Source organism: Panthera uncia (genome assembly GCF_023721935.1).
Source record: "Panthera uncia isolate 11264 chromosome C1 unlocalized genomic scaffold, Puncia_PCG_1.0 HiC_scaffold_4, whole genome shotgun sequence".
NCBI classification, from domain to species: Eukaryota; Metazoa; Chordata; class Mammalia; order Carnivora; family Felidae; genus Panthera; species Panthera uncia.
The window spans coordinates 20,217,857-20,289,945 of NW_026057585.1; the positions used below are offsets into that span (position 1 = coordinate 20,217,857).

Genomic DNA, 72,089 nt, shown 5'->3' on the forward strand with positions numbered 1-72,089 from the left:
CCATTTCTTAATATCTTTCTCATTTTATCCTGCTTTGCTAAAGAGCTTTTAAATACATTGCTTGACAGACCCCAGATGGTATTTTACTGCAATTTTTACTCTGCATAGGGCAGAGAGCAGTCCACATAAACATAAATACACACTAGTAATCCGATCAGTGGACAGGGAAAGTTTAAATGCAATGCATGAAATTGCAAATAAAAATAAAAATATCACCTAAAAAACTTCTAAAAGTAAAAAATGAGTGTAAAAAGTAGACAACAGGCTGGGGGGAATATATTATTTAATTTTCTATATACTTCTGAATTGCCCAAGCAATAATTGCTTATGGCAAAACACACATAGGGATGCCTGGGTGGCTCAGTTAGGCATCTGACTTTGGCTCAGGTCATGATCTCACAGTTCGTGAGTTCAAGCCCCACGTGGAGCTCTGTGCTGACAGCTCAGATCCTGAAGCCTGCTTGGGATTCTGTGTCTCCCTCGCTCTCTGCCCCTCCCCCACTCACACTCTGTCTCTCTCTCAAAAATAAATAAACATTAAAAAAAATAAACACACACACACATATACAAGCAGTGCAGAGATAACCATGGAAAAGTGAAAGTGACTTTTCCTCCCCAACTATAACCTACTCCTCACTTTGTTAACAGTTCTGTGCATACTCTATGCACATTTGAACACGTATGTCCCAAGTATTTCCACCAGCCCTGCACTGCTCTCCCAACACTAAAGGATGACTTCTCAACCAGCATAAGTAGGGGAAGAAGAGATATTCATTAATGAAGGTTTTCCTAGAGAAACATCTAGTCAGCAGAACATCTTAATGCCTGTGCTTCTCGTTGGATCCCCTCTGAAGCCCTCAGATAACCTTCAACAGGATGCTACTTGCTCTTTTACATGAACCACGAAAGGACTAGTGTGGAGTCAGCTGCATTTCCCTTTGCTGCCCCCTCTCCTTGTCCTCCACAGCAGCCCCCCAGGGGGTATAATTTTACTGAAGCAGTGGAGTTAAAGGAAAGCAGAATGCTTTGTGCTAAATATGGCTCATCTCAGGTTTAGAGAAAACAAAACCCAAGGAGTTGAAAGCCTCAGAGGGACTCTATCCATGGGCAAGACTCAGTCTCCCTTAGCATCATGTTTTAGATCTCTTGAAACACCTTCTAACTTCCATCATGGATTTTTTTTTTTTTTAGGAAGATAAATTGTTATCATAATGATGGTTTTATAATTGCGTCATTCCCAGGAGGCCGCAGCATAGGACAATCAGTGACAGCAGTTGATACGCAAAGTCCTACACAACAAGCCAGGTGGAATGAGAATAGGTGGGCACTCTGAATTTAGCCCCCTTCAAAATTTTCCTTACCGATAGGGCTCAGACACCTGTTTATTCTCATGAATGCATACTAATTATCTATGTGGGAGAAGCAGAAATATAGTCTTAATTGCCTCCAAATTTGTGAGGTGTGTATTTCTCTTTGGAGTTAGTATTTCACGTTATTTTGCAGAATAGAGGTAATTGCTTTTGTTTCAGTCTTAAGCCCCCTCATTCTCAAGCCTTTCATATTGGGCTCCTTTGTATCTATGTGGGAAAAGAAAGAGCTTCCTTGAAAAGCAATGGCCTATTTAATGGCTATACCCTTAGCTAACTGACAGTGTGATGGGATGAGTCGACTCATCTAGTATTAGTAGAATTACAATTTAGTAATGCTTATCTGAAAAATAGTTTGGCAATATGTGTGGAGACACTTTCTTCTAGTACCTCTAATTTATTAATCTCTTCTAAATAAATAGGAACTATTGATAAAAAAATTTATGCATAAACAATTTAGTTCAGCATTCATTAAAATATCTATAATTTAGAAACACCCGAAGTGTCAAACGTGAGGGGACAATATAAGTATATTATGGTGCACACGTACCATGGGATATTATGTAACGTTTAAAAGTGTTCACACAAAATGGGTGAAGGGGTGTGGGAGACATATAGACTTCCAGTTATGGAATGAATAAGTCATGCGAATAAAAGTCACAGCGTAAGCAATGTAGTCAATGGTATTAGAATAGTGCCATATAGTGACAGATGGTAGCTACACTTGTGGTGAACATAGCATAATGTATGAACTAGTCAAATCATGAAGTCATATACCTAAAACCAATGTAACATTGTGTGTCAACTATACTAAAAATTTTTTCTTGAGGTTTACAGAACTTCTTTTTACTAACATAGGAAAAGACGTATGATATAGTGCTTAATGAAAACACAAAATATAAAGTTATTTTAGTATCAATATAATGATGTATGGTTTGATAATTGAATAAATAGTGGCTAATTCTAGTTATTTGGGGTTGGCAATTTAATACATTTTTCATCCATTGTTATTTTTTCTAAAATTTCCCATAATGTATTACTCTTATCATTAGAAAAATAACCCTCTGTATTTAAAAATTATGATCAGACTTGGGTCGCCTGGGTGGCTCATTCGGTTGAGTGTTAAACTTCAGTTCAGGTTATGATCTCATGGTTCGTGACTTGGAGCCCCATGTCGGGGCTCTGTGCTCATAGCTCAGAGCCTGGAGCCTGCGTCAGATTCTGTGTCTCCCTCTCTCTCTGACCCTCCCCCGTTCATGCTCTGTCTCTCTCTGTCTCAAAAATAAATAAACATTAAAAAATAAAAAAATTATAAACAGAGTCAACATGGTAGCTATGGATAATCTATCAATGATTAAAAAAAAAAGTGGATGTAGGATCTAACCTAATGGCTTTTCTAAAGCCAGAAAATTTTCAAGACACACTCACTGTGGTTTGAAATCTTACAGACTCTTAGAGTTAACCATGTAAATTTCACTTGCTGATCCACTAAAATATCCATCCACATTACATTATAGTTTATACTTGATAGTTTACTTAGAAAAGATATTATTTCCCAAAAAGCTACAGTGAATTAGTCACTTATATTTAGAACAATATCACACTACTATATAAAAATCTAGTGCTTATCTTTATAAAGTTAATTAACACTGATGTGTACATTAACAAGTACATATATAAAAAGTAATTCCCACTCTCAGAAAGTTTTTAAATTAAATACAAAACTATATAAATGAAGTAAAATCTATCCCTTAAGAAGGGGTCACATGATTATTTAGATTTAGATAAATTGATTACAGATTCCTAAGGGAAGCCATCTCACTGAGTGGACTAGATAGTCCTTTTTAATAAAATGTAGAAGTCTTATAATAAATCCACTGCTTAGGCAGTTAATCTAAAATGCTCAGTGGGCAGACTTCAGGATGAATTCAGCATTTCTGAAAACAAGAAGTTCAGTGTGAACTGAGGAAGCAAAAAATTCCTATATTCTTTCATTTGAAGGGCAAAAAGCCAAATAAGAAGTTCATGGAGGTTCTACTTGACCTTAGCATTCTCTACAATAAACAAAAAATTATTCACATGGCTAGTGATTCCTTGGGCTAAATAGACTGGTTCTTTGAGATATTTTCCAATACTGTTTAGCAGTTGAGAATGTAAACTGTAACAAAACCTTATTTGGCAAAAATGAAGATAATTGAAGGCTCTTTTATATTCTATTTTCCCATCTTAATTGGTCAGTAGATAATTAAACCCAAAATAGGAAAACTATATTTAATATAGTCATGTAATCAATAAATCTTTATTGAGCACTTGTTTTAGGCCCCGGAAATAGAACAATAACACAAGACAACACTCCTGTTCTTGAGGAGTGGTCGGGAAGCACATAAGTAAATAAATACAATAATTTCAGCGAGTAGTAAGCGTTGTGAAAAAAAGATAAAGCAGGATAAGGGGTTAGAGTAAGAGTACACGGCTTTGTGAAGACCCACATTAGGTAGCATTGGAAAGGCCTCTCAGAGGAGGTCTAATTCAAGCAGAGTTCAGAAGGAAGTGAGAAAACAAACCACAACATAATCCAAAGGAAGAGTTTTCCAGGAGGAGGGAAGAGGAAGTGCAAAGATCTAAGATGGAAACAAGCCAGACACACTTGAAGAGGCAGACGAATGACTGAAGTAGAGTGATCAGGGGAGAAAGAGACGGGCAAACCCATTTCCTAACTTCTTCCACCATTTTGTGCTGCTGACTTGCAGTTTTATGTCTTCAACTCCGGTTTCTTTCCTAACTCTGCTCTGTATATTCACTTATGTGGCAGGTGTTTTTATTTATATAATCCCAGTAATTAAATCCTGTTTATTTCTTATTTTAGTGACTTATCCCAATCTTTCCTTTGTCAAGTCCAAATATGCAAACCTTGGAATTTTTCTATTAAATCTTCTTTCTTTCTTTCATTCATTCATTCATTCATTTATTTTTGAGAGAGAGCACATGAGTGAGGGGAGGGGCACAGGGGGAGAGAGAGAGAGAGAGAGAGAGAGTGAAAATCTTAAGCAGACTCCATGCCCAGCTTGGAGCCCAACCCAGGGCTCAGTTTCATGACTGTGAGATCATGAACTGAGCTGAAATCAAGAGCCAGTTGCTTAACCCACTCAAATTTTCTTTCTAAATTTTCTTATATCCATCCCTCAGTCTCTCTCTGATAGTGTACTAAACTAACTTCTGAATTGTATACTGAAATAACTTCTTTAAATTTTTTTTCAACATTTATTCATTTTTTGAGAGGCAGAGACAGAGCCTGAGTGGGGAGGGGCAGAGAGAGAGGAAGACACAGAATCCGAAGCAGGCTCCAGGCTCTGAGCTGTCAGCACAGAGCCTGATGTGGGGCTTGAACCCACAAACTGTGAGATCATGACCTGAGCTGAAGTCAGATGCTTAACCAACTGAGCTACCCAGGAGCCCCTGAAATAATTTCTTAACTGGAATATCTGCTTTCAGTCTTTTTCACAATTCAGTCGTGCTGAATCACTTATGGTAGCCTGAATGTCCTGTTGGAATAGACATAAGCAGAGATGCCTGCTCACTATTCCTTCAGAGACCAGATACACTTCTTGCGGTAGTTATACATCAAATGAGAAGCCCCTGCCTCTCTGTGTTAGGGTCGTAGTAAGGGAAGGATCAATCTGGATTGACTAGATTCCTTCCTAGGAATTTGCAAACTAAAGGTGAAAGAAAAGAGTGTCTCTCCTCTTAGGTCAGAATACAATAAGCCACTGAACCCAGAGTTTCTATCAACCAGGACTCATATCTTATGGAGAATCTCATCTGAAAGAAGAAATTTGGCCCATAAAGAGGAGCAGAGATGAAAGATGGAAAAAAGAGTCCTGACTTTGTGGTTCCAGTGATCTAGCCCTAATCTTCCCAAGGTTTAGTTAATGTAGGTTCAAAGAATTCCTCTTTTATCAGGTTGAATTAGTTTTCTATCATCTGTAACCAGAGTCCTCACCACTATAGCCTTGCTGTTACCCATCCACTTCTTTTAACTTGGGACTTCTGCTTGGGGGTTCCTTCCTACCCTCTTTCATTTGGTACCATTTAGCCATCTTTCAAGACCCAACCTATGTGTCACCATCTCTGGAGTCTCTGGTATGCTTTAAGCGACTTAAGGGAAGAGACTCTTATTCCTTAACATCACACACAGCTTGTTAATGCAAGAGGAAACAAATGAATTAGTCTCCCGTGAGTTTGCTATTTTAAGAATGTGTCAGTGGCCAATGCTGCATTCATTAAATCACTTATTATCCACTTTATACTCATCCATATACTCTCCAAGATCCTTCTGCCTTTAGGTCCATGGGTATCTGCTCAGATGTGTATCTTCTTGACAATTTTTTCTTCCCTATTAAGTTGTCTATTACAATGTTAAAAAATATCCCTCCTTTATTATGTTCTAATTTTGAATTTCATCCGTCTGAATTGCAATAATGATTACAAGATTTTATTTACCACTAAGGGTTAAAAGGTTCACATTATTTCTCATGATTGTGGCATTAACATATTAATCTGTAGGCCTTCTGCCTTGATCTTGAATGGCAATTTTTCAGTCTTTTACATTACCACTCAATAGTATCTGAGACGGATCACTCGATCCTTGAAAAATCCCTCTTCCTTTAGCTTCTGTGGGAACCTTTTTTCTTTTTTTCTTACCTCCACAGTGGATGGGCCCTGATCAGCTCAGATTCAAGCAGAATTTTAAATTTAACTTTCTCCTTGAATGTACTCAAATGAAGAAAGAAGCCCTGAAAAGAACCAAACTTGCATTAAAGAGTCTCCCTTGAGATCAGCTGGAATGAGTAGTGTTTAACGGGGATGATTATTCTCACCCTGCTCTGTCATATCCTGGATAAGGGTAACTACGTCATGGTATATCTTTTTATTCATCATGTTGACTCTGTACACAGCCAGCTCTGTAATTCAATTAGGTGATGTGCCCTTACATTCCCACCCTAGGCTGTTTCTTATACACCCCATTCTCAAACCACCACTTTCTAGTTAAGGCCATCATTACTCCTTTTTATTTTTGCAAAAGCCTTACCTAATGGCTCTGCCTCCTTTCTTATAATACCCTTCTACTCTTGGCAGTGCTGAGTGAGAAATGTTGCTAAAGTGCATCCCAGTTCAAATAACTTTGTGTTTCTTTTTGCCTGTAGAATAACATCCATACCACCTGACATTCCATGCTCGGGTCCTAATTTAGCATGTTCCCCATCATTGTGAATATTTGATTCCAACTCAACTGATCAGGGCAAAATTTCAGACAATGATAATATCTCATGTTTGTTGAGTGTTTACTCTGTGCCAGGCAAGAAGTCATCCTTGTTGATGACACAAGACTTGACCTGAAAGTAATGCTGGTCCTAACCTGACTCCTGCTCTGTCACTCTGTCATCCCACCCAACCACCAGCTCAATTATTTTACTTCCCTTCTTCTTTAGTCCCTATGATTGTGTTATCCTGATTTTTTGGCTTCTCAAGTTGCCTCTTGCCACTTTTTTTTTTTTTTTTTTTTTTTTTTTGAGCTTTGTCTTCTCATCATCATGACATTTGCCCGGTCTTCCTGTTTGTTAACTAACCCTTTGGCTTGTCCTCTGGATGCCCTCTTTAGAATTACCACTACAGGAAACCCAGCTGGCACTGACCCCAGCAATTTGGGCTCTACTCTATTCCTTGGCTTTGATACTGGAGGGGTGGGCCCAGGATGTTCCGAACGTAGTCCTCCTAATTTATTGTAAAATTTCACCATAGATTTCCTAGAATCTGAGGTTTATGAGGAATCCTAAAGTCCATAACAGTACAACCCCTATCTGAGTTAAAAAGCCCTATGTTCTTTCTGTTATTTTGCCATTCTTTATAATAGGACTTCAAACATTTGGTGGCAGATTTCATATCCCTAAACCTTTCTAATCTAAACATCTCAGTTCCTTTAGTTACTGTCTCTGGCCTGATTGATTTCCTTTTTAATTAGCTTCATTTTAATTACTGCCTTTTTCTATAATGGTGGTGAACAGAATTTTAAAACAATGTCCCAGTTATGTTCTGACCAGTTTAGACTAGAATAGTTTTTTATATTATTTACCATCAATTTTGCCTAGCCTTGTCCATGGTGCAGGCTGTGAATCAATGTGTTAAGTGCTTCCTGCTTTAGCTTCAGCCTCATGTCAGATCTGCATCAGGAATGTGGGATCAGAGAGCACCATGCCTCTCACCCTGAGGCCGGCAGCTTTCACTAGTTTCTCTGCAGCAATTGTACAGAAACACAGCAGATAGCTGGGGGGTAGAACCAGAGACGTTCTGAGGGTCTGGGGGGTTGAGGATTATGAACATGTCTCTCCTGCTAATTCTAGCACCCACTTCTCTCTGGTTCACTTAAGCCATCTGAATGCCCATAAATGAAAGATTATTCAAGGGAGACCCTGGAATCCATGTCAATTTACTTTTCAGTATTAGTAGCAAATTCCTTTTCACACACACTGAGAAGCGCCAGTGTGTCTGTCTGTGTGTCACGGATGAGATTCCCCCACAGATGAAACTTTCTGTAGGTAACTGACCCATTCACCCAGCGTAGTCATTAAATCAGTTACTCTGTTTCACATCTGCCCCCAAAAGGTGAAAGAAACTATCAAACCCTTGTGAAAATTGATTTAATCATGTCTCTTACATTCTTCTCTAGAGGCTTTGTGACATGTGAAAACTAATTTAGTTTGGCATAACTTTCTTTACCCTTTCAAATCCTGGTTATTACTGCTCTATTTTTATTTTAAAAGCTTTAGAACCTTCACAAGGTCCATGTCAAGCTCCCCATTCAATGCTGTTTGGCAATCTGCCTCCATTCAGTAGGATTAGTCAAGAATTAGTGATTTTCTTTCTTTTTTTAGTAATTGGGATGTGATTCTTTTCTCTGATGAGATAACATTCCCCATCCCCAGAACACACCCTGCCTTTTCTGCCCACCCCCACCTGCCTTTGCTTAAAGGGTCCTCTGTCTAAAATATCCTGTTTGGTGCTGTTATGTAACTGTGCCCACGTGCCTTGGCTCCTCAGCTACAACTAGAGATTTCTGAGGGTGGGGGCCTTCTATTAAAGTTCATAGTCTCTAATGTAGAACAAAGCACGTAGCAGAAGTTCAATAAAGACACTTTCTGAATGGATGAATGAGAACACACACACATTTTATATATGTATATTTATTGCTTTTTCCACCATGAATACTGTTGCAACATATATCCTAACACATATGCCCTCATGGACCGATGCCTTTTTTTAAAAAATATCTTTATTTTTGAGAGAGCATGCTGGAGGGGCAGAGGGAAAGGGACACAGAGGATCCGAAACAGACTCAGTGGGCTCTACACTGTCAGCACAATTCCCAAAGTGGAGCTCGAACCCACAAACCATTGAGATCATGACCTGAGCAGAAGTCAGACACTTAACCAACTGAGCCACCCAGGTGCCCCATGGACTGATGCTTTTATTTTTATGGTAAAGAGTCTCCAGAATGAAGTTATTTTGGAAAAAATACATGGCCAACTTAGTAAATATTCTGCCAAGTGTATCCTCTATGTTTGAGAGATACAAATTTATTTGTATCTATTTCAACAAAACCGTCAGACTTCTCTGTGACTTTACTAATATTTTATCTATTACAGAAAACTGGTTCTGAGAGTGGTCTGTTACTGTCTTCCACTGTAATTGATTTTTATCATGTTATCTTTGAATTTTTAATTTATAATTTCTTCTTTTTAATGGCTACATAGTAACCCCTCATGATGTTTTATAATTTTTCATCCCCTGTTGATGGTCATTCAGTTTATTTTTACTGCTTTCTTATTATGAACACTGTTGTAATAAAGGATCTTTCTTCCCATGACTTTGTATCCAGAGACTTTTATTTCTATGGAATAGATTCCCATGAATGGAATTGCTGGGTTGAAGAAAATATGTATTTTAAATTTTAATAGATATTGATAGCTTGCCATCTAAATGTTTGTATAACATTTTGATCAGCAAAGGATGAGTGTTCCTTTTATTCCAGCATCCTTTCCAGCAATAGCTTTATAGCTATTTTCAACTGTTACCATCCAATAGAAATGTTGTGATAGCTACATACTGTTCATTTGACTTAAGCAGTCTAGAACATTTAGAGTAATGAAAGGCATAACTTACCCTTCTCTCTTATTTATGGTTATTTATTTTACAGAGCTATTTTTCATCCCTCTTTCTTATCTTTCCCCTTTTAATTTGGAATTCTACTGCATTTTACTCTTCCGTTAATGGTTACATTTCTTTCCCTTATCCCCATTATCAGGCATGTGTTAATTTATTGTTTATATGAAAAAAAGATTTCAGCTTTTTCCCCAAGCAAGAATCCCTCTACCAAAACACTATTCTCCATGTTCCCACACTTCCTCCTTACCCAATAGGATGTTGGGAGAAACCAAGAGGGAAGAAAGCGTTGCAGGTAGAGGTCCCAGTATGAGCACAGACATAGAGGCAGCACTGGGAGTTAGTGTGTGTCATAGTGGGAGAAGATAGAGGGGTACAGGGTCTGGGATACCACTGTGCAAAGCTGTGGCCTTTTGTCTATGGATAAGATGGACCCAGCCCAGTCCGGGGGAGAGACGTTATTAATGTTAGTCTGGTGGTAGGTGTGGGGCACTCCAGTTACCCTGGATGGGGTGGGGGCAAGAAACAGGAGACCTGCCTACAGTCCTTTGAGTGTGAGGAACAGGGGCCAACAGGGCTATAATGGGAAGGAGAGATGCTCAGGGAGTGAGAAACAGTGAGTGGGGTTTGGTGGTGGACTAGATAGGAGGGGTGAGAGAGACGACCAAGGAGTTGCTGATCTTTTCCCCACTGTGAATCCTTAGAATCCTCTGAGCCATATATATTAGTTTTCTATCAGTACTGTACTGAAGTATTATAAACTACATGGCTGAAAACATCAGAAGTGTATTATTTTGCAGATCTGAAGGTAAGAAGTGCAAGATGAGTCTTTGAGGACTAAATCCAAGGTGTCTGCATTGCTTCCAGAGGCTCCAGGGGAGAAGCTATTTTCTTGCCTTCTACAGCTTCTACAGGCCACCTGCATTCCTTGACTTGTGGCTCCTTCCTCTGTGTCCCTCCTGTCTCCCTTATAAGGATCCTTGTGATTACATTGGACCCACTTCAGTAATCCAGTATAATCTTCCTATCTCAAGATCCTTAATCATATATGTGAAAAATGCCTTTAACCGTGTGAGGTTCCAGGAATTAAGTTAGACACGGACATCTGGGGGGGTGGGGGGAGGGGGATGTCTTTATTCAGCCTGCCACACAAGGATTCAGACCAAGCATCTCTTTCCCAAAATAATCAGTTTCAGCTAATCTCATTAACTAATTATTTTTGCTATCTGTGCCTTATTGCCTGTTCTGTCTCTTTGGTGCAATACCACCAATTTGGCATCAGGCTGGGTCTATTTGGGCAGCTTCAATACTTTCCCTCTTACTCTCACTAGTATCAGATGCCACAAAGCACTCGTTTTGCTTTTTAAAATAATTTTTTTTTGCTGTTCCATTTTCTTTCCTGATACCTTTTTACCCCCTTATTTGAAAGTTTCCAAATTCAAAATATACAAATAAGACATAAAGATCAAACATGTATTGTACTTTAGGTCCAAAGCAATTTCCTCAAGAATTTGCTTATGATGGCAGATGGCTGTTTAAACATAGTAACCCATATGTTTCTTTTAGATTCAACAGAAAGAAAATAAGTGTCCAGTGAGCAAAACTGGATATTTAGCATAAGTAATCCAGGATTCTTATGCTCTCCAGACAAACACAAAGTAAGAACTTATCTAGGCAATATTATCAGCCTTTCTTCCTTCCCATAACAAACCAAGGACCTAAGATAAATGTCTTTTTTTTTTTTTTATTACTTGCCATCTGTCCTTCAAAGATGTCTAAGCTTGTGGAAGTCTATTTTATGTCCATGAATTAAAGGTAGCACAGCACAGAGAATAACAGTGCAGGTTCTGGGATCAGACAAACTGGGGTCAACCATAGCTTCATCTATTATTGACCTTGGGGAAATTACTTAAGTATTATAGTTTAGTTTTCCTATTGGTCAGCTAACAGAACTTAGCTGGATTGTTGTGAGTATTAAATAAAATAATTTATGCAAAGTACTTAATCCAAGATAGGAATGTAGTAAATTCTTAGTAAATATAGGCATCCCTTGTTTTTATCAGGTCCCATTAGAAATATACCAGACACATCAATCAGATTTGTTCTCCATCTTTGGTCAGCCTGAATAATAGATATACCTTGGAGTAACATAGTGGGACCACTGAGCAGGACCCTTATTCCCCAATACATTTCATTAATGTTGGCCTCAACCTCATTTATTGACTAAGAAGAAACAAGTTGGTTTATGCTAATCATTATCCTAGGATCCTGAGAATGTATTTCTCCAAACAGTAAAAAAAAAAAAAAAAAAAGTAAAAAAGACTTAGTCCTTTATATTTTCTCTGTTAGTATTATTCATATTATTCATGCTTCTCTTTTGTCTTCCTGGTAAAGCTATTAAAACTTTTTTTGAAAGACTCCTAAAATTTCTCTCCTTGGAGTGCCTGGGTAGCTCAGTTGGTTGAGTGTCCAGCTCTTAATTTTGGTGCAGGTCACGATTTCAGGGTTGTGAGATCGAGCCCTGCATCATGCTCTGGGCTGAACATGGAGCCTGCTTAAGATTCTCTCTCTCTCTCTCTCTCTCTCTCTCTCTCTCTCTCTCTCTTTCTCTCTCTCTCTCTTCTCCCTCTCTCCCCTCTTTTTCTCTCCCCCCCCTCCCCTCTGTCTCTCTGCCCTTCTCCCCTGCTCACACTCTCTCCTTTTCTAAAATAAAATTAAAAAAAAAATTTTTTTTAACTTTCTTTACCTTGTTTGGAGAGCCGGAAAAATTAGGACTACAGTTATCCAGATAAGTCCTAGAGGAGCTCATGTTCCTTTGCATGGCAGAAAGAGGGGCCAAAAGGAAGACTTTGGTAGCAAGGATGAACCTGGGAGAGACATAGGATCATTATGTTATGTCAGATACATAGAAAAAAATTCCAGAGCTACTTGGCTAGTAATTTCTGAGCACATCAAATGAATTAATAAATCCGGTTGTTCAAATATAGTAATTTAAAATAATGATGGGGCAGTTTTTCTCTTAGGACTTTTTTTTAAAAAAATTTTTTTGAATGCTTATTTTTGAGAGAGAGAGAGAGACAGAGCATGAGCGGGGAAGGGGCAGAGAGAGAGGGAGACACAGAATCCAAAGCAGGCTCCAGGCTGTCAGCACAGAGCCCGACTCGGGGCCCAAACTCACGAGCCGTGAGATCATGACCTGAGCCGAAGTGGAACGCTCAACCAACTCAGCCACCCAGAAGCCCCTCTCAGGACTTTTTAAATCCTTCTTTATTTGCTGAAGTATTGCCAGATGTCCACAGTAGTAAACTACATAAGACTGGAAGAGAGTGAACATGTGATTCCTGAGACACAAAATCAACATTTGCAGGAGGCCCAGGTTCTGGGCTGGATGGCTAGTGAAACCTGGAGGTTAAGCCTCACTCTTTCACTTCAGTGTGACTTTTCACCACACAGTGATGGCCGGGTTCTTCCTGACTCCAGGTCCCATGACAGTGTGGAGTGATGGTGTACAGGCCCCCTTCCTCCAAGGCCTATGGCCTTATTTAGAAATTCCAGAGGAGGCTTAGTGGTGAAAGATTGTTCAAGTACTTTTCTCTCCTTTTTATTCTCTCAAACATTCATATACTCAGAAGGCCAAAGTGGCTACCTCACCCCACGTCTGGATCTCAAAGTCCTGAATATTTATAGGTCTTTGAGAATTCCAAGTCTCAAGTTCAGGTAGAAGGCTATTTTTACTTGGTTGCTGCTTGAAGACTTAATCGCTATGGTTAACATACTAGACAATGGCTTTTCTGATGATAATTGTAATACATTCTAATTTGGAAAGTGGAGAATTGTACAAATAAGAAAATGAGAATAGTCATAATCCCACTACCCATGCTAACACTTTGATTTATTTCCCTTTCTATATATTTACAGTACATGCATGTAGACACAGAACGTCCAAGTTTTTAAGATGCTTTCAAATTTTATATATAATTTTAATTCTTCTTTTATTAATCTGTTATTTTATTATTTCATAATGGAACATAGGCATTTCCTCATGTCAATAAATATCTTTTGAAAGTGTATTTTACTAGCTAAGTAATATGTTTTGAAAATTTTATTTTATATTTTTAATTTTAATTTTAATATTTTAGTTTTTTATTTTTATTTATTTTTAAATTTATTTTTATTTTATTATTTTAATTTTATTTTTATTTTTTAAATGTTTATTTATTTATTTTGAGAGAGGAGAGAGGGAGCAGGAGAGGGGCAGAGAGAGGGAGACAGAATCCCAATCAGTCTCTGCACCGTCAGCACAGAGCCTGGTGTGGGACTTGAGCTTGAAAACCATGGGATCATGACCTCAAGAGTGGGATGCTTAACCAACTGAGGCACCCAGGTGCCCCCAAAACTTTATTTTAATAGCTAAATAATAGTGTGTTGTATCCATGCATAAGAAAAATGATTCTATTTCTCACTATAGGGCAGCCCTAGAACTAAACATCAGAGAGGAAATTACCACTAACGGCAGGAAGTTGGGAAGAGAGTCTGGGAATAGTCAAGGGATAAAGGCATAGATAGAAAATATCAGACAAACATGAGGTGCCAACTTCCTGATCCTGTTAGTCCTTTTCAGTGGCTCCTACTCCTGAACAAAGCCCAAACTCCCAAGTCTGGCATTCAGGGCCTTCCACAATTTGTTACAACTCACCTTCCCAACCTTAGTTCTCACTGTACTCTGTTACGCTCCCCCATATTTCTGCCAAATGGACCAATTTACTCTTTTCTACATGGAAGTTGAAAGCTTTTGTTCCCTCCATACCTATGCTCACTCTTTCCCCTTGAAGGTCTGTTCTTCCTCATAGTGACTTGTCTGCGTCTTATCCATTGATTCATGGCACAGCTCAAATAGCACCATGGAGCTATTTGAAATTCCTTCAAGTTCTCCTGGCCAGAGCAAGTATTTTCTTCCTCTCAGTTCTTATCTCTACCTATGTATCAAATTAACTTGAATTATGACTATGTGGATACACGTCTAATCACTCTTCTCACGTGATGGATCAAAGTTTGTGGACATTTTTGTGTCACAGTATCCTTTTGAGCATTATAATTCCCTTTTTTTAAAGTTTATTTATTTATTTTGAGAGAGAAAGAGTGTGTGAGCAGGGGAGGGGCAGAGAGAAAAACAGAGAATCCCAAGCAGGCTCCATGCTGTCAGCACAAAGCCCAATGTGGGGCTCAAACCCATAAACCGTGACATCATGATCTGAGCAGAAACCAAGAGTTGGATGTCCAACCAACTGAGGCACTCAGGCACCTCAAGCATTATAGTTTCTATTGACAGACACTAGGGAATTATTAGCGTCCACAGTTATACTACTCATTTATCACATTATGTGTCCTTGTATGAATAAAAACTGCCCAGATTCATCTCCCATATTCCTCAGAGAAATGTTGTGGGTTTTGGTTTTTTGTTTTTGTTTTTTTGTGGTGACTGGTCTCCAAAAAGATGGTCCTCAATATTTCCTCTTCACTCTACAGATACATACATTCTCCCACACACATCAAGATGTGGAGCTACCTCCTACCTCCAATCCTCAGTAACTGGACTGGCCTTGTGAATTGGCTTTGACAAATAGAATGCAGTGGAAATCATAGTCTGGGACTTTCAAGTCCAGACCATGTTGGGGGAAGCCCACATTATAAAGGGAAGAAGCAAAGTTCTGTGTTTGACAGCTATGGCTGAGCTCCCAGATGACAGCCAGCTCTAACTCCCAGCCACGTGATGAATCAACTTGAATACTCATGTGTAGTGCAGCCCCTCGAAGACTGACCTGCTGGTGGTGGTGCCTCAAGCAGAAGAATCCAAACCCATGCAGCTGACCCTAGTCAGCCCAAGAACCAGTAGACATGATATAATGATTGTTGTTAAACCACAGAATTTTTGCTGTGTATTACATTGCGATAAACCTAACAGTTTTAGGGGTGCCTGGGTGGCTCAGTTGGTTAAGTGTCCAACTACTGCTCAGGTCATGATCTGGTCGTCTGTGGACTCAACCACGCGTTGCGCTTCTGGGCTGACAGCTCAGAGCCTGAAGCCTGCTTCAGATTCTGTGTCTCCCTCTCTCTCTGCCCCTCCCCTGCTCACCCTCTGTCTCTCTCTGTCTCTCTCTCTCTCTCTGTCTCTCTCTCTCTCTCAAAAATAAAGAAACATTAAAAAAAAACTAAGCAATATGCATGTTAAAGCATGTGAATTGCTGATATTGGACAGTTTTTGACTGGCAATTCCATGTAGTTCAACTTAATACAAATATGCCTTGATGTTACTCTATCCATCTTAGCTCTTATTCTAAGCAAGTTAACAAGCTTCCTGTCTTAGAATGCACTCAGCAAAGAATGGTTGAAAAGTATCACCATAATAGTAAGTAATAATAACAGTAAATAAAAATAATTAATATAATGTGTTGATCAAAGCCTGGCAATCCAACAGAGAAGTGTGTGTTATATATACTAGTGTTCCACATACAGTAGTGGGGAGAATCACCCCCAAATTCAGCTTTTCAAAGCAAGTGTTTTATATACGACCTGCATGATTTAGGACACATCTTCATACTCGATGTAGGATTAACTACATCATTTTTACTCCAACAAATCCATTTTAATGAAATATTATATCCCTCTCATAAGTGGAAAGCCTTGTGAATTGGCTTTGACAAAAGTAGAAGGTGAAAATAAATAATAAACTACTGAAGTTTTTTTAAGTGTTTTTTTTTTTTTTTTATATACCACATTTTGACTACCGGAGTTTGGAGACTCTACCATGGGTTTTTAATTTTCTGAGTTCAGGTTAGTGTCTGATTCAAGTTTTAATTGCCCACAGCACCTACCACAGTGCCTTAAATATGGCAGAATTACGTAAGTATGGATTATTAGAACTGGAAGAGATGTTAGCTACTATCAGCAAGAACATATACTCAGGACTCTGACTCAGTATGACGCACTTCATCCACTCCATGTCATATCATCTGCTAGCTATGTGATCTGGGGCAAGTTACTTGACTTCTCTATGCTTTAGTTCCTCGTCTATAAAACTAGAATAATAACAGTACTTACATAATAGTGTTGTGCTAATTAAATGAAAAAAATGCTTACAACAGTGTTCAATAAATGTTGGTTATTATCAGAAGGTATTGCTTTATTATATTAATGCCATTAGTATTTCTAAGCAAAAGACTAAGGTCAGTCTATTGTCCATCTGATTTTCTTCCTTTTTATAGATAAGCTTTGTTTTGTCTATGACAACTTTGAGGATTTTCCCTCTATTGAAATGTCCTAAAATTTTACCATATTGTACCTAGTTTTGGGGTTGTTAATTTTTTTCCGTATTGGTATTGGTGTTTCCTTCCACTGTCTATAGGATAAGTATAAGCATCCTAAATTATAGATTTTTCTTCAAAGTCTCTGTGCCTTTTGTCTTTCAGAGGCTTCCCCAAATTTCCGATCTATTAATCATTAACTTTCCTGTTTTTTATTGAAGCTATACATGCATCTTCAAAAATATCCATTAACAGATGTATGGATACAAAAAACGTAGTATATGCATACACTGGAAAATTTTTCAATCCTAAAAATGAAGGAAATCCTGCAATATGTGACAACATGGGTGAGCCTTGACAACATAATACCAAGTGAAATAAGCCTATCATAGAAAAACCAATACTGCATGACTCCATTTATATGAGGTGTCTAAAATAGTCATAGAAGCAGAGAATAGAACAGTCATTTCCTGGGGCAGGAACAAGGGGGAAATGGTCAGTTGATAACCAAAGAGTATAAAATTTCAGTAGTGAAAAATGAGTAAATTCTAGCGATCTCCTGTACAACATTGTGCCTATAGCTAACAATATTGTACACTTTAAAATCTGTTAAGAGGGTTCATGTTAAGAGTTATTACTAAAATAAAATTAAACTTAAAAAAACAGACAAGACACATGAAAACAAATGATATTATGGTAGATTTAGACCTAAGCATATCACTGACAATATTGCAAATTGTCTAAACATTCCAGTTAGGAGATTGTCATGTTGGTAATAAAAGCAAGACCCAACCAAATGCAATAAATCCATTCTAAATGTAGGTTGACAGTAAATGGATAAAAGAATTGATAGAAAAAAATATAACATGCTAATACTAATTAAAGGACACTTGGGGTGGCTATGTTTGAGACAAATTAGATGTCAGAGAAAAAACTATTACAAGGGAAGAGGGCTTTTACATGTTAATTAAAAGATCAATTCATTAAGAGGACATACTAATTCAAAACAATTTTGCACCTAATAAGAGATTTGGAGGAGTGTTCAAATGCCAGGTTAAAATTATAGATTTTATTCAGTGTGTTTTTTTATTTATTATATTTTTAATATGAAATTTATTGTCAAATTGGTTTCCATACAACACCTAGTGCTCATCCCAAAAGGACCCTCCTCAATACCCATCACCCACCCTGCCTTCCCTCCCTCCCCCCATCAACCCTCAGTTTATTCTGTTTTTAAGAGTCTCTTATTGGTTTGGCTCTCTCCCTCTCTAACTTTTTTTTTTCCTTCCCCTCCCCCATGGTCTTCTGTTAAGTTTCTCAGGATCCACATAAGAGTGAAAACATATGGTATCTCTCTTTCTCTGTATGACTTATTTCACTTAGCATAACACTCTCCAGCTCCAACCACGTTGCTATAAAAGGCCATATTTCATTCTTTCTCATTGCCATGTAGTACTCCATTGTGTATATAAACCACAATTTCTTTATCCATTCATCAGTTGATGGACATTTAGGCTCTTTTCATAATTTAGCTACTGTTGAAAGTGCTGCTACAAACATTGGGGTACAAGTGCCCCTATGCATCAACACTCCTAAAACCCTTGAGTAAATTCCTAGCAGTGCTATTGCTGGGTCATAGGGTAGGTCTATTTTTAATTTTTTGAGGAATCTCCACACTGTTTTCCAGAGCGGCTGCACCAGTTTGCATTCCCACCAACAGTGCAAGAGGGTTCCCGTTTCTCTACATCCTCTCCAGCATCTATAGTCTCCTGATTTGTTCATTTTGGCCACTCTGACTGGCGTGAGGTGGTATCTGAGTGTGGTTTTGATTTGTATTTCCCTGATGAGGAGTGATGTTGAGCATCTTTTCATGTGCCTGTTGGCCATCTGGATGTCTTCTTTAGGGAAGTGTCTATTCATGTCTTCTACCCATTTCTTCACTGGATTATTTGTTTTTCGGGTGTGGAGTTTGGTGAGTTCTTTATAGATTTTGGATACTACCCCTTTGTCTGATATGTCATTTACAAATATCTTTTCCCATTCCGTTGGTTGCCTTTTAGTTTTGTTGATTGTTTCCTTTGCAGTGCAGAAGCTTTTTATCTTCGTGAGGTCCCAATAGTTCACTTTTGCTTTTAATTCCCTTGCCTTTGGAGATGTGTCAAGTAAGAAATTGCCGTGGCTGAGGTCAGAGAGGTTTTTTCCTGCTTTGTCCTCTAGGGTTTTGATGGTTTCCTGTCTCACATTCAGGTCCTTTATCCATTTTGAGTTTATTTTTGTGAATGGTGTAAGAAAGTGGTCTAGTTTCATTCTTCTGCATGTTGCTGTCCAGTTTTCCCAGGACCATTTGTTAGACTGTCTTTTTTCCATTGGATATTCTTTCCTGCTTTGTCAAAGATTAGTTGGCCATAGTTTTGTGGATCCAATTCTCGAGTCTCTATTCTATTCCATTGGTCTATGTGTCTGTTTTTGTGCCAATACCATGCCGTCTTGATGATTACAGCTTTGTAGTAGAGGATAAAGTCTGGGATTGTAATGCCTCCCACTTTTGTCTTCTTTAATATTACTTTGGCTATTTGGGGTCTTTTGTGGTTCCATACAAATTTTAGGAATGCTTGTTCTAGCTTTGAGAAGAATTCTGGTGCCATTTTGATTGGGATTGCATTGAATGTGTACGAGCATGAAACCTACATATATCACAATGACTCCAAACCCATATCTTTCAATAATAACACTGAATGTAAATGGACTAAATGCTCTAACCAAAAGATGTAGGGTATCAGAATGGATAAAAAAACAAGACCCATCTGTTTTCTGTCTACAAGAGACTCATTTTAGACCTGAGGACACCTTTAGATTGAAAGTGAGGGGATGGAGAACTGTCTATCATGCTACTGGAAGTCAAAACAAAGCTGGAGTAGCCATATTTATACCAGACAAACTAGACTTTAAATTAAAGGCTGTAACAAGAGATGAAGAAGACCATTATATAATAATTACAGGGTCTATCCATCAGGAAGAGCTAACAATTATAAATGTCTATGTGCCGAATACAGGAGCCCCCAAATATATAAAACAATCAAAAACATAAGCAACCTGATTGATAAGAATGTGGTAATTGCAGGGGAATTTAATACCCCACTTACAACAATGGATAGATCATCTAGACACAGGATCAATAAAGAAACAAGGGCCCTGAATGATACATTGGATCAGATGGACTTGACAGATATATTTAGAACTCTGCATCCCAAAGCAACAGAGTATACTTTCTTCTCAAGTGCACATGGAAAATTCTCCAAGATAGATCACATACTGGGTCACAAAACTGCCCTTCATAAGTATAAAAGAATTGAAATCATATCATGCATACTTTCAGACCACATGCTATGAAACTTGAAATCAACCACAGGAAAAAGTCTGGAAAACCTCCAAAAGCATGGAGGTTAAAGAACACCCTAGTAATGAATGAATGGGTCAACCAGGCAATTAGAGAAGAAATTAAAAAATATATGGAAACAATTTAAAATGAAAATACAACAATCCAAATGCTTTGGGATGCAGCGAAGGCAGTCCTGAGAGGAAAATACATTGCAATCCAGGCCTGTCTCAAGAAATACGAAAATTCCCAAATACAAAATCTAACAACACACCTAAAGGAAATAGAAGCAGAACAACAAAGACACTCCAAACCCAGCAGAAGAAGAGAAATAATGAAGATCAGAGCAGAAATAAACAATATAGAATCTAAAAAAACTGTAGAGCAGATCAATGAAACCAAAAGTTGGTTTTTTGAAAAAACAAATAAAATTGATAAACCCCTAGCCAGCCTTCTCAAAAGAAAAGGGAGATGACACAACTAGATAAAATCATGAATCAAAATGGAATTATTACAACCAATCCCTCAGAAATACAAGCAATTATCAGGGAATACTATGAAAAATTATATGCCAACAAACTGGACAACCTGGAAGAAATGGACAAATTCCTAAGCACCCACACGCTTCCAAAACTCAAACAGGAAGAAATAGAAAACTTGAACAGACCCATAACCAGTGAAGAAATTGAATCAGTTATCAAAAATCTCCCAACAAATAAGAGTCCAGGACCAGATGGCTTCCCAGGGGAGTTCTACCAGACGGTTAAACCAGAGATAATACCTATCCTTCTCAAGCTGTTCCAAAAAATAGAAAGGGAAGGAAAACTTCCAGACTCATTCTATGAAGCCAGCATTACTTTGATTCCTAAACCAGATAGAGACCCAGCAAAAAAAGAGAAATACAGGCCCAATATCCCTGATGAATATGGATGCAAACATTCTCAATAAGATACTAGCAAATCGAATTCAACGGCATATAAAAAGAATTATTCACCATGATCAAGTGGGATTCATTCCTGGGATGCAGGGCTGGTTCAACATTCACAAATCAATCCATGTGATACATCACATTAATAAAAAAAGATAAGAACCATATGATCCTGTCAACCGAGGCAGAAAAAGCATTTGACAAAATTCAGCATCCTTTCTTAATAAAAACCATCGAAAAAGTCGGGATAGAAGGAACATACTTAAACATCATAAAAGCCATTTATGAAAAGCCCACAACTAGTATCATCCCCAATGGGGAAAAATTGAGAGCTTTCCCGAGATTAGGAACACGACAAGGATGTCCACTCTCACCGCTGTTGTTTAACATAGTGTTGGAAGTTCTAGCATCAGCAATCAGACAACAAAAGGAAATCAAAGGCATCAAAATTGGCAAAGATGAAGTCAAGCTTTCGCTTTTTGCAGATGACATGATATTATACATGGAAAACCCAATAAACTCCACCAAAAGTCTGCTAGAACTGACACATGAATTCAGCAAAGTCGCAGAATACAAAATCAAGGAACATAAATCAGTTGCATTCTTATACACCAATAATGAAGCAACAGAAAGACAAATAAAGAAACTGATCCCATTCACAATTGCACCAAGAAGCATAAAATACCTAGGAGTAAACCTAACCAAAGATGTAAAAGATCTGTATGCTGAAAACTATAGAAAGCATATGAAGGAAATTGAAGAAGATACAAAGAAATGGAAAAACATTCCATGCTCATGGATTGGAAGAATAAATATTGTTAAAATGTTAATACTACCCAAAGCAATCTACACATTCAATGCAATCCCTATTCAGTGTGTTTTGTGGAATCACTGAAAACTTTTCAGAGATTAGTAACATAAACCAATGGTAGCAGAGTGTAGGATGAAAGGAGGGAGAAACTGAAGGCAGACTAGTTTAGTGCAGCAAAAGCATACTTTTGCTTAAATGTATATGAAGCCAAATAGAACTGAGAGGAGAAATAGACACACCCAAAATTATAATTGGAAATTTCAATAACCCTCTTGCAATAGAACAGGAAGACAGAAATATAAAGAACTCTAAATGGAACTGCTTAAGAGATATTACTGAAGATGACAAGTGGACCTCGGGAAACAGGTTGAGTCTTTGAATGTATACTCGAAATCATGACCATATAAATCATAAGAAGGATGTGGTCACTGGGGAAAGTATTTAAAATGAAAAGAGAGTCAGTATGGAATCCATGGTATAACAACCTGCAAGGGCCATGTGGAAGAAGATCGCGTAAAAAAAACATAAAGAGGGGTGCCTGGGTAGCTCAGTCAGTTAAGTGTCTGACTTCGGCTCAGGTCATGATCTCGTGGTTTGTGAGTTTGAGCCCCGCATCAAGCTGTGTGCTGACTGCTCAGGGCCTGGAGCCTGCTTCAGATTCTGTGTCTCCCTCTCTCTCTCTCTGCCCCTCCCCTGCTCCCATTCTGTCTCTCTTTCAAAAAAATAAACATTAAAAAATATTTTTAAAAAATGTGAAAGAAGAGCCAGAGAAATAGGAGGAAAAACAATATGATGTGATATAATCAAACCACAAGAGACTTAAGAATTAAGGAATGGTCAACTGTCAATGCTGAAAAGAGATTGAATTTTTCACCCCATTTAGTACTGTAACAAGGCTGAGATTTTGATACTATAATTCACATGCACAAAAAAGTTAACTTTATTATCTAATATTGATTTACTCTTGCCCTTGAGTCACCATTTCTGCTGATAACAGAAAAAAATGTTTAATAATTGAAAGCATTTCTTTTTAGTTTAAGTCCTTTCATATTTACTCAGCCTTTCAGACTGCCCTTTGTCATCTCCTCTGGTGTCATTTGGATGCAGTAGGAGTCTTGTGGTCCCCATGCTGTTGGTTGGTCCCTTTTGGCTGGAGGTCTGCTGGATGACCTTTGCTCAGTGAAGTTGGTATACCTGGTCCTTGTCTTTTTTAGGCATCGTGTTATTAACTACTGACACCTGTAGATCTGCCATTGTGTCTGGTCCTAATATCCTCACACTTTTGTTGCCTTAATTCCAGTTCTAGGCCACTTCTGGTTCACTAATCTCTCCTCAGTCCTCTTTTCCAATGCTGCTCTTCTGCTCCCACACCTCATGAGAGAATGCTGAACCCATCTTCTGTGAGAACCTCGGGGGAAGGGAGATCTTAACCCTTATGCTTCCCTTTTTCCTGCACTCTTATTTGAGTGATTCTGCTGCAGTGATCCTCCTATAATATTTGACCCCAAAGCAGAAAGTGGCAAGGATATTTGTGTCCAATATCTTGCCATTCCTTTCTTGGTTCCTCCTCTCCGCTCCAGGACAGATTTCCCCCCCAACTGTGTGTCTTGGGCTTACCTTCCATCCTCTGTCTTCTCCACACTATAAGCTCTTGCTGTGTTAGGGGAATTTTTGGAATGCAGGAAAGTGCTTTACTTCTCTACATAGTCTGCCTTCTAAAACCATGGTCTTCCTGTGGATTCAGATAAACCTGGCTTGAAATTTGAGACTGAGCTATAATTCATTCTTCTCACCTAGGTTCTGTCTCCACAAACAATAAATTGTTGACAGGGGAAGCCGTGGGACAAGTAGGAATTAGAGATCATTAGAAATAAAAACATGCTGGTTTCATATTTCAAAATTACCCCCATTATATCAGTGAAGAGATTAGTACTGACTTTGATAGGAGCAGATTCAAAAGCCAGATAAGAGTTTGTTGCACAGGGATTGAGAGAGCTAGATGGTTATCCCTTCTTGCTGTGAAAAAAAGAGGTGAAATAAGGCTGTACCTAGCAGGAGATACAGGATTAAGAAATAAATTTTTGTTAGCTTTTTTTTTTTTTTCCAGGTGGAAGAGATTGGACTCTTATAGGAGCTAGTAGAGTAGGAGGCTGAAGACAGGAAGTGTTTGAATGATAGACCAAGTTTCCAGAAAAGGTGAGAAAAATGGTTGCAGACTGGAGAAACTCTTCCAAAAATTCAGGGTTCAGTCAATGCTTTCTGGGGATGAAAACCTACTGAATAGCTAAATAGTTTTATTCGAAGAATGTTTCCCAGATATAGACATAAGAATCATCAGGGATAGTCATTAAAAATTTGGATTTTTCAGGTCTTACTTTGAAGATTCTAATTCAGTAGGTCTGGGATAGAGCTCTTGACTCTGTGTATTTACAGAGTTCCTTATGAAATTCTCATGATGAAGAGAGTTTGGGAAATACTACTAGAACACCACCATAGATCATGCAAGCGGGTAAAACTAAGGGTTAACTCTGAAATGACTAGACCACTTAAATAAGAGGAACTCAAACAAATAAGGAGAAGCAGGCCCTTATGAGATTGTAGCAAGGGAAAAATGAACTTGTTTGTTCAGTTTTCTGCCCTGGAGCATAAAGTGATTTTCATGGCAACGTAGAAAATATCCACACACCTTGACAAAACAATGACAGAAACTTCTATGAAAAACAACTCCTTGAATCTGCTGCTTTTTAAGTGGGTTTCACGTGACTATTTCTAAATATCTAAATAGTAAATATGACCTTAAAGTTCGTTTTTGCCATGCATTCGAAATTCTGTATTTACTACTGCCTCTTTTGGGTTTTCAGCATGGTTGTATTCAATGTCCTGGTACTTAAACAAATTTTAGTTGCATGCAAGTTGGACTAAAGAAAGATAGTAATAGCATTCTTAAGTACAAACTGTGATTTTAAACATCCTTTTCACAGACTGAAACGTTCATTTGAGAAGGTGAGTTGAATTTCTTCACAACACAATTCAAAGTAGGAGTGATTCACCTTCCAGCCTTTGCCCCACAAGTTGGTGTCATCTGCTCATTCTTTTCAGGATTGCACCACTGCTGTTTCTTGTTTTAAAGTTTATTCATTTATTTTGGAGGGGAGGGGCAGAGAGAGGGAGAGAGAATCTCAAGCAGGTTCCACACTGCTAGAGTGGAGCCCAATGTGGGGCTCAAATCCATGAACCGTGAGATCGTGACCTGAGCCAAAATCAAATCAGAGGCCCAATAGACTGAGCCACCCAGGTGCCTCTGAACTATTGCTTTTCAATCACTGAATCAACCTTTTCTTTTCTTTACAATACCCCCAAGAGTCCCTGCCAGTGACAAGAGAATGGAACACTGAGTTCCAGTCAATTCATTGTACTTTTCTCAAATAAGACTTAAAGATTAGTCTGTTGAGAGAAATTATTTTTTCAATAGCAGCAAAGCTTGAAAAGCCACCGCATACATTTTCTTTTTTTCAGGAGTGAAATTTTCATTATCATTATGGCTAAAATAAAAGGTATTTCAAAAGACATTACAAATGTCCCTTTTCTCTTTGCAGGGAAGAGTGGCTATTATAAAATCTTTGCAGAAACTACTTCCTAATGTTGGGATTAATTTAAATGTTTGATTGTTTTTGGTCTCTAGTTCTGTTAAAGTTGAGCAAGTAAAAGATAAAAAGAAGATCCCTAGGTCTTTGTTTAGCTTAATACAAAAAGATTCTCTAAATAAGTGACAAAAAATTACCCAAGGCACACATAAATTTTCAAAGAACCATTGTGCTTGAGATCTGGTAGGGACCTCAAAGTAGTCCCTACCTTTATTTGTAAATGATCTTCAGTTCTACTTCATAATTTCCCTATGTCATTCACCTAGAGCAGGAAAGATGATGGTATGGTTATCAGAGGTGAACTGTCCTGATTTTTTTTTCAACCTGTTAATTAGTCTTGGTTTGACTATCACGGTATCAGCGTAAAAGATGGCAACCTTGCCAGTCTCGGAAATTCAAAGAATGTTCTGGTTGCTGAGAACCAATACTACCAAAAGTCAGATTTGAACCTATTTCTAAGACAGTCAGACTATGAAATATTATGAGGGAAATGAAAGTTTGCCAATATCCTGAAAGTGCTTATGTACCTCCCCAAATCAACCGTTTGCTTCCTTCTCACCAGAATATTAGGCAAATGAATTAGTTCAAATTCAGATTTATAGACAATAGGAAGGATATCTACTTGAGAGGAAAAGCCCTGGCAGTTGCCTTCGATGCTTCACTGTCAGCCAGTCAGCCAGAAAAAAGTTGGAAGTAGTGTCTAATACAAACCACACCCCCTTCAGAGACCAGGAGTCAGATGAAAAATTCCCTTCTTCCCAAAGATCTGGCACCTACTCTCAAGGTGTAACACCTGTCTTCCTTACCTATCTTTGATCTCATTTCTGCCACTTGCCTTTAAAAATGCTCACAAACAAGATCAGGAAGAGGAGGTGGGACCTCTCTGGTTTCTAGGGGAGAAAGAATCACTGTTTTTTCCCCAGGTCATTATTGAACTTCTGGAGTAGATAATCCGACTCTTCCTAAAGGGATTTTTATAAGTGGCCTGGGCGACTGACAAGGGCTGGGGTTCAGTGAAGTCTCAGGTCATAGTTAGGCATCCTTCTGGAAAATAAACAAGGTTTACAGACAGTTCTTTATTAGAAGGCCCGTGAAGACAACTGACTTGACTTCTCTGCATGAGTGACCAGATGGGCTCTGGTGGGAATAGTAATGCTGCATCTCTTGGTCGTAGTGTTACGTACATACGTGTTTGCTTGTCACCCTTTGACATGTGCACATTCATCTGCATTCACTCTTTTTGTGTATTCCATTTTTTTTAATTGCAAAAAAAATTTCATTTCAGATCCCAAGGACACAAAATGAGACATTTAAATTCAACAGGATAGTATGTCTTAAAATACTTGACTTTTTATCAAGTTCCCATAATGACTATGATAGAGTAGTCTGAGGATTGTACTTCAAGTGCAATCTTTTATTATCTCTATGGGTTTGAACTCTATACTTTTGGAACTTGGCATTTTATTTATTTTTTTTTTAAATTTTTTTTTTCAACGTTTATTTATTTTTGGGACAGAGAGAGACAGAGCATGAACGGGGGAGGGGCAGAGAGAGAGGGAGACACAGAATCGGAAACAGGCTCCAGGCTCCGAGCCATCAGCCCAGAGCCTGACGCGGGGCTCGAACTCACGGACCGTGAGATCGTGACCTGGATGAAGTCGGACGCCTACCCGACTGCACCACCCAGGCGCCCCGTGGAACTTGGCATTTTAAACACCATGATTAAACGTGACAATTTACAGTAAATAAACACGCAATTCTTCCAATTCCAGATATCACTTTACTGTACAAAAAAAAATTCTAAACATTTACAAAAGAAAATCAAAAGACGTTGCATTTTTAGACCACATCAGAAAAGTTACACAAGAGTCTGATAAACAAACATCCTAAAACATTTCCGTACCATGCAAGTACCATCCAGAGAAATCCAGTCAACCATTATACCATAGGTTGAAGTGTTTAGTACCTGAAAGTGAACCCACTGCCCTCCTGATTTATCATTTGCCTATAAAAAGATAAAAGCTTGGCATCTTTACAAAACATGAAATTATTATCAATCAACTTTATGGAAATAAAATTTTGTTAAGGAAAAGAAAATATTAAAAAGGTGACATAGGTCAGCTGCCAGTCAATGTTAAATTTTCTTAAGATGCATTCAGTTATAACAATCAGCCCAGGCAACACTATTAAATTACTCTGAAGATATGACTACAGAGGGCTGCTATTCCAAGCCATCTTGCTATGGTATAATTTTATTTTACATATGTACACATCATGTTGTTGTATATACACATCAAGGAACTACTCCAGTCAACACATCTCAATGGTAGTGCCTATTTTTTAGGCAGAAAGTTTTCCTCTGGCTTCTTGCTCACAGCATGGGGCACAAGAAGCCATTTCTTTCCAAGAAGTCACTACATTCAGGGAAGTCTGGACTCTGAGCTTGTTGTTTTTCTCATGGAATGATGAGCAGTATTAAGAATGTGGACTGATAAATAGTGGCTCTGGTTGAACATTTCAAACATTAGCTACACCTTTGATTTCTGTGCTTCTACAAGACTGTATGACCCTTTCATGTTGGCTCTTCTAGCAAAGTAAATGATCATTCCAATGGCTGGTATTATTAAGGAAGATGAACAATAGAGCACGAGAAGTTCAGGAGAAAAATAGTCCTGGTAATTTCCTCTTCCTGGAAAATAACAAAATGGATGTAATTAATGTCTAGTACAAAAAGATTTTTTGATAGTAATAGTTACATATTTTATTCTAACAGTACAACTAGTTCTCTTAATAGGAATGAATCAAAGCAGTGATAAGGGCTAACAGGAACCAAATACACACTTCTTTCAATTATCCTGTTGGCTGTTGCTATGGCCATGATGGGTCTAAGACGACAGTTGTTGCGTCCAAATAGAATCAGGTTCAATTGTAGAATGGAAACAAGAGCATGACATTCTAGGACTCTTTTACAAAAGCAAGAATTGGAGAGGAGTGTTTGCTTTGGAAAATGCAAAAATCTATTGAAGAACTAGGACTCTGATGACCATGAACTGAAATAATTAACCAGTTCTCCAAGAAAAATCTTTGTAACATCTAAAGTGTAATCATTATAGTCAAACAGCATATACGATAGTAAAAAAAAAAATTCTTGCTGATGGCTCTTCCAGAGATATATAAAAAACTTTATGTTTTGTATCTCTGAAGTAGGACATCTTAATATATGTTATTCATCTTCAGCATTTATATCATCTCTTGATAAACTTAAGTTTTTTGGATAGTATATTTTAGTTTGAATGTTACTTACTCAGAGCATTCTTTGACCCACATCTTCCCCAGCTTAAATTAGGAACCCTGATATACTTTTACAACTCATTGCAATTTCCTTCTCATAGTTCTTATCACTGCTTGTAATTATACATTTATTTATATGATTATCTATTAACTTTGGTCTATAGGTTACATAAGACCACCTATCAATTTCTTTTTGGTCCACCACTGAATAGGTAGTAAATGACTCATTGCTTGGAGTAGTTGATACCCAATAAATATTTTTTGAATAATAATGCATTTCTTTCTACATGCTGTCACTTTGTCATTGCGTTGTAACTGGGTACGGAAGGTAATAGTTTACAAAAGCAAAAATTACTACTTTCTAATCTAAAAATCATGTGATCACTGCAATACTATTTAACACTTAACCTTATAAGAACATCTGAGAAAGATAGAGTGGCATTTACTACAGGCTCATCTCTATCTATACTAATGTTTGCCCGGAATCATATGACCCCACAAGTATTAAATTTCTGAAAGTAGCATGTATGTTTTCTGTCTTTGAAGAAATCTGACTTTGGCGATTACTACATTCCTTCTAGAAGTTTCTAATCACTGGAGGTCAACTAAGTAAAACAGGATCATGATAATCAGATGATGGGAAGTTGATCTTTTCAAATTATTGATGATAAAAGCACTTAGCCCTAAATATAATGATAACTGCCTCATTTTTCTACTTTTCCCTATTAGAGTAGAACTAGTCAAAGTGTAATATTTTAATGGGATGTCCATCATAACTATGGTTAGGCATCAATATTGACAATATGATGGACAATGGTATTTATACTCCTATTGCTTTCTTTTCAACTTAATAAATACTATCTTTTGCTTTTAGTTTTTCCTTGAGACATCTGCAGTCAAACACAAATTTGCTGTTGAGTCGGTTACCAGGGCAACCTTCAAACACTATTTTCATTAGCTGTATAAACACTGAAAATCCTAAAGACTCCCAACCATTCCTATATCACTGGAATACATTCAAGCCAAAACAAGACAAAACAAAATTAATTTTAAAATGCAGCTACACAGAAAGGTAAGCTAATTCAAATACCAAGGAAAAATGTCAAATTTTTGTCTTCATTCATTTGCAGTTACTTTAAACCATAGTTTGGGGGCCTGAATTTCTTAGCTGAGTGCCTAAAGTGCTTGGATAGTTCATGTAAGTAATGAGTGAAAAATGGCAAATATGTAAGTCACTAATTTAATAAAACAATTAGAAAAGACAAGGTGTGAGAGAGAGTTAAAAAGTAGAGAAAGGGCTTTGATATGTCTTTAAAAGAGAATCATTAACTACAAACAGAATCACAAAAATGTTAGGAGTCTAAGTTTCCAGGGCTAGGCTTAATTAAAAGTGGACTAGAGGCATCAAAGATTAAAAGAAATAGGAATGAGTGGACTTCATCCTACTCATAACTGAGATCTCAATCCATCCAGAATCATCCCCAACCTCATTAGAAGCACTGATTACATACACCCCCGTGTCATTTTGAGTGACATGACACAAGGCAAATGTTCCATTCTTTGAGCACATGGTAATTTCTTTGGCCAGATCAACTCTTTTCAGGATAATCACTGCAGGTGGATGACTATAAGTTTTACAGGTAATCATGGTATTTTCCCATTCTTTAACACTTCTAGATAGATGTATTGTTATGGTACTGTGACAACAGAAAACATATGGTAAGCCTTGAAATGTCGAGAAATTTGGCCAGATGAGCAACAATTTTACCCATTTTCTGACATAAGTTCAAATTTTCTTCACACTGACCCGTGGTTGCAAACTGATAGCCAAGTGCCACAGGCTCCAAGACTTGCATTTGTTTGCTCCAAGTCTGGCTCCCAACACACAGTGAGAACTCATTAGCACACAAGGCATGGAGACTAATTAGTACAGGCTAACATATTCTGCTTTCACCAATAAGATCAGCAGATCCTACCAGACATTCACAAGAGGGGGTAGGAAATGGAAGGGCCCCCGAAGTTTCTCGGCTGAGGCTGTTGCTCTGCACCCCCACCCACTATCAGAATACGGTAGGATGGACAAGGGCTTGGATCTTTAGGAAGGCAATTCTATAGTCTAGAGATTCTCTTATGTTGTTCAGCATCAAGATTGGCACTCTTAATTGTTATCTTGAAGGGAGTCAATCCAGAAAATACACAGTTACTCCATGTCCAGAGAATAGCGTTCTCTTGTGATAGGAGTGACAATCTGGATAGAAACTTTCGTCTTCCATGTGCCAATCCTACTTCTTTAGTTTCCTTATAACCTCCAGGGAAAGGCTTTAGAAGTATGTTTAAATGCTTAGGAAACGCAAGACTTCAGAGACCAATGATGAATTGTCAACTCTCAGAAAAGCAAATGGGAATTCTGTACTCACTAATGACTAATGTCAACTTCCTGGCTAAACTCCATAGGATAGGGCAGCTGTGCATGATTATTTTAGGAAACACTGAGCAATAACCACAATCAACATGGAATTCAGGTCCATTTTGCCAACTCATTCACCTAATCCTAGAAAATCTTTACAATCCATCTAACCTCTGACAACTGTAAAAAATAATCAAAAAATAAAAACAAAACTCTAACTAACCTTTAACATCAAGGGTTAAACTTCTTAATTGCAAGCCAACCTCATTTTTAGATTCACATTCGTACACTCCAGCGTCCTCTAACTGGACCTTGTGGATGGTATATGCACCATCTCTGGACTGTAGCACTGTGTCTCCCATCTCTGCTTTTTTCTTCAGGATTATCCAAGTTTTGGGAACATTTCCACATGTACAGGAGATAATAACAGTGTCTCCTTCCTTGACACTCTCAGAAGGAAAAGCTGTAAGTTGTATGTCTTTCGGAGCAACTGTAAAGAGAATTTAAAATGCACCTCTGACTGGGTGAAATATAAACCAATTCCATATTAATTTAATGACAGCAACAATTAGCTGTCAAGGAACTATTTGTGCTTACTGTTTGCATTAAGTGTTTACAGAGGCAAGCAAAGAAGTCAAGCATTGACTGTTTTTTTTTGTAAATGACCGTGTCTTTAATTTATTTATTTTGGATGTTTATTTTTGAGACAGAGAGGCAGAGTGCAAGCAGGGGAGGGGCAGAGAGAGAGGGAGACACAGAAACCAAAGCAGGCTCCAGGCCCTGAGCTGTCAGCACAGAGTCTGACGCAGGGCTTGAACCCACGACCCTCGAGATCACAACCTCAGCCAAAGTCAGACCTTTAACCTACTAAGCCACCCAGGTGCCCACATAAATAGCCATGTTTTTAACGAGAGAATACGTGTCTATACTTCTCTCATGTCTCTAAATCTAATTCTTTACCCAGACTAGTCAAAAAATGGTGTTTGATAAACAGCAACAGAATTCAAACGTGAAAAAAAATTTTTTTTGTCACAATGTTGTGCAGTTTTTCCTTGAAGTACAAAAGTCTTTACAGGCTTCTGAGTTTGGGTTGGATTTTCCTGGATCAAGTTGTACAGAGATGGCTTTATTACTATTCTAACAACCACGACTATTATTCACTAAGTGCCAGGCACTGGGCTAAGTATTTAAAGTACATCATCGCTATTAATACACAGCCCATGGAAGAAGGTATCATATCACCATTTTATAAGTGAGATTTCCATCTATTTTTGTGACTTGATTTGAGATTCTTTCCCCGACAAGAGCTATAGTACCATGACATCTATCCTAAAGACTTTTTTTAAAGTTGTGCATTGCCCTTCCTTCCAAGGTCGTTTCTTTAAAATACAAATGATCACCGAGATGAGGTAACAAGAAAGTCACTAATGCCTTAGTGAAAATAATACCAAGGAATAAGACAGGAAATGACAGCTCCAGGAAGGAAAAAAAAAAAAAAGGAACTTGTATGCCCAAAGTTGATGAACCAGAGGGCATGGTCACTGCTACTCAACCTCAAAATTTACAAAAGGCTTACGTGCCTTCTTGGGCTTCTAAGCAAATACTAGTATGTGCCTTGTGAGATTACCACTCAGAGTCCAATTCAGTACATATGGTGGCGTTAACCTTAGCTAATTTCCAAATACATACATACCTCTTCCTACCCTTATTTCACACCATAACCGGTGCCGGCATTAGAAACTCCTGGCACCGTTCCCACAGCCAGCATTCCGCTGGAGGTTAAAAGAATTTTAGGATAACTGACGTGGAATTGTTTATGAGGAAGTTCCATTCCAGGAACTTTCCAAGCATAGAAAACACCATGGGCTCTTCAAAACCCTCAATATATGTTTTTAGTAAAAGTGTTGGTTTCAGAGAGGGCTTTGTTGAAAACCGGTGACAACCAAAATAATACTAGTGAAAATAACTCATTAATCACGTTTTACTTACCTTGGATAATTAATTCGACTTCTTTTCTGTCTATTCCAGCCTGGTTAATCCCTTCACACACATAAACACCAGAGTCTTCCATTTTTGTAGAAGTTAAGGTGAGGGTTGAATTTTCAGAAAGAGGCTGTAGATGCCCATTGTTTAGCTGCCTGCTCCAGAGGATTTTTGGAGCTGGAAGGCCATTGCTGGAGCATGTCATATTCACAGAACTACCTTCCTCCAGGATGGAGGAGGGGCTGACTAAGATGGTTGTATCCCTGGGGGCAACTGAAAAGGCAGGAACACTTGTCAGCTTGACCCTTTATACCCTGAGCTCCAAAAAAGTTTTAATAATGTGGCAAAACTGAGCTATGGTTCAATGGATTGGAACAGTTTATTAATGTTGATACCCTTACCAAAGGCGGATTTCTGTCCCCGTTTACTTAAGCAAGTATAGAATGATAGAGAGTAGAATATGAACCCAGCATGGGTATTTTCTAATAGAAATAAGTTCTGTAGAAAGTCCCTGACTACCTAAGAATGGATGATCACTGATAGTGTGTATCAACATTTATGTACGTTAAACATGACCAAAAATTATCTGACTCTCCTACGAGAAGGTGTTTATTTCTCCACCCCTTGAACCTGGCTGGCCTTGTGACTCACTCTGACCAATGTAACATGGAAGAAGTAACACCATAGGACTTCTAGGCTTGAGTCTCAAAGGCCTCCTTTCTTTATCACTCTTTCAAAATGCTGCACTGTGGTGACTAAGCCTGTGCTCCTTTCCTTCAGGATGAAACAGCATGTGGAGAAAGGGAGGCCCAGAACCCCCAGAGAGGCCCCAGATATATGAGTGAGTCCATCTGGGACCAGCCATGCCCTGCTGACCTGCCAATGACTGAAAATGCATGAGTGAGTTCATCTGGTACCACAGTGAGCAGATGAAACTTTCTCGAATTGCCAGCTCATAGAATCATAAGATAAAAAATGATTGCTGTCTTAAGTGTTGGGAGTGGTTTGTTATAATTATTTTAAAATTTCTTTTCCAGTTATTTTTTTTTCCACAGAGGTTTCAACTATTAACCTCATGTTAACTATTCCCCGGCAAACGTGATAAGAAGCCCATATTCAGGTGCGGATACATCACACATGTACTTACCATTAACATAAAGTGTCTGTGTACTCTGCCTTTGTTTGGGTTCAAATTCCATTTCATCAATATGTAACTTAGCCAGACAAACAAGAACTGTTCCAGTATCTTCAGTGGTGGGGATGAAGGTCATGTCCAAACTCTCAGTCTCTAGATACTTCTTGTCGATGTTCTCCAGAAAATTTTTATTCCCTATAATACTCTCCCCCTTAAGTAATTCAATCTCCAGCCGGTCAGAAGGATACACATTAGGAACCCGGCAGCTTACAGTCACTGGGTTTCCATTCACTGGCAGACCACTCATCTCAATCTCTGGATCTCTAGGGAATGCTGCAAATATCATAGAAAAAGGATGTTTATATGTGACATTCAAAGGAAAAATGTAACTATTAAATGCAAGGGTCTCAAAATGACATTTTTAACTCACGTGGGGTAGAGTGATCACCAATGTATAAATAATGCCATCGAGTATAAACATTTGTGATATTAAATATAAACAAAAATACTTAGCACTTGAACTAATCAAGAAATAAATATACTTCCTAATTTTCTCTTCTTAGTGATGCAGTCTTTCTGACAGCCCTGGACTGATCTTTTTCAAGGAACATGAGTTTCCACCATCTTATTTCTAGCTATGTATTTTAAATGTTTATTTCCCGTGCTGTATTGAATGTTAACTATGGGTTAATCCCTTAATATTTATTATCTCAGTCTTCAAAACAGCCTGATAAAATAGGTATTAGTGAACATATTTTACAGGTGGGAAAACTTACAGAGAACTTATTTTACAGCTAGGAAAACTTACAAACCTGATAGAAGCTCAGAGACCATCATTAGGCATCATATCTATGTTAAGTCACTGAGTTGAGATCAGAACCCACATCTCTCTGAGCTTGAAACCCAGAGAGTTGTGAAGCCTCTGGGTATCAAATAAGACCCACAGTGCAGTTCTCAATTTAGACATTTTCATTTCCAATGGCCAAGTTTAGATACCAAATTTTAAGTATTTCTCAGGCAATACTTGCAGTTAACAAAAAACTATGAGCTTTACATTCTGAATAATATGTATAATGCATCTTAGGCCAACCAATAAAAATAAGACTAAAATAGCAAGAGCAAGAGTAATGCTAAAAAGTTTTTTTCTTACGCAAAATGTTGTTAAAGTGATACATTCTCACCTATTTCCATATTGCAGTAAGACTGTACTGCTGGTTCTCATTTCTGCTGGGAATGTGCCTACATCAGCAGATCTTGGACTCCACGTAATATGATAACACAACAAAATTCACCCTTATTTTGAGACATTCAAATCCCTTTACAGACATACTCTAACTCATGCTGAACAAAATCCTGATAGGTAACACAAGTTTGGGCAGGTTTTCTGGTAGAGAATGTTCTATTTTTCTCTTGAATTCTGCTGAATAACACAAGCCAGAATAACTCTCTCAACGTAATCAATTTTCAGAGCACTTTGAATATTTTGTCCCTCATTCATTATACAATGAAGAATTCTAGCAATGTCAAATTCATAGAGGTTCGAGGTTGTAGAGGCTCTTCATTAAGGTGACAGGAACAGCAAGAAAGAGTATGGTGGGTGTATGTAGTGTAAATCAGTATTAAGATCTCGTGCTAAGTCCTGGCTCTGCTTTTCGTCTGAGCTGCTGCCACGGGCCATTCCCTATGGCCAATATTACTACCTATTTTCATTTTTGGCTTTGTCTTGCTCCCCACTGCCTCATTTTTTCCCATCCTGCCAATCAACTTTCCAAATGTGCCTTCAAAACAGTAGGCTTGGGCCTCACTCTCTGTTCAAAGAGCTGGGCAGTCATCTGAATGGGACTTGACTCCTCTCCTTGCTCACTATCACCTCTGGAATACCCCCTATACACAGAGGCGATGGGAAGCAGTGAACGTGGAGTGTGTTCAAGTGCATGACGACAGAGTATTGACAAAACACAAAGTAAGGACTGTGGATACTGTGTACATGCATAATATATACTTAGGATTTAGGCAATTAGGTTGCATCAAAAATTCCGGTCCAGAGATTTAGGAACAATTCACAATGCTAAGTTCCCTTTCTAAACACATGGATCGCATTGTTTATCATACTTGCATTCTGTTTCTTTCAATAGAATTGAGGGGGAAAAAAACAGCAAACAATTCTGAAAACCACTTACAGTAGAGGTCCACTTTAATTCCCTTTTCCACTTTCTTACGGCCACAGGTTACAGTGCACAGATAAGAATGTTCATTCTCAAAACCCACAGGGCTCAGGGTCAGCGTGGACTTGCTCCCTTCAGTCTTCACCTTCCCACTCAGAGGCCTGTCTACCTGGGTTCTCCAAGTGAAAGATGGGGACTCACAGCCTGTGACACCACATGTCAACACAACTGAGTCACCAATCTGAGCAACAATCTGGGGCCCGGGGGAGATCTCAACAGTGAATGGTTTCTCTGGAGGAAAAAGAACAAGACAAAAAGAAGGTAAGATTCTTTTCTTCCTTCACCACATTCCAATATATGGTCTTTTTTTCTCATCTCTTTACAGCTAACACCTGTGCAAGAAAATATCACTCCTTTGTACCTTGGGACGATCCTGAAAGGCATTTTTAAAGAATGAACCCACAAGAGTTCATTGAGTCATTCATTTAACAGAATGAATGTGGATTAAGACTTGTTAGCACAGAAGCTGACATCTTTTCACGACACTAATTCAGTCTCTGCTCAATTGTAGTTTATCACATCCCTGCAGTAGTGGACAACGGCTCAAATAATTTAAGAGGTTCTAGTGTATAAGCATTGTGTAAGCCACTCTGCATATATTATCTCATTTAATCCTCACAACTTCATGAAATGCTACCGTTAATTCTTCTCTTTCACTTCCTCTTGCTTCTTCTCTTTCTTTTCCTCTTCTTTCTCCCATCCTCTTCCTCCTCCTCGTCCTCTTCCTCCTCCTCTTTCTCCTTAAGGAAACCTAGGCTCAGAAATGCTAGATAACTTTATCTAGTTTGCAGTGGCAAAACTAGGACTTGAAGCCAGGTGGGTCTGACTTGAGACCCTAGCTTTTCAGTTGCTTCAACAACTGAATCAAATCATCCTCACGAGGAGATAAAACAAGATCTAAGAGAGGTTGTGAAAGCAGCTACAAAAATATGTCTTCTGATTAGATGCCATACCCATAATGGACCTGTGCTTAGAGTTTCTGTGCCAACAATATAGTTATACCATTGAAAGCACACAGAATCACATTGAGAGCAAAGCCAAAATCTAAACATGAAAATGACACACAAACCACCTCTAGAATTTGTTTGATGAAATACAAAACTACTTTGAATTAATTCAGGGGTTGAAAACTGAGATCGGAGGACAGAGTCCTAAGTCTCAAATATCCAGAAAAGCTCTTTGGCTGCCAGTCCTATCCCTGCCGGACACACAGTCTGCGTTGGGATCCTTCCTGTCTGGGGAGAAAGGGAATTTCAAATCTCCACTCCCTGTTCCCTGAAGAAACTGGGAGTGTTTGGACAATCCCGAGAGTGACAGTTGAGACTCCACAGAAAATCACTAAAATTGTTCCTGTAAGTAGCAGACTGGAGAGGGAGGAAAGAATTCTCAACATAGAAGTCATCCAAATACACCACATTTTGCAAGGTTCTCATCTGTGCCAAGAGAAGTTATTCTTCTGTTCGGTTTGTCTCACTGTGACATTGTAGTATCTTCCAAAGAAGGCTTTCCTCAAATTACCTCAATACACTGATATGCTATTAGATTTTGAAAAAGATCACCGAGAACAGTAAGCAGAGTTTCTGAATTCCTCATATGCTAGTGTGAGAAAAGGGAACTTGAAAATAGACCCACTTCCTGCCTGTGAAGTGTTCTCAGACCATTTTTTTTCCAGTGGCTGCGTATATTACCAGGCGAACACTTTTCCCCTGTGGAGTAGTTCTTAGGTCACTGAAAGGTCTTTTCAAAGTTCGATTCTCTCTTCAGTACTTAAGGTGGTTAGTATCCTGTGTTGCAAAATTCAAAACAACCCTCCCTAACCCCACAGGGCATTTTCTTTTTATGCTGAAATGGGATCTAATTTATTACGGGTGGAATTTTCTCAGGATGGGTGATTAGTTGCATATGATTTTATTAGTGTAATACTTTCTTGGTCTCTTGAGAATGGTAACCTAACACCCAACTGAGTTAATCTATTGATGGTGAGTTCCAATTTTATTTTTTTAATCATCACGTTTAGATCATATTTTCATATTTTAAAATTTTGTGTTGTTCATGTTTATAGTTTATGCAACTGGCATATACTGGGCACCTATTTTGTGGCAGACACCCAAATATTAAAATACACACACACATGCACACGATTCTTGACTTAAAGTTTAATGGAAAGCCACATTTAAATAAATACATTATTTTGGCTCTTACTAAAGTATGTTTAAATTATCACTTACATGCCTGCCTTTCCTCCCTACATTATAAGCTCTTCAAGGGCCGCCATAACTTTTTCATGTCTGCCCCCACAGCACCAAGCACAATTCTTGGATTCTTGGACAAGGGCTCTTAATTAATGTATGCTGACCTAACAGAGGTACATAAACTTCGATAAGAAGTGTTGAATGTAGAAAAAGGGAGGAATAGCCAGATTTGCCTAACACAATCTGGAATTGGAAGGCTGACATGAACTTTGTCTTGGAGAATGGCTATGACTTTGCCAGGTGAAGGAATGGTGCTCCAGGCAGAAGGAACAACATGGACACCACCGAAGCTATAAAGGTAGTTTCTGACCAGATTATAAAGAGTTTTATTTTAAATGTGAATTTTAATTTACATGCAATTAGGGCTTGGTTGAAGTCATATATAATGAGCACTTTTTTTGTTTGAGGTATATACTCTGGTAGCATTGCACAGGATTGATTGTCTTGAGGTCAGAATGATAGCAGGATGACCATCTGAAGACAATTTAGCTATTTAGTTGAAAAGTCATGGAGTTTTAGATTAAAATGGGCTTGTATTAAAATCACAGTCAATGCCACTAGCGAGTGATCTGACCTAGGCAAATTATGAACTATGCTTAACCCCAGTTTTTATTCACCTCATAAGGTAGTGGTAAAGGCTATGAAGACAACATAGATAAAGTGGAAAGTAGAATTCCCAGCAAATATCAGGTGTATGATCTGTAGGAGCCTCTATTAATTTCTATGAGACAATATGCTCTCATCTATAAAATGAGTATAAAATACCTACTGTTTAGTTAATTTTTGAAGATTATAGCTAACATATGTAAAGCGTCTAGCATACAGCTGGTGTTCAATGAATGCCGTTATTTAAAAACATCTTGCAAGAGTCCAAGTCAGAGGTGATAAATTAAGGCAATGGCAAGAGGGTTGAAAAAAAAAAAGAGCTCAAATTCTAAGGATTATTCTGAAGAAGAATGGACAGGATTTGGTGATATGGAATGGCAACATGAATTTAGGAGTAAGCAGAGTATGGTGGCCCAAATACTAAGAGTCCAGAGTGAGTAGAGATGAGGACAGATGTGGTAACCTGAGAATACTAATATTCAAGGGGCGGGAGGAAAAGAGAAAGCCAAAGAAGGAAGCAGGGAAGGAATGGTGAGAGATGGAAAAGAATCAGAAAAGCAGAGCCATGGGAGGAAAGACTTCTGAGAAGTCTGAGCAAGATGAACATACAATTGTGCTAAAGTACATGACATCAGATGGGTCATCAATAAAACCTAAGGAAGCGATTTTGGCATTGAAGCTGTTTCACTATTGCACAAACCCCAATCAAGGCACATTTACCATTCATTTTTCACAGATTACTTACCTTGAACAATTAATTCCACCTCTTTTCCATTTTTCCCAACTTGATTGACTCCTTCACACACATAAATTCCAGAATCTTCTGTCCTCATAGCAATTAAAGTGAGAGTTGAGTTCCCAGAAAGGAGCTGTAGATTCCCATTATCTAATTTTTTGCTCCAGAAAATCTGTGGAGCTGGTAGACCTTCACTGGAGCATGTCATTGTCACAGAACCACCTTCCTGCAGCCTTGTGGAGGGATTCACAGAGATAACTGTGTTCTTGGGTGAGACTGAAAAGGCAGGGCACAACATTAGTAACTGCTAGGCATCATCTTGATCCCACAAGGATAACGTATTTCTCTGCAAGTCTGTATTTACATGCTTTCACAAATTTGACAAACTTAATCTGCCAAATTAGTGTAAAATTAGTACTGTGTGGTCACAAAAGTCAGTCGATCCAATTTCTGACTAATCTGATTGAGGTACTTTTTTTGGTGCTTGGTGTTTTCAGAGGGCCCTAGATACTAAGAAATTAAGAAAGACCCTTAGAATAATGTGGTTCAATCTCCCAGATAAGGTAGCAGTCCTATCTTAGAATACTTGACAAGTGCTCATATAAGTTGGTGTCAACACTTCTGCTTGAGGGAATCACTGCCTTAAAAAGCAGTCCTTTTGATTTGGAACAGCTCTAGTTACTAGAACAATTGAGCTGAAACCTTCCTCTTTGTAAGTAAATTTCATGCAGTGGCCAGAGTTCAGTCCTTCACTGTTACAGAATAAATCAAATCCCTTTTCCACATGTCTTTCAAATACTTAATGATAGCTCTCTTTTCCCAGTTTTGTATTCTCGAGGAAAAATATCCCCTGTATTGACTACTCTTTTCAAAATATTGATAAATGCCTTCCCCTCTCATTCTCTTTCAGCTAAACATGCTATAGTTGGCAGTACTCCTTTTAAATGTAGTGTCCAAAGAAAAATACAGCATTTGGGTCTAGAACGGAGTACAGTGAGTCCACTCCTACACAATTCTGGGACTACAAGCTTGCCTCAAGTCCCCCACAGTTTCAGCGAATGTGGAGGTAATCATCTCCACTCTCCTGCCCAAAGCATATATGTGTGAGCACATGCATATGTGTGTACACACACACACACACACACACACACACACACAGAACAAGCGCTCACCTTGTAAAATCTCTATAACTTAATATTTCAAGGTATGTTACAAGAACTTATAATTTAAAACATTTTATCTTCTGAGCCTACTACATACTACCCAGGTGGTATTATTACTCTCTTTGATAGACTGGGAAATAAATAAATTAAGCAACCCAAGTTCACACAGTTAATGGAGCCAGAAGTCTTCTCAATCCAAATCCAATGCTCTTTTCATTGAATTATCCTGTTGACAAATATTGTGCTCTCAATGAATAAAAATGGAGTAAAAACTATAAACAAATGCCTTCCTGACTTTAGCTGCTAAGTTTAATGCTGTATACATCCAAGACTGAATTCCCATAAAGACGAGACTACATCACCCAAGTACTTACTGTAGACTTGCAGTTTTTTCGTAGTCTCCCTTTCTTTGGGCTTAAAGTCAATTTCATCAATGTGTAATTTTGCTTGGCAAACAAGAGCTTTCCCAATATCTTCATTGGTAGGAGTGAAGGTTACCTCCAAACTCTTGGTTTCCAGGGACTTTCTTTCCATAGGTTCTACAAAGTCCTTATTCTGTAAGAGATGGTTGCCTTTCAGCAAATTCATCTCCAGCCTGTCAAATGGATAAACATCAGGGACCAAGCATGTGACTGTGACTGGCTTCCCAACTTCCAGGGGGCCACTCAGACGGATCTCTGGGTCCTTAGGGAAAGCTGCAAAGGTCAAACAAATACACATGAGCAGGCTTTCTGTTCATGTAATATAATGTCTTTGATTCAATGCAATGCAAACCAAGTCTAATGTTTCTGTTAATACAGTCTTAATTCATTGTTTAAATAGCCTTTCATGGTTTGGGGTGGGTTCACGAATCAGAATCAATCACCCTTTAGAGTTCTTCAGCTGTGAGCCTGCATGTACTAAGGGTTGCATATTATTAGAGTAAAAGAAGAGAGAAGAAATTGATGTTTATTGAATACTTACATATGCCCATCACTGTGCTAGTCATTAAATATAAAGGATTTTATTTTAACTCTAACACATAGAGACCACATTTCACAGGTATGAAAACATAGCCTTAGCACATTTGCATAACTTGCCTGAGGCCACACAGCTCAGAAATGGCAAGTCTGGGATTTAAACTCAGTACTTTTATTATTCTGTACTGCTACTGAAGATTTACATTATACCACATTCTCTTAGAGCAGACATAAGTCCACTTTATAGATAAGAAAACTGAGGCTCAGAATGTCATGGCAAAGAACAGTTATTGAGCAACACATGCTAAGAAAGGAAAAGAGCAATGTTAAATAATTGGCTTCTGAAAATAATGCCTCTGACCAGAATTCATCCACCAGGAAGGTCTAGTATTTAAATTCTGGAAGGCAGATTTGCCTCTTGAAATGCTTAACTCAATATCCTAACCAGCACACCACTTGAACCTTTCAGTGCCAAGGGAACGTGCTATTTCAGTCAGCTGTTGCTTCCTTTGCAAGGGCTACCTTTTCATTACAAACTGTCATGATGGTAACACATCGGCTGGATTCAGGACTCTGTGTAATAAGGACACAAAGGTCCCAGCTCTGGAGAATATTACAATCAAATGTGGAATGGAGACACGATTGTTCAACATAATGAGAGCCAGATATTTTTGAAGGAAAAAAACCTCCAGAAAGATAATTAAAGCCAGAAGCGTCTTTATTTCTCTTTTTTAAATCTTCAACTATTTGATACTTGAGAGCAAAGGCAAAGGAATCGGAAATGCTTTGCTGGGTGGAAGAACCAGTATTTTTAATTTTTCCACCAATAATTTCTATCCCTCCTGTTCTGTAAGAAATGTGCCCGTAACCCACAAGGTTTGCTGTCAGGTAATACAAGAACTTGTTACTTTCCCCTGTATTTACATAAGGGGGCCTTTCAAGGAGCTCAGGAGGCTGCACAAACAATGCATGTACAACCAGCATAATTGAAAGCAGCCGGCCAAGCACAGTTTCTTGGGCCACATTAGCAACACATGGGGCTTACTGAAGAATCAATTACAGATACTGGGCAAGACTGAGCTCCGCCATAGCAGAAGGGAACCAAAATAATTATAAGATAATCAGATGGGATCTTCATGAAGAGATGGCCATAAAGGTTTCCAGGGTTTGGTTTGGTTTGGTTTGGTTTGGTTTTCTGAAAGAGTAGTCGTCAGCAACCAAAGGCAAGATTTTTATTTCAGGTTGGCTTTTAACTCCTCTTGCTAACTTTATACGCTGGATTGAGAATGGACTGAGATGCAGTTTGGTAGAATGGCAACCTAGGGGTGTTTATTAACATGCATCAGATAACTCTAATCCATTACACAAATTATCCTGAGGTTGAGTGGTTGAGCATTAAGGCTTAATGGCACCAAAAACAAAAACAACCCTCCTAAATTTATCTATACCAAAGTCAAAGGAGTGAAATGTTTGCAGATACTTTTCTTAAGTCAAAGGGAAAACTTGTACTGAAGCCTATTACTAAATTATAGATCTCCTACTTAAGCTGATTTTAAGCACAAAATTGTGTAAGAATAAAAAAGTGGAAAATCCCTGAAGAATGGAATTCATAAATCATTTGGATGTATGACCAAGTAAACATGTGAGGATATAATCAAATAGAAATTGCTGAAAAATACAATTAAAAAACTTCAGAGAGCTTCATTTTATGGCTAAGAAAAGAAAAACCCAGAGGTTGTGTCTTACCCATGGTCACTATGTTTGTGGCAGTTAGAATAAAGACCAAGGTGTGGGTTCCTTTTCTAGAGCTAGATTCAGCTGCCTCTAACTTTCTTGGTGCAGTATGTCCTCTAGCCAAGAATCTGTACATGAATATCCTTTGATTTTTTTTTTCTTTTAAAACTATCCATTAAAGAAACTTAACTTAAAGCAAAATTAAGAGAAAATCAAAGATTCTCTGTAGTACTCACAGTAAATCTCCACCTGAATCCCTTTTTCCCGTTTCTCAGATCCGCAAATCGCTGTGCACAGGTAAGAGTATTCATTCCTGAAACCAACGGGATCCATGGTCAGCGTGGAATTGGACCCCTCATTTCTCACCTGCCCATTCAGTGGACTATCTAAATGGGTTCTCCAAGAGAAAGATGGGGGCTCACAGCCTGTTGTCCTGCAAGTCAGTGAAACGACATCACCAATCTGAGCAACAATTTTGTTTTCAGGGAAGGTCTCTATTTTAAAAGCTTGAGCTGTGAAGGCAAAAAAGAGAAAAGCAAACTTTGTTTAGTATTCTGCTCCTTCTCCTCTGTCCTAGTATAATGTCCAAAATACAGTCTGGCTGATCTGTTTCCTAAATTTTAAACTAACTGCAAGAAGCCAAAAATAATTGGAGTCACTGCCAAAGGTGTTAGAATCTTGGAGAAGTGTCAGTTCCAACCTTGATGCCCATTTATCAAAATTATTTTGTTATTTGCTAAGCTTAAGATCATTATCAAGTACAGGAAACTGAAGAGATAGACCTTACTAGAGATAAATCCAATTATTTACTTGACATTGGAAAAATATATCTGAAAAACATCAATTTGCAGCTCCAACTATGACAATACAATGGTACATAGCAATACTCAATAGCACATTACATGTTATGTTAAATTAAGTTTTTCCACTGCTTAAAAATCCTAGTGCCTTTCTTTATTACCATAGCAAAACTGACTGAAGCCAAAATCAGGGCTGAAATGGAATGTGAGCATTTGGAACAGATCAAAGAGAAGAACTTACAAATTGTAAACACCATGCAAAGTATATTTGAAGCTCCAAAGATCACAAACATCTTCCTAGGCATTTTTAGTTGTCGCTGTGATGAGAACATGATGGTCCCAAAACTCTTCTTTCTGTCCCACCTGAAAATGCCCTGGAAGAGGCTTTAGCTCCTAAAGCCAGTGAGGCTCAGTGAGGAGTGAAATAGAAAGTCTGCTCTTTATAAAGGGTCTTGTTGCAGAGGCACAGAGGCGGAGGGAAATCCCTTCAAGGGGAAACCCGGAGCAGAGCCAGAAAAAAAGTTTCACTGACACCCAGCCAAGTCCAGTTTTAACCCCTTCATTTGCTCTCATTGCTAAAGCTACTCTCTCTGCCACAGAAAACTGAAACACTTCCAAGGTGATAAAATTAAAGCTTTTCCTCGTTTTCAGTCCAAAAGGATATCTTTGCAAGGTAATGTGCATTTCAGAATAATGCTCATTTCAGAATAAAGAAAAAGCCAGAGAGAGAAAGGGAGGGCAACAGAGACAGAAAGGGGAGAAATAGACAAGCAGGCAGAAAGAAAGGGGGAGAGAGAGAATAGTAAATTTTACTCTTGACTTTGAAGTGGCTAAGTAACCACTACATCATGTGAACTGATTTTTTTCTCCATTAAGACATAGTTGCAAATTCCAAAGTAAGGTCTAATTTTTCTCTCACAAGAAAAAGGAAAAGGTCCTATCTTTTGTGAGCTATTTTTTTAAAAGGGAGACAGCATTACTTCTTAGTTTTATACTTTCTATTCATAAAATACTCATAAAATAATTCTTTCAACAACAAATATCAACTTTCTGAAATGATTTTCTTGAGTGGAAAGTAAAGGAATACTACTAAAAGCAAGAGAAATCATTTTTCCCTCTTGTTTCAGAAAAGTTACCAATCCTTTGGTTCAACTGCCTGGTAATGGAAAGTCCTCAGACTTAAATGCAAATGTATGGAATTCATCCGAAGTGGTAAATCTCTTGCACTGGACCACAGACACAGTTAAAACGTGACAAATAATTTGTTTTTATTATATAGGAGGTGATGATAACCAATTTTATGCCCTTCCCACCCCATAGCACCCTATCCAGTGAAATTATTTTTTTAAGCTATTTTTAAAATGACTGCTTTAGCCTTGAACACACATAGCTCAAGTCTTTGCAAAATGCTTGTTAATCAAAAAGAAACCGGAATAGCCACTTCCTTGTATTATATACATACTTGTCTACCTCCTCCACTGGACCATCAGTTCCTTTAATGCTTGGGAGCAGTTCTTGTACATCATTGTATCAACCTCTGCCTTCCCAGCATCTAATGCATGGTTTTGCTCTTAGCAGATCCAACAAAAGTACAATAATAGATACTATGAATTAAAATTTGGAAAAGAAACTTTCAAAATGCTAAAAATAATATGTAAATATGGCATGAGAAAAAGTTGGATTCTACAAGAAAATCCCCAAGCTCATGGACTCCTCGGGATGTGTATAACCAATAGCCCAGTGCTATGTAACAAAGGCCATAACTGAGGTTTGGAAAGTACACCTGTCCCTTCATGGCTGGAGAGGCTTTTGGGCATCCTTCTGGATACTGATGAGGATAGAGTCATAATGGACAAGGAAAGAAAAGGAAGTGGGAGAAGTAAGAGAAGTTATTCTGGGGCTGTGATGAGATATGTGTGACTTCACCTACCAAATATCTAGGGATCAGAAAAGTGGCTTCAGGCAAAATTGGTTGGTAAACAAGTAACCTAATGGCCCTTTACAAAGTTGGTGTCATGGAAGAAGATGATCCGAACCATTTATGTTGTCTGCTTAACTTCAGAAGAAATCTAAAGGGGATTAAGGAATTTTAATGCATTTCTCTGAAGTACAAAAACAAGCGACTGATGGGATCTAAGATGGGATCCCGAAGACCAAGTCATGGTAAATAACTTCAGTTTGGAGTTTGGATATGATTCCAAGTTTTGAACATTGAAGAAATACCTAATCTATTGAATTAGTTTATAGTGCTTTCAGCAAAATATTTGCTAAAGTCCCTCATTATATCTTTGAGTTGTACACCATTTGAGGTTTCACCTGCTTCTCCCAGGTTGAATTGATTGCACTCTTCTATGGCCTCTGTACACAAATGCATTCTGGTAGCCGAGCACCTGTCATGTTACATTTATCTGTGAACATGTCTATCTTTCCCAACTTATAAACTCAGGTGGTTTTATTTATTTTTTCATCCTACATCTAGACCAAGATAAGGAATTCATTAAATTTTGTGGAATCAATGAATGAAGAGAGCTGCAAGTATATGTTTGACAGATTGGGACTAATCTTCCTGTGTTTTGTCTTTGAAATTGTTCAGTTCAACATTTTTATCAATAATCATAAGACATGATTATCTAATTTATTCATGACAGAAGACTGGAAAAAATAGTTAACCTTAGAAATGACGGAATCAAGATAAAGGAGATCTCAGAGCTAGTGAAGTGAAACAATGGGAATGCATTAAAATACAGTATTTAGATGTAAAACATCAAATACTTGAGTACAGGATAGAAGAGAGTTGACTTGACCATAATCCACAGGAAGACTTTCTGGTGGTTTCAGTGATCCATAAAGTGAACACAAGCTAACATTGACCATGAGAAACCAAAATAGATGCAACAAGCTCAAGCTGTACTCACACCATTCAACTTTCTAATCACCTGAGGCAATCCAAGGTCATACTGGGAGCAGAGGTATCTGATTCAGGATACCATTTCTTATGATAGAGACAAAACGTAGAGAGTGTCCAGAGAAAAGTGATGAAGATGCTAGACAGCTCCAAAATCCTTGGTCTAGTAGGAGCTGTTGAAGGAACAGTATGTTTTGTTTGGATAAGAGATGCCTGTGAAGCTATGTAATAACTGAATGACTGCCATGCAGAGGAAAGAATACACTTGTTAGTCTGTGTTATACCAAGGGCTAGAAGTAGCCCCCATTGGTTTGGGGAGGACTAGGAATACGTGTGTCTTTTCCCCATGAGAGTTTCAGCACTTAACATAGTAACCTTTAGGGGCTCAGTAAAACAATATCATGCAGAAAAATAATAACAATTTGAGAAATAACTTGACTCACAACCCAATAGTCCTGAGTTCAAATCCAGCTACTCTACTCAGGAATTGTAAAACCTTGCATAGGTATAGGTAGCCTCTCTGCACTCACTTGCACATGCTCAAATAGGGGTAACAGTACCATTTCAAGTGATTCACATGATTTTTATGACTATCAAATTAAATGTGATCATGTGAAAACTCTTTAAATATATAAAGTGCCATATATATGTAAAAACATTAAGATACAGCCATATTGAGCTCACTGTAAAAAAAGGGCTTTCCAGTTATTAAATCTTTTCAACAATGAAAAGGGTCACCTCATGAAATCACCAACTCTTCGTCATTAGAAGTGATCAAGCAAGGTTGGATGACATCTAACAACATGGCAGAGGTCAAGTTTTGCCTCATATAAGGTATCCAATTGGATGGCCACTAAGATGCCTTCCACTGTTAGGATTCTTTAATTGTAGGCAGTACAATCCATCATTTCTAGCCTAATTTCATCAATCCCCTATTGTCCATATGAAAATTTAAAGCATCTTCTGTAGCTTCTCTCATTGGACTCTGAGATGCTTCAGGCAAATTTTTCTCAGCCTATTTAATAATTACTGAGTTTGTAGCAACTCCAACCCTTTCACGACTTTCAAGTAGGCAAATTATTATGATCCTCCCTGGAGGTGACCTAACACATCTGAGGGAAGTGACATTCCCAGTAATAACAGCGGCTCATTATGACAGTAATTCTCACCCAGGTGAGAGAAAGAGCAATTCATTTTTTGGAGGGCACATCAGAATGGGATTGGGAGTGACAAAGTACTTCAGTACATTCTATCATGTCAACTTCTCCCCGTTTTAAGAATCAAAGGATCTAGGTTTATTATTCCATTTGGCTCTATGTAACAGAAATCTTTTACAGTGGCAAAACTAGCGTGAGGTGCAAGGCAATGCAGTTCAACACTGAAGAAAACATCAAAGACCAAGATTGATTCTAATTGCTGGTTCTGTCATTCTTGGCATGTGGACAATCCTCCTGATCCTAAGATGGCTGCTCCATCTACAAACATGACGTCTGTATTTCAAGCAGGAAAATAAGAGAAAAATGAAGGGGAAGAGGACAAAGCCAGTGGAGTTTATCCCCTATTAAAGAGCTTTCAGGGGTCCCTGGTGGCTCAGTTGGTTAAGCATCCGACTCTTGATCTTGGCTCAGGTCATGCTCTCACAGTTTGTGAGATCGAGCCCCACATCAGGCTTTTTGCTGACACCACAGAGCCTGCTTGAGGTCCTCTCTCCCCCCTACCCGCTTCCCTCCCCTACTTGCACGCTCCCTCTCAAATAAGTAAACATTAAAAAAATAATAAATAAAGAGCTTTCAATAAGTTCCAGGTGGTGGCTTTCTCTTACAGCTCATTGGAAAGGTGGGAGATTGAATATTTTAACTGAATACAACATAGTTGCCCCCAAATAAATCAGGACACTGTTCATAAGAAAAAGGGAAGAATGGATAATGAGTAGGTGGCTAGCAGTGTCTGTCACAATTTCCTAATTCAGTTCGATTTATAAGTGTTTCCTGAGGAGCTACTACACAGACACTGTGCTAGCCATGAAAACACATAAAAGAAGACTCAGTTCCTGTATGAGAAGAACTGCACAGTTCACATAGTTCACAGCTTCACAAAGTTCAACTTGTGACTTATCTATAATTAGGAAATAAATTGTATTTTAGCAAGCTGATAGAAGTTTGAAATTTTCTGGAAAGCAAACTATAGGAAGAATCGTTGGTTAAAAGCCTATTTCACCATGGGTTTATTGTAACTTTCTGGAATTTTGAGAAAAATATTACTCATCATTCGGAGTAAAAAATATCTATTTAATAATACACATGCACCTGATATGAGTGACTGACTAAATTGCTAATCTAGCACTGAATTATTACATAAAATAATAGTAGGAAAAAGACTGACCATAAAAATGATTTCTCCTTTCCCTTTTGTAAATTAAACAGTTCAGAATTTTTATCATTTATGCTTTGACTATCACATGTTTTCAAGTTCACATTTCATGTGGACAAAGATGCCTTTGTGTATTCCAGTTCTCCTGTTTGGGATGACCCTCCCCTACTCTCTGCTAATCCCCATCTCTGGCCCTCTTAAACACCTTGCTTTGTATTTGTTCCATTGCTTGCTATTTCCAGCACGGGCTTTGCTTTCTCAATGGATTTTAACACTGTGGGGGTAGAAGTCTTGCCTATTTTTACATATTACTGGGTCTGATGCTCTGAGTGCCCCAAGTGCCTGTGAAGTGATAGCAAACGAGTGCATGCTTTCTGAGCTGCTGGGCGTTATCACATCCCCAGATAACTATTGAGGCAATAATTCAGGACATTTCATTCTGTTATTAATAACCCTTCATATTTGTGTAACTCTTTCCCTAAAGAGTTTTCCAAAGTGTTTTGAGATTATTGTCTGTGAGCCTCACAGCAGCCCTATGAGAGGGGTGAGGTGGCTGTTTTTATCTTTATGGTGTTGAGCTGAAAACTGAGGCTCAGAGAAGTTTAGTTGGGCAAGATCACACAGACAGTGAACTGGGTCTTAAACCCAGATCTCCTCATTCACAGTTCACTACTCAGTGCACTATACCAAGGTGTCTCAGTCTCGGTGCTGGTTGAGAAACGTACCTTCCCATTGATGCTGTCACTTAGGGGACCCAGAAGCTCATGCGTCTAACTCCAGTTTGACATAATGCATATGACAGGTGATCCAGGAGACTGAACCCACTTCTCAAGCTGATGAGTATAAGCTTCTCAATACCACTTTCAGGACCATTTTTGAAGCTTGAACACTGGAACAACTTATGCTGAGCATTTGGCATCTGCTGCCAGTGTACAAGAAAGAGAGGAATGAGCAGACAGTATGGGAGCCCCTTGTCCAGATTCTCTCTTAGAAACCCAAGATCTAACTCCAAAAAAGGAATTCCCTTTGCCTCTTGTCAGAGCTTAGAAAATAAAATTAAGGACGCCCCTGAGCATCAAAGCACACTCTCCACCCATGTTCTTCTAGCTGCCTCCAGTCAGCCCTAAGGGGGATTTCCTTGGCAGCCAGCCTGTGAGATCAGCCTTGTGGTCGCCATACCTCCTGGTCCCAAACGAATCCAACTCCATTCTTCACTTGCAACATGGGCAACACTAAGGAATGAGATGAAAATATTCACGGTTCCTCTCATTCCAGAATGATTGCAAAACATCTGTTTACATTGTAAGGGGAGACTTGGAGAGGACCTTTTATGAGATTGTGGTAAATAGGGACAAATAAACACATGGGAAAGATAAAAGAGGCAAATACCATAAGAGAAAGTCACTTTAAACCAAAATGTGTTAGGTCTATTAGTTAATTATTTAATTTGGAATGATCTCATAATTGACCAAGTTCAGAGTTTTGTATGGAAAACAAATAAAAGAAGATGTCTCTGCCATTTGACTAGAGCATGGATACCTCCCCCCCCCAAAGCATAACACCTTTGGAAATCTCCCTTTAAAATATTTTAAATTTCTGTGCTAAATTAAAGTTCCAATTTTAATAAACAACACATAAAAATTTTCCTTTGGAACCCAGTTCCATTTCAAGAACTCAACATTGCATTGTTAAACTGTTTAGAGAGATATTTTGACATTTGCAGGGTAGCATGAAGAAAAAAGTAGTCAGGAGGAGAGATACTGGGGTTCTTCTATTTTATAAATAAAAGGGCAACCTGGGACAAGAATCTTAACTTTTCAGGTCCAAGTTTTTTCACTGCAGAGAAGAATGGAGCAGGATAGATGGCCTTAAAGTCCTTCCTCATCATCATTATGATTTCTGGGCTAATAATAACTAGCCAAAGAACTGTAGACAAATCAGCCAAATACCTGCTAGTCAGGCATTATGACTCTAAGCAAACCAACACTGGCCATCTTGCAAGTCACATATTCCTTTGCAGGATCTTCATGGAAATCTTACTTCGTGGCTTTAGGTCATTCCTATTATGTGTGTGTGTGTGTGTGTGTGTGTGTGTGTGTTTATGCTTTAGACAGACTTTCTGTGGTTGCCTGAGGCTCTGGGCTCTAGGATTTATTTATTCCCCAATGTTTCTATTTGAACCCCTGGACACGGATATGTCTGTCTCCCTCCACAGCTAAGGTCGGTGACAAAATGAATATTTATTGAGTGTCTCCTACATTCCAAGCACTGTTCTAGGTGCTCAGGGATACAGTGGGGACAAAGCAAACATTATGCCTACTTTCATGGAGTTTCCATTCTAATTTTTTTTAATGTTTATTTTTGAGAGAGAGAGAGAGAGAGACATAGTGTGAGTGGGGGAAGGGAGAGGGAGAGGGAGACACAGGATCTAAAGCAGGCTCTAGGCTCCAAGCTGTCAGCACAGAACCTGACACGGGGCTTGAACTCACAAGTGGTAAGATCCTGCCCTGAGCCGAGGTTGGTAACTTAACCGACTGAGTCACTTAAGCGCCCCATGGAGTTTCCATTCTAGAGTAATGAGACAAAGACACGTGAAGGGCAAATGGATTAGAAGAAGGAAGACAGGGAAGCAAAGGAAACACCGGGTAGAAGTACAAAGTGTTTGAACAAGAGGATGGTGAGTTTCTTTCAGAAACTTCTCCTCTCCTTTCCCCTTTCTTCAGTATATATATATCTTAAATGTTGTTAGCAGCCTGAGATATAGAAAATGGCATGAAATAAATATCGTAGGAAGTCATTGGTTTTGCCCCAGCCAGGTTTAGCTAGAGGAGTGCAAGGTTCTGCAAGGCATAATGCTGGATAAACCAAAGTTGGGAGTTTGCCAGGTTAGGACAATGGCTCAAAAGAGGGTCACAGGAAGTGAGGGTGAGTCTGGAACGTCATACAATAAGAACAGAGTCAAAGAACTATTAAGTTGGGATTGTAGTAAATAAATTGGAAAAAAAATAAGGAGGTAGTGGTCAGAAAATGGTAATCTTGATATTGAGGGCTAGAAGTTTCCTAATTTTATGTTTCTCGTTCTTTTTGCCCTAGCACACTGCCGACTTTCAAGACAGTCTCAATTCAGCTCAACCCCAGCCCTTTTTTGGTCTTCCTGTACCAGTAGCTGTCCAGGAAAGTCTTGTAAGTAACTTCGACATCACCTTTTCCTGAGATTGGTATCGTCAGACGTAAACTATTTTTACCATTGTTTCCTCTGATTTCATAAAACTTTCCATTTCCAAATCACACTCAAGATTCACAGCCCTGTTAAGCAAATGTATCTGCAAAAAGTTATGTGAAGTAAATCAGCTGAATTCAAAAATTCCCTGCTTTCAATCTCTATTTTTTTTGGCTCGGAACATATGCTGTGGAAATTCCAAGACTTCCATATAAATAATTAGAAAAGATTGCTTGTGATTTGCCACATTATAACTAAAATGGGACTTAAGGAGAATATCCTGTTTTTGAAGACCTTGTGCCAGGATAAACAGGGTAAATATTAAGTGATTCTAACGTTTAAAAGGGAAATTGTAACACAAATATTGCATCGTCCTTATGGAGATTAAACCATTTTCTAAAAATTCCCTAGGCAGTCTTTTAAGAATCCCAAAGGGAATAAATAAGTAAGTGAGGAGAAATGCTGAATGTAAAAATAAAAGTAGACAGCTTAGACCCAAAAGATTTCCCATTTGAAGGATTTGGACCCCTAAGAGTCAGTGAGTTCGATTAATTCCTCCATTCCAGGGCTGATGCCATCTTTGCTTCAGAGGACAGGAATCTTTAGAAGCCAGCAGGCACCAGGCAAACTGACATTTTCCATGCCTTTCAGGAGTCTGGAGAAGAAATGTTTCAGTTGGCAATTTTAGTTTCTTCTCAAGACTGTTCTTACGTGTTGTTGTTTTTTTTTTTTTTTCCAAAGAATCGCTACATGTTTTTTAGTTGTTGTTGTTGTTGTTGTTTCCAGATTAGCAAACTAGACAGAATTTAGACGAAATTGTGCCACGTAACTCATCTTCAAAGCAGAGAATCCAGAAAGACCACTGTGAAGCTCTACTGGATAAAAGTTCCAAGACCATAAATGAGATGTTTGTGTTGGAAGATATCTGAAAATCAGCTAGTCCTGTGGTTCTCAATCAAAGAGTGGTGATCGGGTATGAGTGCTATTGCCAATAATTAATCATTAATAATAATATGTTGCCAATTGGAAGTGGTTTATTATTATTATTATTATTATTAATTATTATGAAATGATTCATTTCAAAAAATAGATAAGATTGTAGGTAATTCCCATGACAAGCCCATCATGCTTACTCACTTGGATTCTGAAGTGCTGTCCTGATTAGGAGTAAAGAGGTGGGATTACAGACTGCTGGCCTTGGCTTACTCATAACTCTCAGTCTGTCTTATCTATGACAGGGTGAGTAAGATAACCAACATGCTGCTAATTATTATAGTTGTTGCAATTAGAAAAAAAATGTGTTCAGTCATATTGTTTTGCATCCTTGTGAAATATTAATGGGTTTCACCCAAATCTGGGTCTGTGAATGTTAAAATCATCCATCCTATACCACAATGAGAAAAATTAGTCTCTCTGATCAAACCCAACCCAATCAGATGTAAAAGCAGGATTCAGTGACTGCCGGGATCACAGTGAGGGGCCCCAGAGCTGGCGCTAGAACTCAACTCTCTTTCCACCAATCTCTGGTGGCTCCAGAACATCTGCCTTTTAGGGTCACACAGGAAAAATAAAATAATTTTTTAGTAGTTCCATTGAATGTCAACAGGAACAAGGAATGCATGACCACTTTGAGGGAAAGAGCATAAAAATAATTCTTTAAGGATCAGACATGCAAAAAGAATAAAACAGAAAATAATAAGCTTATACAATGTAGCATTTGATGTGTTGTGGAAAAGGAGAGTAACATCTAAAATATTTCAGGGGCACCTGGGTGGCTGAGTCGGTTGAGTGTCTGACTCTTGATTTCAGCTCAGGTCAGGATCTCGCGGTCCCTGAGTTCAAGCCTCACATAGGACTCTGCGCTGACAGTGTGGAGCCTGCTTCGGATTCTCTCTCTCTCTCTCTCTCTCTCTCTCTCTCTCTCTGTGTGTGTGTGTGTGTGTGTGTGTCTCTCTCTTTCTCTGCTCCTCACCCACTTGTTCTCTCTCTCTCAAAACAAATTTCAAAAAATAAAAAAAATATTTAAAAAATTAATATCTGATAGTCAAACACATCCTTTCTCTGTCGCACTTAATAAGCCTATTACCTTATTCATTCTCACATTATCCCTGGGAGATAGGCCCATTTTACAGAACGTAAACAGCAATGAAAGTGTGGCATGGCTTTCCAGTATTATATAGTTGGAGGCAGTGTAGTTCAGTATAGTGGTGGACCACTTCTTTTTTCAGCAACCTCTGAGGAGTTACTTTGCCTTTCCAGGTCTTGGTTTCCCCATCCATAACATGGGGATAAAAATATTACCTACCCAATGGGATTGTCTCAAGGATTACATGAGATATTACAATAGAGTGAATAACCATTTCATGGTAAACAGAAAATAATAAATATCACTACTCCAGGGAGAAAGGGAGAGAAAGGGAGAGAAAGGGAGAGAAAGGGAGATAGTATCTGAACTCTGATTGGTGATCTTTCTCTATTGGATGCTGTTGAAAACTGATGATACACCATTCAAAATACATCATTCCTTTAATTATTTTAGGCCAATTACATGAACTAGACTATCTACAGTTTTGAGTCATGAAGAGAGGAAGAATAAAGAAATTGAGTGACTATACAAGTTTGTCTTATTCTCCATTTTGTGTGTTGCTGGTGTGTGTGGTGTTGATTACTGGAAAACAGAATCTTCTGGAATCTAGAACAGAAGGTTGAGGCATCATTTCAAAGGCTGCCATCACAAACTATAGCCTGGTACAAGGTTGACATGGACAGATTCAGATCACTGCCGCAACACTGGACAAATGATGTTCTGTAACACTGGTTCTTCAAGTGTGGTCCCCTAACCAGCAGCATCAGCTTCACCTGGGCCCTTGTTAGAAATATGAATTTTCAGACTCCACCCCAGATCTACTGAATCAGCAACTCTGAACAGGGGTCGGGTGGAGGGGAGCGGCAATGTCTGTGGTCCTGATTCTACTAAAGTATGAAAACCACTATTCTCCAAAGAGTCCCTCCTAAAGAGATCCTCTTTTCTTCTTAGGCTATCCAACAAAAGGGACCAGAAACACATTTCTGTAGTCTAACCTGCTTCTCAACATAGAGCCTCCATGTGTGTTAATAGTTTTGTTCTGGAGAAGATTAACCATAGAAAAATGTGTCAAGATGAAAGAAAACAAAATTTTGTGTTCTTCATCCAAAAAATTAGAAAATGAAGGCAAAGAGAGTCACAATATTCCAAGTTCCCATTGTAGTTTGCTTTTCCTGTAGGGTTAGTAGTTTAATAACTTATGAACTGGACAAGATCTTGGCATTTCTCTAGTCCGACTAGAGTCTCAAAGAGCCATCATGTTACCAAATAAGACTATTTGCAGCAGAGAGCACAATTAAAACCCAAGCCTCTGACCTAAAATTAGCTCACTGTTTTTCCAGTGGGCTAATACACTATGCTACTTTTTGAAAAATTAAAAGTGTCATGGCAACTGAGGGAACCTAAGAGAATTTTTCTGCAAAAATTCTAATCTGGCCTATCATTTAACCCAGTTTCCTAATGATGGCCTCACAGGCTCTGTAAAAACCATTTTCCCAAGTGACTAATGACACTGTTATTGTTTATAAAGAGGCTGATTGTCCAAAAAGTCATTGAGGAAATTGTCCTAAATGTTAAGGGGTTAGGTGGTGAGTAGTAGATGGATCAAAAATGGTGGGGGAGAAGACAGGAATCTCTTAGATAAAGGCTTACAATGTTTTATACCTCCCACTCCCCAGACATATGCACCTGCATCCCAGAAGACTCTAAGGGGAGTCTCTTTCTCCCTCCCCCCAAGTTGAGATTCAATCATTGCTTTTGATGGAGTAAGTTTCCACTATGAATTATAGAATGCATTCTTCCTTGTAAGAGAACACTGATTTAGCATCAAAGTTCAAAGCCCCTGTAAAAGACAGAAATGTCTGTGCAAGAATGTCTGGAATGACTGTATCAGGCTTTCTTGGGGACTGAGAACCTCGTGTTGATAGGAGAAGTATTGCAGTGTGGTCATTGGGACTGCCATGTGACAGTTAAGAGAAGAATGTGGCAGTGCTGGGTGAAATAACATTAAAACAAGCAAAATGATACCACATCAAGGAGTGGATTACAAAATACGGATGTCCTAACACTCAGATTGTTTATCATAAAGTATTGGTAAAATATTTTTGAGGAATCTACCATAAGGTGGCTTTGCACTGTTTCCTTTTCCCAACAGATTTAAACTCGGTCTCTCTTTCCCCAAGCCCATGACGTCAAACTTTCCATATGTTTCACATACAAGGGGTATTAATTTAAAGCTTCACTGCCTTTTCCTTAACAGATCTTCAGGATTCAGTCATCTTCTTAGAAATTCACCTCTAAGACTTGTGCCAACAAGTTGCATGCATATGATTGTCCCTCATGCTAACACAGAGGCACTATTTCTAGTACATCAGAAAACAGTTCAATGAGATCACTAGCATTGCCTTTAGCCAACATGGAACTTATATTTCCCACATCACTAACCTAGCTCTGTGAGCTGCTAGTTACATTATATTCAGGAAAGAGAGAGTGGTTAGGCAGCCCACAGGAAATATAATGCAATGAATCTAACCCACTTTCTAGTGTCAGGATAGGAAAAGTTAGTGAAAGGAATGTGATATGGTGCAAAGAATAGAGAAATCACTCATGAGTGACTGTGGGCATATCCTTTAATGTCTAATCACCCCACTTATTCACCAACTTCACATACAAGAAAAAGTGGCACCCTCCCCCCGCCAAAAAAAAAAAAAAAACCCTAGAGTGTTTCAAATATATTCTAACCTCATCACCAGCAATTCTACTGATGAAGTAGAATTAGACTCCAAAGAGATTCTCACATAGGTCCTGAGAGATCATATGCACGGATATGGACTTCAGCATCCTCCAGGGTGAGATAACCAGATGAAATCTGAGTGCATATCCCTGGGGAAGTGCACAGGGGAAAAAAAGCATTTATCATTAAGTAAATTTATCCTAGGGAAAAGGTACACATTGTGTGGTGGTGAGAAGCAAGGCACTAAATATATACAAAGTAACATGGATGAATCTTAAATATATGGATAAATTTTAAAAAATTTTGAGTACAAGAAAATTTTTAAATAGAAATATAAAATGCAATGTTATTTATGTAAATTAAATGCACATAAAAGCACACCCATTTTGCAAGAACATGTGGGAACAAAAAGATACACATTGAATACGTTACAATGGCTACCTGGGGGGAGGTGGAATGGGAATGAGGAATAGAAATCAATGGAAACAATTTTTAAATAAAAGAAGAGTCTTGCTTTGACCAATGATGATAATGTGCCATGAACTGAGGAAATTGTTAACTCAATCTTCTGCATCCGGTGTCCAGAAAAAGGAAAATACTTATTACACAAATGGTATTTGTCAAGAAGATAATTGCTGCCCTCTTGCTCCAAACTCTTCATCTCTTTCTTTCAACTCTTCATTGAGAAATTTCCCTTCCTCTGATCTTCATTCATCAACTATAACAATTCTTCTGTTAGAGAAACTGATATGAATAACTCTTTCATGTTGTTTTTTGTATCCCATTGTTTTATTCACCCTAATACAATTTTCTATTAATAGATAGAAATGCTTGAATAAAAGGCTCTCCCCTTTATGGTGGAATTTAAGGCCAAGGCAAAAGGGTGAACTATCTGGGAGCATAGGCAGTATTCCACTGGGACCAGGTCACAGACATCAACGGTCCTCAGAGATCTGTGACTATACACTGAAAATTTGAATCAGACCTCATATGATTTAAAAAAAAAAAAAAGTATACCATAAGAGGCTGATTATTCTCTTCTCTATTTTTTTTTAATGTTTGTTTATTTTTGAGAGAGAGAAACATAGAGAGACAGAGCACGAGTGGAGGAGGGGCAAAGAGAGAGGGAGACACAGAATCTGAAGCAGGCTACAGGCTCTAAGCGGTCAGCACAGAGCCCAATGCCGGGCTCGAACTCATGAACCACAAGATCATGACCTGAGCCGAAGTCGGACGCTTAATGGACTGAGTCACCCAGACGCCCCATCTTCTCTCTTTAAAAGTTGGTTCAGAGTAGAAGTTTTCAGCTCAAGGCGGTCCCCCTATCATTCTTCCCCAATACACACAGGGATCATTCAGTGACTATGTCTACTTTAATCTACTAATGCCTGTGAGACTTTGTAGGTGGAGCAAAAAAGTTAGCCCCAGGCTTTAGCGATACTAAATAAAAGACTAAGAAAAATAGAGCTTGCTGGATGCATTGTCCAGAGAGCTGCCCTACAGTAAGATCTTTCCCACCAGGTATGTCAAGCTGCCTAGTCTTCCGGGTTCCCCCTACCAAGGGAGTGAAGGGGTTACAGTGAGAGGCTCTCTTTAATGTATTAACAAAAGGGCAGGTGTTTGTAGGTGTGCTGCGGAGGAGGCTTCTGACGTTTCTTATTCTGTGGATTATGTTTAACTTGTCATCTTGTCATCTTTCTTTTGTGTTTTTTATATTCCCTCTTTAACATTTTCACCTTGTTTAACTGACTCCTTTGTTCCACAAGATGTTAAGGGTCATCGAGCTTTCATAGCCATTGTCAAGACACTGTCAGCAAGATCAGTCACTGCACTTGTGTTCTATCTGATAACTTCTTTGTAAAGTTTAAGGTATTAAGACACTCTTCTTGTTCTTCACTCAATCTTGATTAGTCAGTCTTCCGGGTCTCATAAGGCAATGAAAGAGCATATCTGGCCTGCCCTCAATAAGTTTATCTTCCAAAATCTTCCAAAATAGTTTATAATAAGAGCATTTACAAACAAGAGTATTGACGCTGGGGCGCCTGGGTGGCTCAGCCGGTTAGGCATTTGACGTCGGCTCAGGTCGTGATCTCACAGCTCCTGAGTTTGAGCCCGCTTCAGCTCGGTGCTGACAGCTCAGAGCCTGGAGCCTGCTTCGGATTCTGTGTCTCCCTCTCTGTCTGCCCTTCCCTGGCTTGCACTCTGTCTCTCTCACTCTCTCTCTCAAAAATAAATAAACATTAAAAAACTTTTTTTTGTTGTTGTTTAAAGAGTGTTGATGTCTCCTCTTCTCTCCCCAACTTTTACTTCATTTAGGAGCATTTCTGTAAAAATTATTTGACCAACTTGCTCTATGACTTCTAAGAAAGATCCAGATATTGTGTTGTCACTTGCTCAAAAAATAAACAATTTTAAGACACAATTATTTCTGGTATTCTGTGTTAAGTGGTTGAATTTAATTTCAGTCACTGATAGGAGTTTAAATTCTATTATTATGTCCAAATAAAAATAAAATGTTGTCTATATTGTTTGTCTAAATTTCATGTGGCTTAGTATTTCAGGGCACCAGAAAATTCATCTCAAAGACACACAGAAACATGTTGATCAGGCTGGATACTGCCAGGTATTCTAACCAATCATAGGACTGGATTAGAAATTGAAGGTACAGGAAGGATTTTTTTTTTTCCTTTCGGTTTCTAAGGAAATATTGCTGCAGTTTATGGACCCAAAGGGAAGAGTTAGATAGATGAGTAATATTCCAGAATAATAAGAACAGATGTCAGTCATGGTAAAGCCTTCCTTTATTATCTTTAGGAGGAATTGAGATAAACAGCTTTTCTTAAATACATTTCTACTCTGGTACCTGGACCAAAAATATGCAACTCATTAAAAACTCTAGTAATTCAAAGCAAAATCTCGATTGCCCCTTTCCCTTCAGAAAGACTTATCAGAAAAGAACTATGACAAACAAATCTCCAGTAAAACTAAGCAACATAACCAACAACGTCAGCTATTTCTTTTATCATTTCTTTATATTACCTTAATAATATCTTACAAGAAAATCCAAGATCAAAATTTCAAATGTTATTACAGCTGATGTGATAGCAAATCCATGGGTTGCTAGCTTTTCCCCCACCAGCCATGGTGTCACCACACATGTGATGGAGAAGAAGAGGGAGCCAAACACTAATATAAGAACTAGGCAAAGGCCCAGCTGGAAGGTAGTTGTGTTGTAGTTAATGGAGATGATGGAGGCAGGTGGTGGAGGGGAGAGTGGAAGAGCATCATTCAAGGCTTGAAGAGACCTGGAAAACATGGCTGAGAAACGAGCTGAGGGAGCAATTTGGAGTTGTGTTCTTTTCTAACCTCCCTTGTTGCATGAGAAGGACTGTTTCTGTTTGCCATGTTGCCACTGCAAGGCAAAAATATCAGCCAGACCAATGCAGTGCTGGCCAGAAACAATAAGGCGGTGCCAGAACCCGGCTAGAGGAGAAGTGAGTAACAACAGATGCACACAGAACAGGGACCCCTGGGAGTTCTTTCTACCCTTTCCTCTCCTCCCTTTCCATATGCTGAGGCTGTGGTGACTTTGCAGTGTGTCGGCTTGGCTAGGGTAAACTACATTTCCAAGAATTAATTTTCCTGTATTTCCAGTTAGAGTGGAGGATTTTTTTGTGCAATATGGCGGGGGTGGGGTGGCATGGGGAGAGGGTGCAAGTGAAGCATCACTTACATTGGTATGTGTTTGTTTGTTTGTTTGTTTGTTTTGTGTATATGTAGGATGTTAGAGCAAGATAAGCAGGTACTTTTGAAGCTCATGTCCATTGTCACTTTGCTGACTTACTTCACGGATATGCAAATGATCCAAATTTCTCTGGAACCTCCTTCAACTTTTCTGAGTCATGGGTCATGGGATGTGTTTAGCTCCATGAGAAAGGGCTCCGGCTTGTCACTGCCTTGAGGCTAAAGGCAGTGAGAACTGACACGGATTCTAGTTCATCACTGCGAGTTCCAACTCATCCTCATACATTCCAGTTTTCTTGCTTTCTCTGACTTTACATCCATCTTTCCTTTCTGACTGACTTCCCTACGGACTAAACTCCCACATCAGAAATGAATACAAGAGCCTTATAGAGACTGTTTAACCAACTCCTTTGGCTGTACAATTTCAATAACAAATCCCTTAACATAGACAAATATATTAATATTTGTTAATAAATTAACAAATCCCAAATATAGATGGATTTCCTTTCAGGGATTCTGCCTATGCCCATACAATGATGTAGCATATTATGAGCAAAAGAAAAAGCTTTCAGAAACAAAGCATCATCAGACCCCTAGGTGAAGGCAGGACAAGGATTACTGCGGAACAGAGTCAACTGTTTGGGGGGGAAGAGGAATGGCAAACAGGTGATGGGAGAGTCTTGGCTCCCCTCCTGGGAAGACTTTTCCTACCCAATCTCTATTTTTTTTAATTTATCACAAAGATCATAGTTAACCTAGAATTTAGCCTTTCCATGGAAGTAAGTTAATACTCTGAGGAAAATATGAGCTTTCAGGAACACTTCTAGGACATCTGATATCAGCATTAAGAAATAAACTGAAAAACCTATACCTTAAAAAAATAAGGCCTAAGTAGCCACAGAGATAAATGATTTAAAGTGAGTATTATAATTATCTTCAAAAAGATGAGGGAGGGCCGCCTGGGTGGCTCAGTCGGTGGAGTGTCTGACTCTTGATTTCAGCTCAGGTCATGACCCTAGGGTCATGGGATCAGCCCTGTGTTGTTGGGCTGTGTGCTGAGTGTGGAACCTGCTTGAGATTCTCTCTCTCTCCCTTTCTCTCTGCCCCTCCCCTGCTCACATGCACACATATGCTCTCTCGCTCTCTCTCTCTCTCTCACTCTTTCTCTCTCAAAAAAATTAAATCTTAAAAAAAAGACGAGGGAGATATTAATAACATAGAATAGCAGTTATATATTATTTTTTTCATGTTTATCTTTGAGAGAGAGACAGACAGAATGCGAGTGGGGGAGGGGCGGAGAGAGAGAAAGAGAGGGAGACACAGAATCTGAAGCAGACTCCAGGCTCTGAGCTGTCAGCACAAAGCCCAACACAGGGCTCAAGCCCACGAACTGTGGGATCATGACCTCGGCTGAAGTTGGACACTTAACTGAATGAGCCACCCAAGCGCCCTAGCAATTATATCACCAAGTGGAAATACTATAGTTTGGAAATATAAAAGTTGAAATACTATAGTAGAAATATAAGATTTGAAATAAAGAACACCTACATAGGCAACTAATTTTGACAGTGGTACAAAGGCAATTTAATGGAGAAGTGATATTCTTTCAATAAATGGAGTGGAACAATTGGATAGCCATATGCCAAGAAAGAAGGAAAGAAAGTGACAGAGAGAGAGACAGACAGAGGAAGGGAAGGGAAGGGAAGGGAAGGGAGGGGAGGGGAGGGGAGGGGAGGGGAGGGGAGGGGAGGGGAAGGGAAGGGAAGGGAAGGGAAGGGAAGGGAAGGGAAGGGAAGGGAGGGGAAGGGAAGGGAAGGGAAGGGAAGGGAAGGGAAGGAAGGAGGGAAGGAAGGAAGGAAGGAAGGAAGGAAGGAAGGAAGGAAAAGGAGAAAGAGAAAGAGAAAGAGAAAGGGAAAGAAGGGAGGAAGAGAGAAGAAGAAGAGGAAGAAAAAGGAAAAAAGGGAAGGAGGAAGGGATAAAGGAACTTTGCGCCATGTACAAAATGTAACTCAAAATGAATCACATATCTAAATGTAGGAACAAAAGCTATAAAACTTCTAGAAAAAAGCATGGAAGAAAATCTGGAAATTTGGGTTAGACAAAAATTTCTTTGATGCAATACAAAAACACAATCCTTAAGAGAAAAAACAGTTGATAAATTTGACTGCATCAAAATTAAACTTCTGCTTTTTGAAAGGTAACTATTACAAAAACAACAACCACAACATTCCCCAGACTAGGAGAAAATATTTCAAATCATGTATCTGATAAAGGGTTGCATTCAGAATCCAGCCCAACCACATCAAGTGTTGGACAGGATAGGGAGCAAACAGAATTCTCACACACTGCTAATGGGAACTTAAAATGGTACAAACACTTTGAAAAACAGTTCGGCAGTTTTTTAAAAAGTTAAACATATGCTTACCTTATAATCCAGCCATTTTTCTCCTGGATATTTAGCAAGAGAAATGAAAGTTTATGTTCATATAAAAATTTATACACAAATGTTTGAAGCAGGTTTATTTATAATAACCAAGATCTGGAAATAATCCAAATGTCCATTAAGAGATGAATGGATAAACAAATTGTGATATATTCATACGGTGGGATACTATTCAACAATAAAAAGGAATGATACACACAAGAACATATATGAACCTCAAAATAATTGTGCTGATTTTAAGAGACCAGTACATCTAGTACATACTGTATGACTCCATTTAGATTAAATTGTCAAAAATGAAATCTATAGAGACAGAAAGCAGATCAAGAGTTGCCTGGAGACATAGAAGGTGGGGGTGGGGTGCAGGACAGGTTAGACAAAGGGGTTCTAAAGGGTATGAGGAAACTCTTAGAGTGATGGATTTGTTTCTAGTCTTGACTTCATGGGTGTGTACATGTCAAAACTTAATCAGCTGTGTACCTCAAACGTGCTCAGTTTACTGTACGTTAATTTTATCTCAATAGAGCCTCTATAAAAAAAAAAAAGACACTAGCAGCTTTGTGTACAAAGGGAGAAGAATTAGATCTACCATTTGTGGAAGGAGTGCAAAAAATTTGCAGACATATTTCAAAGTCCCATACATTTCAAGAAGCACAGCTAAAAAGCTTAACTAAAATGCATTGCTATCTTAAAAAAAAAAAAAAAGAACCAAAATAACAACAATGACAACAAAAAGAAAATTCCCATTCTTTTTTTTTCATATAATGCTTATTTATTTATTTTGAGACAGAGAGAGAGAGAGAGAGAGAGAGAGAGAGCAAGCACCACCCAGGCACCCCCAAATTCCCATTCTTTTTTTTTTTTATAACATTTATTTATTTTTGAGACAGAGAGAGACAGAGCATGAACGGGGGAGGGTCAGAGAGAAGGAGACACAGAATCTGAAACAGGCTCCAGGCTCTGAGCTGTCAGCACAGAGCCCGACACGGGGCTCGAACTCACAGACCGCGAGATCATGACCTGAGCCGAAGTCCGCCGCTTAACCGACTGAGCCATCCAGGCGCCCCCCAAATTCCCATTCTTAATAACATTTATATCAACCCAGAGCTAAAATTTTAGGAGACAGTAACAGGCAAGGACTAAAGATAGAGGACTAAGGAAAAATTTTTTAAGGGTTTGTGTGTGAAAATGTGTTAAGTTGTTTGTCTGCTTACATGGGAGGGTAGTAAATTGGCAGGAAAAATAAGTATGTGTAAATAAACGACACACACAAAAATAGAGTAAGTAATTTCTAGATGGCTAAAATATAATTTACCCTACCTAAACAGAGTCAGTAAATAATTATTTTTAAGAAAAAGTAGATAGTTGGAAGACAGGAAATAGGTTAGCAGAAATTAGTTTTAATGTAAGAGTAATTACAATAAGAATACATAGATAAATTCAAAGAGGAGAGTCTCCATTTGTGTTTGTAAAACAGGACCAGAAGCAGGTAGCTTACAAGAGTCACACAATTATTTTAAACAATGATAAAGAGAGCTGAAAATAAATAAAGACAAATATAAATCAAAAGAAAATCAGGATAGAAATTTTAACATCAAAACACATTTTGAAAAATATTGTAAGAGTTGAGGAGGGATGTTCTATAATGCTGAGAAAACGAGCAAAAGTTCAAGAAGTCCCAATCAGTAGTTGGAAATAGTAGTTGGAAATAACACACTTCTCTCAGAAAGTGATACATGAAGCAGAAAATTCCTGATAATTAAAATTAACTTTCTATGATGAAAAGAGCCTGGGATTTGATATCAATTCCAACTGATATCATCTCTGTTGGGTTCTAGTTTTTAATCTCTATTTACTGGCTTTACTCCTTTCAATAAGTGGCTTACCTTTGAATGTCAGCACCTTCCTCTTGACAATAGGACAACACCTAGCCAACCTGCTGTGTGTCCTTAAATCTGCTTCCCTGATCCTCAATTCCCAATTTCTGAAGTAGAGATGTAAAAGTACCTACTTTGCCAAACTCACCAGGTTAGTAAACCCAAATTAAAAAAAAAAAAAAAGTATGTAAAGCATTTGGCAAACTGTAATGTTCTATATGCTATGATTATTGTTTTTCTTATCCTTATAGCAGCAATTTGCTCACCAGGTAGCTGTACTGTTTTAAAAATTAGAACATGCCAACGAAATAATATTGTCATGTATGCACACTGAACACACATATGTTCCCATTATTTTTCACCACCCAAAGAGTTAGGTATTGATACTTCTACTGTAGAAACAATGGCACTGTAATTCAGAGGAGCCATGAACTAGACAAGGGTCATCCAGTTAAAAAAGTATAGAGGCTATGGTTGAACTCATATCTTCCTGACACCAATGTTAAAAAACAACACTATATTTGCAAAGAAAGATATACATAAAAAAAACATTCACTATTCTAACCAAATAGTGAAAAGTACTCTCAAGTGAGTTAAAACCAGAATAGGAAATGGTCCCTCAATCGTTGAAGAGGTGTGGAGGGCATAAGGAAGTAATTAGAGAAGCAGCCAGCTTTCATTGTACCTCTGAGCGTGAGAGAAACTGCGGAGTCATAAATGCAGTGATGGCATCCAGCTCTCTGAGTCCTCTGACAAGGGCAGCCAGGACCGGCAGAGAAAGCCCTTATACCGTCAACTTTTCCACACGGTGCTCTATTTCAGAAGAAATGTATGGGATGTTTTCTTCTCCTATACACAAGGTTTCCTCAGAAAGCAGAGAGTGGAACCAGATGCTCAGACAAAGGAATGGTCTTTCTGAGCAAAGGTGGAACCAGCTGAATCACCCAGACTCTATTCTTTCCTGGTTTATCAAGAGCCTCCAGGAATCTGCTCCCTTTCTAGGCAGGAAAGAACAATCTGTGTGCAGCGGAAACAAGAAGATAAGAAGAGTCTGGGTGTTGGAATTGCTCGGAAGATGCCCAAGGCACTTGCCAAGTGTCTTTTCTTGGTGTTTGTGAAAGGCAAAACTTAATTAAAATCGGGAGCCACATGAGTTCTTTCCCCTTCCCCCCAGCCCCATTCCATAGTTCAGAATCTTGCTGAGAAGTCCCTACCTCCCCTTTCCCTTACTGGCCCGCTTTCTCCTGTTTCCTCGTTGCTCTGGCTACCGATCTGTTTTCCATTGTTTACACCTCAGAGTAAAAAATAAAAGCTTTTGTTCTGGGATGCTTGTTTTTCAAGCTTCATCTCTAACAGTTTACTGAGAAATTCATTCACCTCATCAAGGCATCTGTGGAGAGAAAAAGGAGCAGATTTGGGCTGAAAAAGCTAAGGGTCCTCACTGGCCTATGAAATCTCAGAGCTGAGGGCAATCGACTTTCACTCCCAGGACTGCAGGGCAAGAGAGTGGACAATTGCCTTCTCACTTGCCAACTTGTGTACCATTTACTAGCTGAGGATTTTGAGAAAGGAAATTTTGTGGCTACCTGTCAGTGAAGGAAAAAAAATCCCTTTCGGCGTTAGCTGGGCCATTTATTTTACCAGCCACAAAGAGGAAATTTAAATATTTTCCCACTGAAGGCTTCAGCTCTGCTATTGTTTAGACCAGGAGTAATTAAACCAGAATTAGGGGAAAAACACTAACTGTGAGATTTTATAATTAAATAACACCTTTCAATCTCAGACCTTTTAGCAGAAGGGAAGACTTGAGAATAAAAAAAGGTCTTAGCTTTTTTACCTCTAACTATAAAAGTAAAAAGTTATCCACATTATGGATTTCTCAAAAACAGAAAGTGCAGTAGGAGTAGGATGGAAGTAAGGGGATATTAAATTCATTTTATCCACTGCAGTGCAGTGGCCTTGATCACAAAGACTGTGTGCTGTTCTCCATTGTATACTGTGTTGGGCCTGTAGAGGACCATGGACAGCACAAAGGTTTTAACCTGTTTGTTCACTACAGTCTCCTGGTAGTGACGGGGAGCTCTGTGTTGAGGATCCCAAACCTTCAAGGAAAGGAGTGCTGTGATCCAGTTGTGCTGTTTTTCAAGGGTATGAGTTGGGGGAAGAGAGAGTACACATACCCATATAGGTTTCCCATTCCCTTGGTACAAATGTTCAGGAAATGGTGACAGAATGAATTTGCCTATGGTAGGAAAAGAGGTGAAGGAAATTTTGCCAATGTAAGAATTTATTCTGTGAGGTCCAGAGAACTTCTCTGTAGAAATAAAGAACCACTCGGGGGCCGGGATTCCTGTTTCTAATTGTGTATATAAGGAGCTTGGAAGTTGCCACTCTATCCCAACAACAAGTTGAAAGCCAAACGGACTGAGAAATCAACAACTCCTTTTGGACCCATAAAAGAGAGGAGAACATAGAGCTGACTGTACCCTCCAAGATTGGAAGGACAGACCATCAAACACAGGGAGTCCTGGCTTACCAGATCAAACTCACCAGTGGAAACCACTGTGGGAACCAGGACCAGGGTGGGAAAACCAGAATTACAAGTGACGAATTGCTGGAGGTTCAGTATTAAAAACTCCAGAGAGACCCAACTGTGGGGGCCTCCCACAATGCTGTAAAATTTACCTCCAGGAGCTCGGTCAGGTTCTGATAGTAAAAATTCCCTTCTGCTTCAGGCAGAGGAGGTGGGTGAGAAAAGGAACAATTTTGAAATATGCCAGAGTACTTTGTTCTTAACAAGGCTTGCATTCAGGGCAAACTAGTTAACCAAAGCCTAACCTGCTGGGGTATTATCAGAGGCTAACTGACCTGAAAAAAGGTAATATCTAACTCCAGCCGGCTCTAGCCTTGCATGCAGATGAAGGCAAATACTCAATCCCAGCCCACCCTACTCATCTTGTCCCACCTAAAGCGGGGGAGGATAAAAAAACTGAGGGTCATTTGTGAAGTTCACAGTCCTGAGGCACAGGCTTACTGAAAGACTAAGGCCTGGTCATAGGACGACTCCCCTCCCCCCTGCACCTCACCACCACATTACTAAAGGCCAATTTGCAGATGTTCCTTTTACCTGGTATTTCATGTCTGGTGATCAAGGAAAAGAAACTCCAAGGCATACCAGAAGTCAAAATCACAATTTGAAGAGACAGAACAAGCTTCCAGATCAGATTCAGATACGCAGGGATGTTGGAATTAACAGACCAGAAATTTGAAACAACTATGAGTAACAGGCTAAAGGGTCTCACAGATAAAGTAGACAGCATGCAAAAACAGATGGACAATGTAAGTAGAGACACGGAAACCCTGAGAACCTTCCTTTCAATTTTATCGTGAACCTAAAACTACTATTTAAAAAATATTTCTTTTTAAAAGACGAACCATTTGTCCATGCTATCTGCGTCTGACCACTTCCACCAAAAAAGAGAGAGAGAGAGAGAGAGAGAGAGAGAGAGAGAGAGAACAAACAAACAGAGCAGAAACCCTCAACTCAACCAGGAGAGTAAACATCTCTTTTCAGTAGTGGACCACAGGACTAGATCTATGTGTAAGCTGCATGGTTATTTGCTTAATAACAAAGGACTATGCCTACAAGGCCAAAGCTAGTGGTAGAACCCAAAGTGAGCAAAGACCATACAGAGGCATTATTGTAGCTTTGGTGAGAAATCCTCAAGAAAGCCATAGTGTTATATGGACTGTTTAGTGGAATTAAACCCGGGCATCCCAAAACTACGTTAGTCATGGCATTCCCCTTCAATCCCAAGAGCTGCTGATCCAGACCTGCTGGCCTGACACAGTTAATTAACACTAGCAACGGCACCAGGTAGTGAGGTACTTCAAAACTATTTTTTCAATACCTGTTTTGGCTACAAACTTCAAACCAACCACTTTGAGGTGAGATAAGTCCTTGGGTCACATTTTTAATGGCAAACAGACTTCCTGTGCAAGAATAGTCTTCCTCTGTTTTGCTCCAGTCACAAGGTAAACTCACTGTAAGACATTTAAGTTATTTCTCCTAACCAGAGAATGATTGATAGCACCCAAATGAAGAAGGGGATTCAGAAAGAGGAAAAGATAAATGGGCACTCCTCTGCCCAAAGGACACATTCGAACCCTTGTGTTTAGCCCACCAGACGAGCCTGTTCCCCATCCTCCGTACCCCACAGTCCCTGGGTCCAGTAGGGAGCAATCACCAACAATGTCCCTGTGCATAAGGCATGGAGTATCATGCAGCTGCAAAATGCCCTCATTGTAACCAGAGCATGTGGCCTCCTTTAAAATGCCGCTATTACAGTAACTATTCTCACGCTGTCATGGGACCCTGATTAAATAGTGGAAAAACTATTCTACCTCTTAACTACTACCTGGATCTGGAGAGGGAGAGAAGGCAGAAAGGAACAGATAGTGAGGGGTGAGGGGCCTGTCAGGGAAGATTTCATAGGAAAGGATAACCCTTGAGCTGAGACTAGCAAGATGAGAATATTCTTCTGGAATAACTCTTCTTATGGAAGAAGGGACAGTCTGAGCAAAAAGGGTCAGAGATGAGAAACAGCTGGGCATATGTGATTCACATCGTCCACAATATCCTCATTCTCTGCCATGAACTCATGATTTGGAATGGTGACATCATCGCCTGCACCATTTAAGTGATCTTTCTCTCCTGCTGTCTTCCAAGTGGCTGGGGAGCCAGATCCATTCTAAGAACATCTACCCTAGGCGACGAGCAGCCTCAGAGCTTTAAAGCAAAGATAACATGACCAGAGTCGTGCTTCAGAAAGATCACTCCAGCAGCAGTGAGGAGGATAAATGGCAGAAGGAACATTTGGAATTAAATGTAATAGTCCAGAAATAGTAAGAAAAGTTGGTGGCCTGAACTCAGAGCCAGACTAAGACATGTGGAAAATCTGAGTAGGCTAATTACTTGCCTCTCCTACAAACTGATATTTTCTCGTATTTGCTCAACATTTGCTTAGAGGAGGGGCTTGGTGCTAATCGCCACTCAGTATATGCAAAGCCCTGCATATGCCAGTCACATAAGAACAAATGTTGTATGATTCCCCTTATACCTACAGTACCTAGAGCAGTCAAATCATGAGACAACAAGTAGACCAGTGGGTGCCAGGGCTGTGGGGAGAAGGAATGGGAGTTGTTTTTTCTGGTTGCAGAGTTTGGGGGAAGATGAAAAAGTTCTGGAGAAGGATAGTGGCGATGTTTGCACAACAGTATAAATATACTTAATGCTACAGACTGTACACTTAAAAATGGTTAAAAGAGCAAATTTTGTGATATATATAGATATATAGGTATATCTATATCTATACAAATCCCCACAATAAAAAATATTTAAAATTCTTCATGAAGATACTTAGCTCTGGATAAAAATATCAAATATCTAATGTTTACCTGGCATAAACCCTTCCAGGATGAGGTCACATATAAAGAGAAAACATCTCATTTTTTAACATATGTATTCTCTATTTTAATTGGACGACTAGGCAATATAATAATTTGTCTCCAAGTTGACCTTTAACTCTAGTGGAGACTGAATCCCACAGGTTTTGAGGTCCAGATAGAAAGCAACTGGGTATCGTGAAGGCTTTGCCTTATTCCCTGCAGGCCTGGAAATGTACCCCCAAACTCTTGGCAACCTAATCCAGCACCAAAAAAAAGTGGACCAGATTGTTAGTGGAAGAAAAGCATGATAGCAAACCATATGCACACAAT

The 72,089-nt window shown here is 38.8% G+C and overlaps 1 protein-coding gene across 2 annotated transcripts; it reads right to left on the bottom strand.

Annotated features, from left to right (window-relative positions):
* Positions 1 to 27,401: 27,401 nt before the first annotated feature.
* Positions 27,402 to 45,373, bottom strand: VCAM1 (vascular cell adhesion molecule 1). 2 transcript variants are annotated; one of them, XM_049616716.1, is made up of 9 exons: positions 45,177 to 45,373; positions 44,372 to 44,647; positions 41,817 to 42,137; positions 40,289 to 40,555; positions 36,641 to 36,916; positions 34,473 to 34,793; positions 33,332 to 33,598; positions 31,566 to 31,832; positions 27,402 to 28,333 (listed from the first exon to the last, which is right to left on the bottom strand). In XM_049616716.1, exons 1-9 carry the CDS (start codon positions 45,265 to 45,267, stop codon positions 28,173 to 28,175), a joined length of 2,247 nt encoding a protein of 748 aa, XP_049472673.1. In that variant the 5' UTR covers positions 45,268 to 45,373; the 3' UTR covers positions 27,402 to 28,172. The 2 variants fall into 2 exon arrangements, with proteins under 2 accessions (XP_049472673.1, XP_049472674.1); XM_049616717.1 differs by lacking the exon at positions 31,566 to 31,832 and having other exon boundaries at positions 45,177 to 45,372.
* Between the last annotated feature and the right edge of the window lie 26,716 nt (positions 45,374 to 72,089).

Excerpts from the sequence above, each read along its gene's own strand:
- VCAM1 (XM_049616716.1), bottom strand. The coding sequence starts at position 45,267 with ATGTTCTCATCACAGCGACAACTAAAAATGCCTAGGAAGATGTTTGTG. Across the intron at positions 42,138-44,371 it reads GATTCAGGTGGAGATTTACT|CTTTCCCTAAGGACCCAGAG; the intron begins GTGAGTACTACA and ends TGACCTTTGCAG. Across the intron at positions 28,334-31,565 it reads TTTAACCCTTGATGTTAAAG|GAAGAGGAAATTACCAGGAC; the intron begins GTTAGTTAGAGT and ends GTTATTTTCCAG.